Source organism: Scyliorhinus canicula, chromosome 17 (assembly GCF_902713615.1).
Source record: "Scyliorhinus canicula chromosome 17, sScyCan1.1, whole genome shotgun sequence".
NCBI lineage: Eukaryota > Metazoa > Chordata > Chondrichthyes > Carcharhiniformes > Scyliorhinidae > Scyliorhinus > Scyliorhinus canicula.
Window position 1 is genome coordinate 108,983,390 of NC_052162.1, and position 71,775 is coordinate 109,055,164.

A 71,775-nucleotide genomic window follows, 5' to 3' on the forward strand; every position below is an offset into this window, starting at 1 on the left:
CTCAAACATCAATCACATCAATCACCACTTCGTAGCTGCAGCTCTTTTCAAACATTGCAAATTCCTCTTGTACATTTCATCCTACTCCATTTTCTCTGTAAAATTTGACATGAAGCTTCTGGGATAATGTGAAAAAGGTTTGTGGTGGTAAAGATGTGTTCAGCCCCTCGGGGAACTGAAGCACATTGACACAGACAGAGGAACATACACAGGCCCAAATACCGAGAGTGAGCGAGGCCTGAAGAGAGGCAAACACCCAGAAAGCAAAGGCTTCACCAACTTAACTATTACGACACGCTGGGCGAGTCTGTGGTCAATATTAGCCCAACAGGCACCAGAGTCCCAACACAAATTAATCAACCAATAATTCATATAAAAATTCAGAGATCTTTTACCCTTCACTACTCCAATGCCTTACAGGTACTAGGTTTTTAAGTTAAACACAACTGTTTATTTATAACATAAATGAGTTGACACATTTCATGTGTTTATTTCATACATCCAGCATTTTGAAGTGTTTTGCTTTTGATTAGTTGAAGAGTATGGAGAAATTGAAATTCTTTAACAGAAGGGTTTCATTTCGTTGCTTATCTGGGAAACTTCTGGCCAAATCCCAACGTGAACAGAACAGTCACCAGCTGAAAGATAAATACATTCACTCAGTCATTTCATTCACAGTGACACGAGAGAAAGAGACCACTAAGTCACATAATGTAGCTGAACAGATTCACTGAGTTTTTCATGTACTTCTGTAATTGTCATAGAGTTATTATATGAGCTTCATGGTAGCACAGTGGTTAGCACTGTTGCATCACAGTGCCAGGGTCACAGGTTCGATTCCTGGCTTGGGTCACTGTCTGTGCGGAGTCTGCACGTTCTCCCCCTGTCTGTGTGGGTTTCCTCCCACAAGTCCCAAAAGACATGCTGTTAGATGAATTGCACATTCTGAATTCTCCTTGAGTGTACCCAAACAGGTCCTGGAGAGTGGTGACGGGGGGATTTTCACAGTAACTTCATTGCAGTGTTAATGTAAGTCCACTTGTGATGCTAATAATGAATATTATTATTAGCATAGAAAGAGGCACCTCGTATCTGTGTCAGCCATTAAGGACCTTTCTACTCCATTCCATTTTCCTGCACTTGGCCTATAGCCTTGTACACTGTGGCATTTTAAGTGCTCATCTACATTCTGCTTAAATGTTGTGAGGATTCTCGCCTGTACCACCTTTCAGGCAATGAGTTTCAGATACCAACCATCTTCTGGGTGAACATGTTTTTCCTCTAACATCTCCTCTAAACCTCCTGCCCCACACGATAAACCCAAGCCCACTGATTACTGACCCATATGCTAACGGGAAAAGTACCTTCTATCCACTCTATGCCCCTCATAATACAATTCAGTCGGGTCGCACCTTAGAATTCTCTGCTCCAAAAAACAATCCCAACCTATCCAGTCTCTCTTGAGAAAAAATAAAATCATTTGATCCACATTCAGTCCATTCTGATTCTTAAGAAAATGTTTCAATATTTAATGTCTATTCATTACAGCAACTGAGCGTCCAATGTGTTCATATTTAATTGTCGAGTTTTGTTCTGCTGTTAATTGCACCCAGGGCAGAACTAAGTTCCTGGGCACTTTGCTGCATTGCATTTAAAAAAATTTTTTAGAGTACCCAATTCATTTTTTCAATTAAGGGGCAATTTAGCGTGGCCAATCCACCTAGTCTGCACGTCTTTGGGTTGTGGGGGCGAAACCCACGCAAACACGGGGAGAATGTGCAAACTTCACACGGACAGTGACCCAGAGCCAGGATTGAACCTGAAACCTCAGCGCTGTGAGGCAGCAATGCTAACCACCGCACCACCGTGCTGCCCGTTGCATTGTATATTTTAATAATTCTGTATCTTGGTTCTGCGGTTCCAATCGTAACTGAATCACAAAACATGATTTTCTATTCAACAATATAATCTTTCAATGTCGAGTATATTCGCAGCGAAACAGAACCTGCCCCATCCTCACAACAGGAGCCGATGCACGCTGACGGGGCTGCGGGTTGGAAGATAGGGCATGCGCAATACGCGTCCCGAATAACGCATGCGCACGATAGGTACTGCAGCAGCAGGCGAGTATGTTTTTTGTCTCTGCAAACGGACAAAAAGAGCCGATTATACGAAGGTAATGGAGGTGGCAGAGTGGGTGGAGAGGCTTCATTAGCATTTGGAGGATGCCATTAATTAGAATAAAAACTGATCGCTCCTGTATTCGCACAGCTGCCTGAGTCGGAGGCCCCGCATTTATGGCCATTATCTTTTCAGGTGCAAAGTAGAGGGCAGCATGGTGGCGCAGTGGTTTAGCCCTGCTGCCTCACGGCGCCGAGATCCCAGGTTTGATCCTGGCTCTGGATCACTGTCCTTGGAGTTTGCACACTCTCCCCGGGTTTGGCCTCTACAACCCAAAGATGTGCAGTCATCCTGCTCCAAAAAGCTGCAGAAAAAATGCTGTTTATTTCGATCTCTGCACTGATGGATTTTGGACATTCCTTTATAGGGGTTGGGGGGGGTTGGGGGGTTGGGGGGTTGGGGGGGGTTGGGGGGGTGGGGGGGGGGGGGTTGGGGGGGGGGGGGGGGGGTTGGGGGGGGGGGGGGGGGTTGGGGGGGGGGGGGGGGGTTGGGGGGGGGGGGGGGTGGGGGGGGGGTGTTGGATTTAAACACAGAAAACTCAAACCAAGAAATGTTTCTATTGTACTGACAATGATAGATTTTTTTACAGGATATTTGAAGGTGGGAAACTCAAACCATAGATCAGATCAAACTGACAGAGTCATTCGATTCATCAGAACCTGAAGGTAAGTGTGTCAGTGGAAAAAGATTCAAACATCTGTGTGACTGGAAAGTCAAGGAGGGTTCTGGAAAGGAGAATGAAAGTTTTAAATTGTGTTGCTATGTAACCAGGTGCCTGTGTCGGCCAGTGAGGACTGGGTGATGGGCGCATGAATAGGACTCAGAGCAAAGGACAAGCATTAATATGAATGTAAGTTTGTCATTGGTTGAATGTGGGATGCCAGCCAGTCAAATCTGGAGTAAATAAAGGAGGATTAGTGGTTTTAGAACATGTGTTGAGACTGTGCCAAGTTGAGCAATGTTACTGGGATATATTAGGGAAAGGAGTGGGATTAATTTCAACCATCCTTAGCATTGTCTATAAACAAAGCTGCTTTTGATTTTGATTCCCCCTTTATACATGGTTGCGCAATTTCCAACCCCTCTGATTTGGTGTAATCCAATTTCTGTTAATAAACCTGCACCAAATCCAGATAGAATTAACTGAACTGCACACATTCACAATGTAGTGGTGCTGGTGGGGGGCAGGGGGGCGGGGTGGCGGGTGGTTGCAACATATCCCCTTTCCACTTAGACAATGAATGATGGATAGAGTAAAGAAAGATTCACAGTGCAGAGACTACAGACTGAAATCATTTTTCTGTAGGTTCCAGAGACCAGACTCAAAGTCGAGTGTGATATTCGTTCATTGAGGTAAGCAGGTTGAAAACTAATGCTGTATACTTCACTTTTTGGGCAGAGGTGACTTCACAATAGGATAAGTGGTTGGGGATAAATCAGTCTTGTTGGAGGTTGTACAGAAGTTCCAATATAACCTGGTTGCTTGAACTCTGTGGTGGGAAGGTTTCTGGAATCAATCATTAAAGAGGAGATGGCTGAATATTTGGAAAGACAAAGTACATTCTCCCATTGTCAGTATGGTTCCATGAAGGGTAAGTCATTGTTCCGGTCCACGGTGGCGTGAGTTGTCCTGCACCTGTTCAGCACAATTGGCTGGGCTGCCGTCCGCGTCGCGGACTGGGGTGTCCCACGACGGTTCTGAAGAGAAAGTCATGCTTGACAAACTTATATGAGTTCTTTGAGGATGCGATCGGTAAGGTGGATAATGGGAAACCTGTGGATGTGGTATAATCTAGACTTCCAGAAAGTCTTTGACAAGGTGCCACATAAAAGAGTGATCCAGAAGGTGAGATCGCAGAGGATTGCAGGTAGACGATTGGATTGAGGATTGGTTTACTGACCGAAAGCAGAGGATCAGAATAAATGGGGCCTTCTCTGGTTGGCGATCGGTAATTTGCTGGGTGCTGCAGAGGTCAGACCTCGGACCTCAACTGTTTGCAATCGATATAAATGATCTGCAAGCAAGGACAGAAGGTAACATAGCAAATTTTGTAGATGATTCTAAAATAGTGGGAAAGCAGGCAGTGAAGAGGAGGTAAATATTTTACAGATGGATATAGATAGGCTAGGAAATTGGGCCACAATTTGGCAGATGGAGTATGGTGTGGATAAGTGTGAGATTATCCATTTTCACCGAATAGGCAAATTATCTAAATGGAAGCAGATTCAAAATGCATCTGGGTAGAGGGATTTGGGTGCCTTTGTTCATGAGTAGCATCAAATCTGTATGCAGGTGCAGCATAAAGCAAATGGAATGTTTGTGTTTATTACAAATATGACTGGAGGAGAAAGTAGTGAAGTGTCATTGCAATTGCATAGAGTGTTGGTGAGACCACATCAAGAGTTTAGTGTCCAGTTTTGGTCTCCTTATTTGGGGAAGGATGTGATGGCATTGGAGGCAGCTCAGAGGAGATTTACCAAATTGAATCCGGGGATGAAAGAGTTGATGTATGAGGAAAGATTAAACAGTTTGGCCTTATACTCACTGGCGTTTAGAAGGATGAGAGGGGATCTGATCGAGGTATATAGAATACTAAAATGCATTGATAAAGTAAACGTGGGCCAAATGTTCCCTAGTGGGGCAATCATGGGTGGCACAGTGGTTAGCACTGCTGCCTCACAGCACCAGGGACCCAGGTACAATTCCCGGCTTGGGTCACTGTCTGTGCACAGTCTGCCCGTTCTTCCGGTTAGCTTGACCTTTGTGGAGGAAACGTGGGTTTCCTCCGGGTGCTCCGGTTTCCTCCCACAGTCCAAAGATGTGCAGGTTAGGTGAATTGGCCCTGCTAAATTGCCCCTCAGTGTCCAAAAGGTGATGTGGGGTTACAGGGATAGGGTGGAGGCGTGGTCCTAAGTAGGATGCTCTTTCCAATGGCTGGTGCAGACTCAATGGGCCATATGGCCTCCTTCTGCACTGTAAATTCTATGATTAGAATCTAGAACCAGAGGGCACTAATATAAGTTGAGAGGCGGTAGATTTAGAACTGAGATGAGGAGCAACTATTTGCAGAGATTGGTGAATTTGTGGAACTCGCTGCCTCATTGTGCAGTGTAGTCTGAGTAATTAATGGTTTCAAGAAGGAGATAGATATATTTCTGATTTTAAAAACATATTACAGGAATATGGGGAACAGGTAGAGAGGTGGATTTAGACGAGGACGAGATTAGCCATGATCTGATTGAATGGCGGAGCAGGCTCAAATGTCTGAATTGCCTACGTCTGCTCCTAATTCCTATGTTCCTGTGTAAGTGCAGATGTAGCCAGGTATTCAATCTAGGAAGAGGTCCTTTTCTGTATTTTACACTTGAAGATGTTAACTGGTAGGTTGACGTTTTTCATTACAGAGAGGCAAAATCACCCGAGGCAATCTAGAGGTCCATGTTGTATGAATCCTACCTCTTCACATTGTCTTTGGCAATGAATGTGCATCCACCTTCTGGATACCCAAGTTGGTTTATTGTCTCAACAATTCAGATTTGAAAGAGCCCTTTTCCTACTAAACGATTAGACTCTTCTTGGCTAGCCTAGGTTATGAAAAACTATTTCTATACCTTCCTTTTAATTTGGTCTGTGCATCCCACAATGTGTTGGTTGTGTCTCTTCAGAGATAACGAGGTGTGAGTTTATTCAATAATTCCAGATATTATTTTTAACATGTCTTTATCCAGTTTTTAATTTCTTAGAAATACTCATGAAGGTATCTGAATCTATTTTCTCAAAAATGCACGTTGTAAGATCTCAGTCCTCTCACAAATGCAAATCCATTATTTGAGATGGCACAGATATATGGTCAGAAGGTCATCGAGGGTTGAAATATATTTTTTTCTAAATGTAGAGTACACAATAGATTTTTCCAATTAAGGGGCAATCCACCTAGCTTGCACATTTTTGGGTTGTGGTGGCGAAACCCACGCAAACACGGGGAGAATGTGCAAACTCCACATGGACAGTGACCCAGAGCCGGGATCGAACCTGGGGCCTCTGCGCCGTGAGGCCGCAGTGCTAAACCATGCTGCACCAGCCTCCATGCTGCACCAGGGTTGAAATATTTCACCACGGCAATGACATTTTGGTCAGCCCCAGATATTTGTCAGGACGAGGGGTGATGTTCTTAGATAGGGAGTGGAGTTTGTAGCAGGGGCTGAAGATAAGGTGTTCAGTCTTCTATACAGGCGCAGACAAGTCAAGAAAGTGTGGGATATGGATGGGAAATCGGAGGTGATGCTGTTCACCTACACCTGCTACATTGGTCATTCCAGTTGAAGCAAGTTAAGGGTTTATGAGATTCTGTCTAGTTGTAGATATATAAGATAGCTCTCCTTCACACATTCTGCTCACAGCTCAGCTTTCCTCCTTACATAGAAGCCAGAATCTTCCTGAAAGTCATGAACGAAGCAGTTAGCTTTTTGCATCAATCCAGCAATTTTGATGATCACTTTTTCCTAGTGTCGGCAGCATAAATTACCAGATTCGTTCAGCTCGATTTCAGAACCAGCCTTTGTGTTTTTGTAGGATCTCTCTCACTCCCTTTTTTCTGTTTTAAATCAATTTCATAGGGCACTAGTAGGAGAGGATTTGCAGTCAGTAAACTGAAACCAAACATCAACATCAGCATCTGACAGATTTACCAAATCTATTAACCCAAGAATCATTGGATTTTGAACATGGAAGTAAAAAGCACCGTTCACAGTGGGGAGAAGCCATTCACGTGTTCTATGTGTGAACGATGTTTCAGCCGATCATGTGACTTGTCAAAACATAAATGCCATCACAACGGTGAGAAACCATGGAAATGTGAGGACTGTGGGAAAGGGTTCAGTTCCCCATCGGTGTTGGAAAATCATCGACGCAGTCACACTGGGGAGAGACCATTCACTTGCACCAATTGTGGGAAGGGATTTACTCAGTCATCCCACCTGGTGACACACCAGCGGGTTCACACTGGTGAGAGACCGTTCACTTGCTCCACATGTGGGGAGGGATTCACTCAATTATCCAGACTGGTGACGCACCAGCGAGTTCACACTGGGGAGAGACCGTTCACATGCTCCACATGTGGGAAGGGATTCAATGAGTCATCAACCCTGGTGAAACATCACCGAGTTCACACTGATGAGAGACCTTTTCAGTGTCCAGATTGTGGAAAGTGCTTTAAGAGGTCTGGGGACCTGATGTCCCATAAACGTGTTCACACGGATGAGAGACCTTTTAAATGTCCAGACTGTGGGAAGTGCTTTAAAAGTTCCAGGGACTTAATGCATCATCAACGTGTTCACACTGACGAGAGACCATTCAGGTGCTCTCACTGTGGGGCTGGGTTCAAGAAATCATCCAAACTCAGTGTACATCAGCGCATTCACACTGGGGAGAGACCGTTCACCTGCTCTGATTGTGGGAAAGGATTCAGAGAGTCATACGTCCTGCTGAGACACCAGCGAGGTCACAAAGACGAGAGACCTTTTAAATGTCCAGACTGTGATAACTGTTTTAAAAGTTCTGGGCACCTGATGTCCCATCAGCTTGTTCACTCTGATGAGAGACCATTCAGGTGCTCTCACTGTGGGACTGGGTTCAAGACATCATCTAACCTCATTAAACATGAGCACACTCACACTGCAAAGAGACGGTTCACCTGCTCCACATGTGGGAAGTGTTTCATTCAGTCATCCACCCTTCTGAGACACCAGCGAGTTCACAAGATTCGGAGTCCTTTTAAATGCCCAGACTGTGGAAAGTGCTATAAAGGTTCGAGGGCACTAATATCCCATCAACGTGTTCACACTGATGAGAGACCATTCAGTTGCTCACATTGTGGAACTGGGTTCAAGACATCTTCTAACCTCACTAAACACCAGCGTGTTCATACTGGGGAGAGAAGTTTCACTCAGTCATCCGACCAGCTGACAAACCAGGAAATTTGCAAGTAACCCCAATGATTGGATTTTGCTGTTGATACCACACAGAACCATGAAATCATCCAAAACTGATGCCTGGGTGCTTTCTCACACCAACTCCCACTCACCCATCATCCCTGTGCCCTCTGGCTGACATTGGCTCTTAGTTGAGCAATGTCTTCAATTTAAAATTCCCATCTCAGTTTTCAAATCGCGCAGTGGCCCCGTCCCACTATCTCCGTAAATCCAGTCACATAGCCCTCTGAGATATCTGCACTTCTTTCAGTCTGGCTTCTTGAACATCCCTCATTGTAATTACTCCACCTTTGGTGGACGTACCTCGGTGTGAAGCTTTGAAATACCTCTTTGAACGTCTCTCCCCTGATTAAAGATATGTGTTGAAACCTGCCTTCCCAATGAAAGTTTTGTCCATTTACCCATGTGATGCAATGTAATTATTCTTTATTTCTGAAACTCCTCTGAAGCACCTTGGGATGTTATATTACATTAAACGTGTTCCATAAATACAAGTTGTTATTATTCCATGACAGCCAGTTTGTAAAGAGTAAGATTTCATAAACAACAATCTGACTGATTGACTAGTTTTCTCAGTGATGTTCATGAAAGCAGGAATGTTGGTCCCACTGCACCCTGTGTATGTGGAGTTGTTGAGCTCTCCTGAGCTGGGAGTGGAGCTGATTAGAAGTTGGGCCTGCAGTGAACCTTGAAGAACCGCGGTCTGGGATCTTTCCTCTTCATCCACTGACTCCCAGCTGAAGTTATTTCTGCAATAAAATAGTTAACTATGAATTTCAATCCCAATTTAATCCTTGGATCAAAACCTACACATTTAAATCACCTGTAAAATAGAAAATGTTCTTAGAACATAGAACATAGAACAGTACAGCACAGGCCCTTCGGCCCTCGATGTTGTGCCGAGCAATGATCACCCTACTTAAACCCACGTAACCCGTATACCCGTAACCCAACAATCCCCCCATTAACCTTACACTACGGGCAATTTAGCATGGCCAATCCACCTAACCCGTACATCTTTGGACTGTGGGAGGAAACCAGAGCACCCGGAGGAAACCCACGCACACATGGGGAGGACGTGCAGACTCCACACAGACAGTGACCCAGCCGGGAATTCGAACCTGGGACCCTGGAGCTGTGAAGCATTGATGCTAACCACCATGCTACCGTGAGGCCCCATTGTGTTCATTTAGCATCTTTCACCTCCTCAGAACATCTCAAAGTGATTCACAGTCGAAGATATATTTTGAAGGAAGAATGAAGAGAGGCAGTATAAATTAAATGGTCCAATTTTAAACTGAGTGCAGGAACAGAGTGACCTGGGAGTGTATGTACACAAATCTTTGAATGTTACAACGCAAGTTGGTCAAGCTGTTAAAATCTCAAACGAATGGGGTCCTCGGTTCATTAATTGCGACATGGAGTACAAAAGCAAGGAAGTTATACAGAACCTTTCTAAATCACTGATTAATCCTCAGCTGGAATATTGTGTTCAATTCTGAGCACCACACTTTAGGAAATATGTCAAGGCCTTGAAGAGGGTGCAGGGCAAATTTCCCAGAGTAGTATCAGGGATGAGGGGCATTTCAATTCTGTTTGTGGACTGAAGAATCTGGGATTGTTCTCTTCAGAGAAGAGAAGGTTCAGGAGTGAGTTAATAGGGGTGTGGGCATTGCTGAGGAATTTTCATCCACATAATTTCATTTTTGAAAGTTGCCACTCAAGTGGATAGAGTTGTGAAGAAGGCCTATGGTGTGCTAGCGTTCATTAGCAGAGGGATTGAATTTAAGAGCCGTGAGGTGATGATGCAGCTGTACAGGATCTTGGTCAGGCCACATTTGGAGTACTGTGTGCAGTTCTGGTCGCCTCATTTTAGAAAGGATGTGGAAGCTTTGGAAAGGGTGCAAAGGAGATTTACCAGGATGTTGCCTGGAATGGAGAGCAGGTCATACGAGGAAAGGTTGAGGGTGCTAGGCCTATTCTCATTAGAATGGAAAAGGATGAGGGGCGACTTGATAGAGGTTTATAAGATGATCAGGGGAATAGATAGACTAGACAGTCAGAGACTTTTTCCCTGGGTGGAACACATCATTACAAGCGGACATAAATTTAAGATAAATGGTGGAAGATATAGAGGGGATGTCAGAGGTAGGTTCTTTACCCAGAGAGTAGTGGGGGCATGGAATGCACTGCCTGTGGAAGTAGTTGAGTCGGAAACGTTAGGGACCTTCAAGGAGCTATTGGATAGGTACATGGATTAGGGTAGAATAATGGAGTGTAGATTAACTTCTTCTTAAGGGCAGCACGGTAGCATTGTGGATAGCACAATTGCTTCACAGCTCCAGGGTCCCATTTCGACTTGGGACACTGTCTGTGTGGAGTCTGCACATCCTCCCCGTGTGTGCGTGGGTTTCCTCCGGGTACTCCGGTTTCCTCCCACAGTCCAAAGATGTGCAGGTTGGTTAGATTGGCCATGAAATATTGCCCTTAGTGTCCAAAATTCTATGATTAACCTAGGACAAAAGTTCGGCACAACATCGTGTGCCGAAGGGCCTGTTCTGTGCTGTATTTCTCTATAGGGAGAAATTGTTTCTATTGGCAGGATAGTTGATGACCACAGAACATGGTTTTAAAATAATTGGGTAAAGATCCCAAAAGATGAGAGATTATTTTACTCAGTGAGTAACAAGTTTGAATGACTGGTGGAAGCAGATCCAAATGTCACTTTCCAAAGTGACTTGGACTGATCGCTCTGCAGACAGGCGGGATTCACCGAGCACTCGGCTGCCGGGGAAACACACACTCCATTTAGCAGGTGGGGGGATTCACCTCAGGCCAATTTAAAAGAGTAATTTGGAACTCACTCCCAATGAGTTCTCCAAGTGAGCCAAGGGAGGTGCTTTTTATCCCTGGTAAGTGACAGGTAAGTAGTTTTTCCTTTATTATTTTGTTTGTTTTTCTTTTGTGCTATTGTAGTTTTAAAGTTAACCTAAGGTTTAAGACATGACAGGAGATCCCAGACCCGTGTTATGATTCTTGTGTGCGATGTGGGAGCTCAGGGACACGTCCACTGACCCTGGCTCCTTCACGTGCAAGAAGTGTGTTCAGCTGCAGCTACTGTTAGACAGCTTTACGGCTCTGGAGCTGCGGATGGACTCACTTTGGAGCATCCGCGATGCTGAGGAGGTCGTGGATAGCACGTTTGCTGAGTTGGTCATACTGCAGGTGAAAATTACTGAGGGAGATAGAAAAATGGGTGACCAAAAGACAGAGCAAGAGTAGGAAGGCAGTGCAGGTGTCTCCTGCAGTCATCTCCCTGCAAAACAGGTAAACCGCTTTGGATAATATTGAGGGAGAAGGCTCACCAGGGGGAAGCAGCAGCAGCCAGGTTCATGGCACCGTGGCTCACTCTGCTGCGCAGGAGGGCAGGAAGATGAATGGCAGGGCTCTAGTGGTAGGGGACTCAATCATAAGGGGAATAGGCAGGCGGTTCTGCGGGTGCAATTGAGACTCCAGGATGGTATGTTGCCTCCCTGATACAAGGGTCAAGGATGTTTCGGAGCAGCTGCAGGACATTCTGGGATGGGGAGGGTGAACAGCCAGCTGTCGTGGTGCATATGGGCATGAACGATATAGGTCAAAACCGGGATGAGGGCCTACAAGCTGAATTCAGGGAGTTGGGAGTTAAACCAAAAAGTAGGACCTCAAATGTAGTAATCTCAGGATTGCTACCAATGCCACGAGCGAGTCAGAGTAGGAATATCAGGATAGATAGGATTAATGCATGGCTTGAGAGATGGTGCAAGAGGGAGGGATTCAAATTCCTGGGCATTGGAACCAGTTCTGGGGAGGTGGGACCAGTACAAACTGGACGGTCTGGACCTGGGCAGGACTGGAACCAATGTCCTAGGTGAGGTTTTTGCTAGTGCTGTTAGGGAGGGTTTAAACTAATGTGGCAGGGGGGTGGGTACCGATGCAGGAAGTCGGAGGAAAATAAAACAGGGACAGAAACAAAAGGCAGGAAAGGGGAAAGTGTAAGGCAGAGAAGCCACAGTCAAAAATCAAAAAAGGACACAGTACATGGTGCAGTGACTGAGGAAAGTTCAGTGAATAGGGCCAGTAATACTAAATGGAATAAAACTGGAAGTTAAAAACAAATGGAAAGCAAATCAGCAGGTTATTACATGAAGGTATGAGTTCAACTATGAGGAAAATTCGGAGAAAAGTTAAAAGGATAAATAACTTTGCAGAGGTTACTGATAGAGGTGTTAAGATTCATAATGGAGGTATAAAAGCCAACATAAGGGTACTTTACCTGAATGCTCGTAGTATTCAGAATAAGGTAAATGAATTGATGGCGCAAATCATTGTGAATGATTATGATTTAGTGGCCATTACTGAAACATGGTTAAAAGGTGGTCACGACTGAGAGTTAAATATCCAACGGTATCAAACTACTCGGAAGGACAGAATGGATGGTAAGGGAGGTGGTGTAGCTCTGTTATTTAAGGATGACACGTGGGCAGTGGTGAGGGATGACATTGATGCTATGGAGGATAAGGTTGAATCCATTTGGGTGGAAATCAGGAATAGTAAGGTGAAAAAGTCACTGATCGGAGTTGTCTAGAGGAGTAGGCCACCAAATAGTAACATTATGGTGGGGCGGGCAATGAACAAAGAAATAACTGATGCATGTCGAAATGCAGCAGTTATCATGGGGGATTTTAATCTGCATGTCGATTGGTTTAACCAGGTCGGTCAAGGCAGCCATGAGGAGGAGATTACAGAATGTATCCGTGTTTGTTTCCTGGAACATTATGTAATGGAACCTACAAGGGAACAAGGGATCCAACATCTGGCCCTGTGTAATGAGACAGCATTGATTAATGATCTCATAGTTAGGGATCCTCTTGGAAGGAGTGATCACAGTATCGTGGAATTTAAAATACAGATGGAGGGTGAGAAGGTAAAATCAAACACTAGTGTTTTGTGCTTAAACAAAGGAGATTACAATGGGATGAGAGAAGAGCTGGCTAAGGTGGACTGGGAGCAAAAACTTTATGGTGAAACAGTTGAGGAACAGTGGAGAACCTTCCAAGCGAATTTTCGCAGTGCTCAGCAAGTTTCTACCAACAAAAATGAAGGATGGTAGAAAGAAGGAAAATCAACTGTGGATATCTCGGGAAATAAGGGAGAGTATCAAAGTGAAAGAAAAAGCCTACAAAGTGGCAAAGATTAGTGGGAGACTAGAGGATTGGGAAAACTTTAGGGGGCAACAGAAAGCTATGAAAAAAGCTATAAAGAGTAAGATAGATTATGAGAGTAAATTTGCCCAGAATATAAAAACGGATAGTAAACGTTTCTACAAATATACAAAGCAAAAAAGAGTGGCTGAGGTAAATATTAGTCCTTTAGAGGATGGGAAGGGAGATTTAATAATGGGAGATGAGGAAATGGCTGAGTAACTGAACAGGTTTCTTCGGTCGGTCTTCACAGTGGAAGACACAAACAATATGCCAGTGACTGATGGAAATGAGGCTATGACAGGTGAGGAGCATGAGACGATTGTTATCACTAAGAAGCTAGTGATAGGCAATATAATGGGGCAAAAGGTAGGCAATGTTGGACACTAAGGGCAGTTTAGCATGGCCAATCCACCTAACCTGCACATCCTGTGGGAGGAAACCGGAGCACCCGGAGGAAACCCACGCACACACGTAAGAACATGCAGACTCTGCAAAGACAGTGACCCAAACCGGGAATCGAACCTGGGACCCTGGAGCTGGGAAGTAATTGTGCTAACCACTATGCTACCGTGCTGCCCGAATTAAAGGCCAGTTAGCTTAACGTCGGTAGAAGGGAAGATGCTGGAATCTATCATCAAGGAAGAAATAGCTAGGCATCTGGATGGAAAGTGTCCCATTGGACACTCGCAGCATGGGTTCATAAAGGGCAGGTCGTGCCTAACTAATTTCGTGGAATATTTTGAGGACGTTATCAGTGCGGTAGACAACGGGGAGCCAATGGATGTGGTATATCTGGATTTCCAGAAAGCTTTCGTCAGACAGTTGGTTTAGGGTCGTGTATTTACCCCACCATTTCCAGTTTGTCGTGTTTCAGGGTCTGTACTAAAGACACGTCGTTGGCAGACGTAACATAGCCAGGCTGTCCTGTGTTTGTCAAACCAGGGATATTTATGCACCTCAGAGCAATTCCTATAATATTCAATATATTTCTGAAGATTTTATAAGGTTATTAGACAGTGATTTCTTTCAGATCTCCCCACCTTGAGAAGGAAATATCCGTATTGATTTCTCACAACTAATTTCTCAGTATCCTCGCTATTTCAAAGCTAGGAGTTTATTTTCCTAATTTCTTGAAGACAAACTGTAGATAACATACTAAAGCTACTGGAATTATCAGAAGCAGCAACACATTCCTTGAGCTGGCACCAAGGAAAATGCCAGTTTTCCACTAAAATGTGGTAGTTATCGACTTGGATTCATCCTCCCAAACTGCAGATAATCTCACACAATTCTAAACTATTGGCATGTTGTAAATACATCTGGATTAAACAATAGTTCTTGCACGGACTTCAAATGGATCTCCAACTCTGTTCGCCTGAATCTTGTGGATATTTTCAAACTACATCTGAACCCTCTGCAACGTAATTTCTCCTTCCTGAACCTCTTTAGAAATCGTACTGAGGATATATTCATAATATCAGTCACCCTCTTCGTCAATCCCCAGGATATATTTCACCCCCTGCAAGTGTTTTCTCAGACTACCAGTCGTTCCCTGTAATATGTCAATGGCATTGTAAACTCCTGGCTTCACTTAGGGACGCCTCCATTCACATTTAACTGAGACTGCTGTTTCTCAAGACTATGATCTCGACCACTGTGAGTCTGTGACCCCACTCCAACACCACTCGTAATTAATTACAGATTACTCAAAAACGGGATTGGGCTCAGAAGTGATTTTGAACCACTTTATTGAGAAGCGACTGTGCAAATTCGATGCTGAAGCTAAATAGACAGAAAAACACACTTTGACAGGTGAGAACTATTTATCGGTCCCGGAGGACAAACGGGCAGCGTGAGAGTTGGTCTGCACAGCTGATGGGAAGCAGTCCCTGAACGGTTAACCAATGTGAGCCAAAGTGTGGCTGTTGGGCTGAAGCCAGTACGGATCACTTGAAAATCTTTTTGCTCGAGAACTTGTTTTAACCTTCACACAGACAGTTGCTTTATATATAGGTCATGGGATCCAATCATATCAGGTTTAAAAATGTCTTGTTTCTGGGCCTGTGCTAGGCATGTCCTTGGCAGAGCTAACAGGCCTGTCCTGTGTTTGTGAGCCAGCAAGCTGCTATGGAATCTTTATAAGCAGATAAATATTTCTATAGTATTACATAAATTTCTGGAGATTTTATTAGGTTATTAGACAGTGATTTCTGACAGTCCGTGACTTGGATTGAACTTGTCTCCATTCCTGTGCTGAGGGGATTTCTGTACCTGGTGGGAGGTAGCATTTGGGAACTCTATTCTCGATCAATTCTCATCCCCCTTCTTTCTGCTGCATAATGGAGGTGTCACTGTGTGTAATGTGCAAGTCAGTAAGAATTGCCGGCAAGGATTAATCAGCACGTTCTAATTGGAAATGTTAATCACTGGAGCCTCTTAGGCACTGAATTGTAGAGTTTGTACCAAAGCTCAATTTAGGATTGAAGGAAAAGTTCAGAATCTTGTTGTAAAGTAATTTCTGATGAGAGTACCTGAATTATGGGGAAAGATCGCAGACAGTGGTTCTTAAACGGACACTGCAGCCCAGAGAACACAATAAGTTATAGATCCAGAATATTAAAATTCCTGCCCAGTTACAGGGATTATTTATTTGTTTATTTTTAAATTTAGTGTACCCAGTTCATTTTTTCCCAATTAAGGGACAATTTAGCGCAGCCAATCCACCTGCCCTGCACATCTTTGGCTTGTGGGGGCAAAACCAACGCAAACACGGGGAGAATGTGCAAACTCCACACGGACAGTGACCCAGAGCCGGGATCGAACCTGGGACCTCAGTGCTGTGAGGCATCAAGGCAAACCCACTGTGCCACCATAGTTGCAGGGATTATCAATATCAGCAGAAACAAACTGCAATATGGTTCAGTCCTGGATGTAATAAACAGCAGCAATGGCAACAGGACCGTCTTCCTGTTGTCACTTGTGAACTCGCTGGTGTCTCAGCAAGTTGGATGACTGGGTGAATCCCTTCCCACACCCAGTGCAGGTGAACGGTCTCTCTCCAGTGTGAACTCGCTGGTCTGTCAGCAAACTAGATGACTGAGTGAATCCTCTCATCAGTGTGAACTTGCTGGTGTGTGAGAAGACGGGATGAATGAATCCCTTCCCACACTGGGAGCAGGTGAATGGACTCTTCCGAGTATGAACTTGCTGGTGTCTCATCAGGTTAGAGAACCAAATAAATCCCTTCCCACACTGGGAGCAGCTGAATGGGCTCTTCCCAGTGTGAATTCTCTGGTGTCTCAGCAGGTTAGATGACCGAATGAATACCTTCCCACACTTGGAGCAAGTGTGAGTGCGTCGATGAATTTCCAGCCGGGATGCATAACTGAATCCTTTCTCACATTCGTCACATTTCCACGGTTTCTCCATAGTGTTTGTGTCCTTGTGTTTCTCCAGGTGGGATGATCAGTTGAATCCTCATCCACACCCGAAACATGTGTATAGTTCTTCCCGCTGTGAATGATGTGTTATTTTTCAGGTTGTGTAACTTGTTAAAGCTTATCCCAGTCAGTTCACTGGAACACTCCAACTCGGGAGTGTGTGCTTTGGTGCTTTCCCAGTCACATGGATATTTGAAAGCTTCTCCCACCGCAGTCAAACATTTCTCCTTCCAAATTCAATGGTTGATGACATTCAAATCCCAATGAATCGAGTCACTGTCAGATCTTGATGTAAAGACTCGTTTGAGTTTCCATCTGCAAATCCTGGCCTTCTAATTGTCTGTAAAAGGAGTTTACAAAAGTCATCACTGTTAGTACAGGACAGAAATTCAGAACAGACAATTCTTGTTTCTACGGGATTTTTTTTCCTCTCTTGCTCCCGCAAAGTTGTCAATGTTGTCAATCCCTGCAGCCACCCCCCACCCCCCCCCCCCCCCCACCCCCACCCCCCCCCCCCCCCAACCCCCACACACACACTTTCTCTTCTCCCTGTCTTGAAATCCAATAAATGTTTTGGACAATCTTTCTGTATCTTTTTAAAAATAAATTTAGAGTGCCCAAATCATTTTTTCAAACAGGCAACTTATCGTGACCAATCAACCTAACCTGCACATCTTTGGAATGTGGGGGTGAAACCCACGCAAACACGGGGCGAATGTGCGAACTCCACACGAACAGCGACCCAGTGCTGGGATCGAACCTGGGACCTCGGCTCCATGATTTCTGTATCTTTTTAACAAACCTGTACAACTCGAGATAACAATATGTTTGACCATTCACTTCAGTCATTACTCGTCATAAAACATTAATCTGAATGTCCCTGATTGCCCGGACAGAATAGCAGATGTTAACCTTGTGTCCAAAACTTATTGTGTGGAGATGTAATGAGCGATGGTGCAGGTGACTTTTTTTAAACAAACAATTTTAATGAGGTATTTTTGGCATTACAAACAGCAATAGTATAAAAACAATGTACAAAGAACAATAAACATAGTGCAAACACTAACTCCCATCTCTCCAAGACCCGCCTATTTGACCCCCTATTCCAAGCTACCCTAGCACCCCCACCCCTGCTGATGATTAATTTTCCGCAAATAAGTCGACGAACGGTTGCAACCTCCGGGCGAACCCTAACAGTGACCCTCTCAAGGCAAACTTGATTTTCTCCAAACAGAGAAAGCTAGCCATGTCCGATAGCCAGATCTCTGACTTCAGGGGCTTCGAGTCCCTCCAAGCTAATAGTATCTGTCTCCGGGCTACCAGGGAAGCAAAGGCCTGAACATCTGCCTCTTTCTCCTCCTAGACTCCCGGGTCTTCCGACACCCCACAAATCGCCAACCCTGGACACATTGCCACCCTTGTTTTCAATACTCTGGAAATGACGTCCGCAATCAGCTAAGTTTTGGACATGCCCAGAACATGTGGATATGGTTCGCTGGCCCCATCACACATTTTACACACCTGTCCTCTACCCCAAAAAATCTACTCATCCAGGCCACTGTCATGTGGGCCCGGTGGACCACCTTGAATTGGATCAAGCTGAGCCTTGCGCATGTTGCAGTCGCGATGACTGCTCAGCACGTCCGCCCATAAGCCATCCTCCATCTCACCCCCAAGCTCCTCCTCCCACTTATGCTTCAGCTCCTTGGTCTGCGTCTCCTCCGTCCCCATAAGTTCTTTGTAGATGTCCGAGATGCTCCCCTCTACCACACATCCCCTAGACACTATCCTATCCTGGATCCCCCTTAGTGGCAGAAGTGGGAAGGATGATGCCTGCCTGTGCAGGAAGTCCCGCACCTGCAAATATCTAAATTTATTTCCCCCTACCAACCCAAACTTCTCCTCTAGCGCCCTCAAGCTAGGGCGCTCCCTTCCAAGAACAGGGTCCACATCCTCTCGATTCCCGCCCTTCACCAGACTTGAAACCCCCCATTCAAGCTCCCCGGGACAAACCGGTGGTTGTCACATATTGGAGACCAGACTGATGCTCCCACTGTTCCAACATACCTTCTCCACTGCCCCCAGATCCTCAAGGCCACCACCACCGCGGGGCTGGTGGAGTACCTCACCGGCGGGAACAGCAGAGGTGCTATTATCAATGCCCCCAAGCTGGTGCCCCTACATGAAGCTGCCTCCATCCACTCCCAAACCGACCCTGCCCCCACCACCCGCTTCCTTGTCTTGGCTATGCGGCCGCCCAGTAATAATTACTGAAATTTGGCAGAGCAAGCCCCCTTCCCCCCAGATTCCTCTCGAGTATCACCTTCTTCACTCGCGGGGACTTCCCCCCCCCCCCAACCAAAGCCCAGAATTATTTTGTTAACCCTCTTAAAAAAGGACTGTGTGATGAAAATTGGGAGGCATTAAATACAATAAAAATCTCGGTAGGACCACCATTATAACCATCTGCACCCTCCCAACCAGCAACAGCGGTAGCGCATCCCATCTCAAAAAATCGCACCTCATGTGGTCAACCAGCCGGGACAAGTTCAAGTTGTGTAACCAGTCGCACACCACTTGTATTCCTAGGTACCTAAATCTGTCCCCCACTAACCTAAATGGTAGCTCCCTCAGCCGACAATCCTGACCCCTCGCCTGGACTGCAAACATCTCGCTCTTTGTGATATTCAGGTTATATCCCGAAAACCGGCCAAATTCCCCCAAAATCACCAAAATCACCTATCCCTGCCCCTGGATCTGCTACATATAAGAGCAGGGTGTCCGCGTACAGCGAGACCCTATGTTCGACCCCCATCACCCCTTGCCCAATCCAGCCCCTTGAAGCTCTCAGAGCAATTGCCTGTGTCTCACTTGCTAACCCAAAAAGCAGTGGGGAGAGGGGGCATCCCTGTCCTGTCCCCCGTTACAGTCTAAAATAGTCCAAGGTCGTCCTATTCATCTTTACATTAGCTTTCGGGGGCCTGGTACATCAGCCTAACCCAGTTGATAAAGCCCCAACTGAATCCAAACCGTCCCAACACCTCCCATAAATAGTCTCACTCCACCCGGTCAAACGCCTTCGATGCATCCATTGCCACAACTACCTCAACCTCCCTACTCTCCGGGAGCATTATAATCACGTTGAGCAGCCTTCTTATATTGGCCACCAACTGCCTGCCCTTGACAAACACGGTTTGATCCTCTATAATCAGCTCCGGCACTTTGGCCAGCAGCTTGGCGTCCACATGAAGCAGTGACATCGGCCTCCATGACCCGCGTAGCTCCTTTCTTCTCCCGCTTCAATATTAACAAAATAGTGACCTGTGACATCATCGAGGGCAGCGTCCCTCTATCCCTTGCGTCATTGAAAACCCATCGGGCCTACTATCCCCGAGAATTTCTTGTAGAATTCGACCGGATACCCGTCTGGCCCCGGGGCATTACTCGACTGCATTGCCTTCAAGCCCACAAATATTTCTTCAGCCCTAATCGGGGTCGCCAGCCCATCCACCAGCTCCCTGCCCACCCTTGGGATGGTCAGTCCGTCCAAAAAGTGTCTCATCCTCTCAGGGCCCGTGGGGGGTTCCGAGTGATAGAACCCTCTCCCCCCCCCTCCTCTGCTGATCAGCCATCCACTCTACAGGGCCCGCCTCCAGGCCATGTGCCATGCCTCCATCGGCCCACTTCCTGGCAGCCCCCACCCCCGACCTCCTCTGTCCCAAAACCTAAGTCCCTCCCTCGTCAGTAGAGTAACTCCCCCCTCTCCCCCCCCACTCAAGCAACACCACTTTGTTACCTAACCCCTGCCATATACTGAACATATACACACCCCCCACTGTGCTTCTGTAGACTATCTGACCCAGCTAGCCTGGTGGCCCTCGAGTGCGGCGCCAAAAAGTCTCCCAGCTATCAGGGACCTCAGTCCCTGTGGCCTCATCTGAGTATGAATTACCCGGATGAGAGGCATGGTGCTACTGCCCCCCTTTTCCTCGGACTGCTGGGACATAAATACTCCGTCCCGTGTGCGACTCCAGGCGTGGGAAACCCTTTGGGGTATAGGTAGTGTAAATAGTAAGGAGGATAAATCAGAACTTTTCTGCAGTCACCTCTTCTGACTGGTCGCTTGCCTAAGACTTTACACTGGTGACAAAGATTAAACAGAGCTGCTGGAGGCGCAATTTCCTTATGGCCACATCAATGAGACCTCAGGGGACCTCCATTCAGCCAACAGATATGCCATTCATTGGTAAGGGAGATGTGTCTGATGCTGAGATGGTGGATTGGACCAACTACATTGAGCACGGCCACACAGGTGACCCCTATCCAAGTGACGGTCTGGATCAAAGGTTTCCCGGTATCAATGCAGCTTGTTACTGGAGCCGTGGATTCTGAACTCAGCCGTCGCATGTACGACTATACCTGCTCATGAACAAAGAACAATACAGCACAGGAACAGGCTCTTCGGCCCTACAAGCCTGCACCGAACATGGCACCTGCCTAAACTAAAATCGTATGCACTTACGGAGTCAGTATCCTTCCATTCCCACCCTATTCATATATTTGTCTAGATGCCGCTTATATGCCGCTATGGTACCTGCTCCCACCACCTCCCCAGGCAGCGCATTCCATATATTTGCCACCCTCTGTTTAAAAAAACTTGCCTCGCCATCTTTTCTAAACTTTTCTCCAAGTACTTTAAACCTATCTCCCCTAGTACTTGACTTTCCAACCCTAGGAAAGAGCATCTGGTAATCCACTCTGCCCATGCCACTCATAATCTTGTAGACCTCTATCAGGTCACCTGTCAACCTCCGTGGTTCCAGTGAGAACAGACTGAGTTTATCTAACCTCTCCTCATAGCTAATGCCCTCCATACCAGGCAACATCCTCGTAAATCGCTTCTGTACTCTCTCCAAAGCATCCACATCCTTCTGGTAGTGTGAGACCAGAATTGTACACAATATTCCAAATGAGGCTTAACTAAGGTCCTGTACAACTGCAACATGACTTGCCAATATCTATATCCAATGCCCCAACCGATGAAGGCCAACATGCTATATGCCTTCTTGAACACCTTATCCACACATACGTTGCCACTTTCAGTGATCGGTGGACATGCAGACCCAGATCTCTACCTGGCAGTACTCACAAGAGTTCTACCATTTATTGTGTAATTCCCACTTGCATTGTACCTTCCAAAGTGCACTTGTCCGGATTAAACTCCATCTGCCATTTATCTGCCCAAGACTCCAACCGGTTTATATCCTGCAGTATCCCCTGACTACCCCTTCACTATCCGCAACTCCACTAATTTTTGTATCATCTGCGAACTTACTTATCAGACCAGCTACATTTTCTTCCAAATCATTTGTATACTCTATGAACAACAATGGCCCCAGAACTGATCCCAGTGGAACGCCACTAGTCACAGCCTTCAGTTCAGAAAAGCACACTTCTACTGCTACCCTCTGACTTCTGTGCACAAGCCAGTTCTGTGTCCAACTTGCCAGTTCTCCTCTGATCCCATGTGACTTCACCATTTGTACCAGTCTACCATGAGGTACCTTGTCAAAGGCTTTACTAAAGTCCATGTATACAACATCTACTGCCTTTCCCTCATCTATCATCTTTGTTGCTTCCTCGAAAAACTTGATAAAATTAGTGAGGCTCGACATCCCCTTCACCAAACCATGCTCTCCATCACTTAGAAGTCCATTTGTTTACAAATGTGAGTAAATCTTATGTCTAAGAATCTTTTCCAACAATTTCCCTACCACTGATGTAAGGCTCACCTTATGTGATGCCGCCGTCCTGCTGGTGAGGTATACCAGAGAGCCAATGGAGAACACGGGCTCCTCAGTGGTCACCATGGAACACAGGTCTCAGTCGGCAAACGTGCCATTGGTGGTAAAATGTTTGGATCCAAATATCCTGGGGAGTGACTGGCTAAAACATCGCCCGGTGGACTGGCAGCAAATATGTTGGATGTACCCCAGCAGGTTGGACGCGAGGGTAATACAGGAAGGTCTCGGTACCACTCACAGTACAAAGCAGAGTGGGGGGCTCTGCCAAGATATCAGCAAATCTAGAGGTCCAAGCATGCTATTTTCGGGCCTGCCCCATTCTCTACAATTTGAAACCAATATTCAATACAGAACTGGACCGTTTGAAGAACTTGGGAATCATCTACCTGTTGCAATTTGCAGATTGGATCATGTCATTGATGGAGCCGGATAGTTCTGTCCACCTGTGCGGAGATTATAAAATGACCATCAACCAAGCGTACCACCTGGATCATTATCTGGTGCCAAAGGTTGATGACCTATATCACAGCGCCAAGGTCCCTGGTTCGATTCCCCGCTGGGTCACTGTTTGTGCGGAGTCTGCACGCTCTCCCCGTGTCTGCGTGGGTTTTCTCCGGGTGCTCCAGCTTCCTCCCACAGTCCAAAGACATGTAAGTTAGGTGGATTAGCCATGATAAATTGTCCTTAGTATCCAAAAATATGAGGAGTGGTTATTGGGTTCGGGGGTTAGGGTGGAAGTGAGGGCTTAAGTGGGTTGGTGCAGAATCAATGGAAGCTTTAGTAGATGTGGGTCTGAGGAATTGGTTGAGTTTCTCAATCCAGAGAGCCGACATGGGACAACCTGCTCAACCCATTCCCAACTGCATTTTGCACCATCATCTTTTCAGGCAGTTTCTCTCCCCTGCCCTGTAGCCTATCCTAGTCCTTCCCTTTGGTCCTTTCACTACCCACCCTCTGCTTCTGGACTTGTTTTCCACCTGCTGCATCACGACTTTTCCAGCTCTGATGAAAGATCGTCCAGCTGGAATATTAGCATTGTTGTTTCTCACTCCACCGATGCTGCCAGATTTGGTTTATTTTAATAAATAAGGAATTCCTGTTCATTGTGAGAGTTCACGCACTGGTAAAAATATGCTTTCCCTGACCAGGAATGGAACCTAGGCTGTGACAGTAAAAACACCAACTCCTCAGCACTAAACCAGCGAGGAGGAGGCAGTTTCGACTCACAAAAGAGTTATAGTGATATTAACATAGTTAATGACTGATGTACAAAAGCCCCAATATTGCAAAGCATTTCTCTCAAACATCAATCACATCATTCGCATCTACCACTTCGTAGCTGCATCTTTTTTCAAACATTGCAAATTCCTCTTGTACATTTCACCCTGCTCCATTTTCTCTGTAAAATTTGACATGAAGCTTCTGGGATAATGTGAAAAAGGTTTGTGGTGGTAAAGATGCGTTCAGCCCCTCGGGGAACTGAAGCACACTGACACAGACAGAGGAACATACACAGACCCAAAACCAAGAGTGAGCGAGGCCTGAAGAGAGGCAAACACCCAGAAAGCAAAGGCTTCACCAACTTAACTGTTATGACTCCCTGGGCGAGTCTGTGGTCAATTCTAGCCCCACAGGCACCAGAGTCCCAACACAAATGAATCAACCAATAATTCATATAAAAGTTCAGAGATCTTTTACCCTTCACTACTCCAATGCCTTACAGGTACTAGATTTTTAAGTTAAACACAACTATTTATTTATCACATAAATGAGTTGAAACATACACTACATGTGTTTATTTCATACATCCAGCATTTGAAGTGTTTTGCTTTTGATTAGTTGAAGAGTATGAAGAAATTGAAATTCTTTAACAGAAGGGTTTCAGATCTTTGCTTATCCGGGAAACTTCTGGCCAAATCCCAACGTGAACAGTCACCAGCTGAAAGATAAATACATTCACTCAGTCATTTCATTCACAGTGACACGAGAGAAAGAGACCACTAAGTCACATAATGTAGCTGAACAGATTCACTGAGTTTTTCATGTACATTCGGTAATAGTCATAGAGTTATTATATGAGCGTCACGGTAGCACAGTGGTTAGCACTGTTGCATCACAGTGCCAGGGTCACAAGTTCGATTCCTGGCTTGGGTCACTGTCTGTGCGGAGTCTGCACGTTCTCCCCTTGTCTGTGTGGGTTTCCTCCGGGCACTCCGGTTTCCTCCCACAAGTCCTGAAAGACATGCTGTTAGATGAATTGGACATTCTGAATTCTCCCTGAGTGAACCCGAACAGGTCCTGGAGTGTGGCGACTAGGGGATTTTCACAGTAACTTCATTGCAGTGTTAATGTAAGTCGACTTGTGACGCTAATAAAGAATATTATTAATAGCATAGAAAGAGACACCTCGTGTCTGTGTCAGCCATCAAGAACGTTTCTACTCCACTCTGTTTTTCTGCACTTGGCCCATAGCCTTGTATGCTGTGGCATTTTAAGTGCTCATCTACATCCTTCTTAAATGTTGCGAGGATTCCCGCCTGTACCACCTTTCAGGCAATGAGTTTCAGATTCCAACCATCTTCTGGGTGAACATGTTTTTCCTCTAACATCCCCTCTAAACCTCCTGCCCCACACGGTAAACCCAAGCCCACTGATTATTGACCCATATGCTGAAGGGAATAGTACCTTCTATCCACTCCATCTATGCCCCTCATAATACAATTCAATCGGGTCCCACCTCAGAATTCTCTGCTCCAAAAAAACAACCCCAACCTATCCAGTCTCTCTTGAGAAAGAATTAAATCATTTGATCCACATTCAGCACATTCTGATTCTTAAGACAATGTATAAATATTTAATGTCTGTTCATTACAGCAACTGAGCGTCATATTTAATTGTCGAGTTTTGTTCTGCTGTTAATTGCACCCAGGGCAGAACAAAGTTCCTGGGCACTTTAGTTGCTGCATTGCATCTTTTAATAATTCTGTATCTTGGTTCTGCGGTTCCAATCGTAACTGAATCACAAAACATGATTTTCTATTCAACAATATAAATCTTTCAATGTCGAGTCTATTCACAGCGAATCAGAACCTGCCCCATCCTCACAACAGGAGCCGATGCGCGCAGACGGGCCGCCGGGTTGTAAAATAGGACATGCGCAATACGCGTTCCGAATAACGCATGCGTACGATAGGTTCTGCAGCAGGAGGTAAGTCTGTTTTTTGTCTTTGCAAACGGACAAAAAGAGCCGATTATAGGAAGGTAGTGGAGGTGGCAGAGAGGATGGAGAGGCTTCATTAGCATTTAGAGGATGCCATTAATTAGAATAAAAACTGATCGCTCCCGTATTTGCACCAAGTGACAGATGCCTGAGTTGGAGGCCCCGCATGAACGGCCATTATCTTTTCAGGTGCAAAGTGGAGGGCAACATGGTGGCGCAGTGGTTTAACCCTGCTGCCTCAGGGCACCGACATCCCATGTTTGATCCTGGCTCTGGATCACTGTCCTTGGAGTTTGCACACTCTCCCCGGGTTTGGCCCCCACAACCCAAAGATGTGCAGGGTAGGTGGATTGGCCATGCTAAATTGCCCCTTAATTGGAAAAAAATAGTTGGGAACTCTAAATTTTAGACAAAAAAAATAAGGGACAAAATGCAGCAGGGCGAGTGCCCCACAGTCATCCTGCTCCAAAAAGCTGCAGGAAAAATGCGGTTAATTTCTATCTCTGCACGGTTCGATTTTGGACATTACTTTTACAGGGGGGTGGGATTTAAACACAGAAAACTCAAACCAAGAAATTTTACTGTTGTACTGACAATGATAGTTTTTTTACAGGATATTTGAAGGCGGGAAACTCAAACCATAGATCAGATCAAACTGACAGAGTCATTCAATTCATCAGAACCTGAATGTAAGTGTGTCAGTGGAAAAAGATTCAAACATCTGTGGACTGGAAATAGGGAAGAGCAAAGTCAAGGCGGGTTCTGGAAAGAAACATGAAAGTTTTAAATTGTGTTGCTATGTAACCAGGTGCCTGTGTCGGCCAGTGAGGACTGGGTGATGGGCGCATGAATAGGACTCAGAGCAAAGGTCAAGCATTAATATGAATGTAAGCTTGTCACTGGTTGAATGTGGGAGGCCAGCCAGTCAAGTCTGGAGTAAATAAAGGAGGATTATTGGTTTTAGAACATGTGTTGAGACTGGGCCAAGTTGAGCAATGTTACTGGGATATATTAGGGAAAGGAGTGTGATTAATTTCAACCAACCTGGTTTCTCCCCTTAGCATTGTCGATAAACAAAGCTGCTTTTAAACATAGAATTTACAGTGCAGAAGGAGGCCATTCGGCCCATCGAGTCTGCACCGGCTCTTGGAAAGAGCACCCCACCCAAGGTCCACACCTCCACCCTATCCCCATAACCCAGTACCCCCACCCAACACTATGGGCAATTTTGGACACTATGGGCAATTTAGCATGGCCAGTCCACCTAACCTGCACATCTTTGGACTGTGGGAGGAAACCGGACCACCCGGAGGAAACCCACGCACACACGGGGAGGATGTACCGACAGTGACCCAAGCCGGAATCGAACCTGGGACCCTGAAGCTGTGAAGCAATTGGGCTATCCACAATGCTACCGTGCTGCCCCTTTAAAAATAAATCAGAATTTTGATTTTGATTCCCCCATCATAAATGGTTGTGCAATTTCTAAAACTCTGATTTGGTGTAATCCAATTTTTGTTAATATACCTGCAGCAAGTCCAGATAGAATTAACTGAACTGCACACATTCACAATGTGGTTGTGATGGGGGGGCGGGTGGGACATATCCCGTATCCATTTAGACAGCAAATGATGGATAGAGTAAAGAAAGATTCACAGTGCAGACACTACAGACTGAAATCAGGTTTCTGTAGGTTCCAGAGACCAGACTCAAAGTCTAGTGTGATATTCGTTCATTGGGGTAAGCAGGCTGAAAACTAATGCTGTATACTTCACTTTTCGGGCAGAGTTGACTTCACAATGGAATAAGTGGTTGGGGATAAATCAGTCTTGTTGGAGGTTGTACAGAAGTTCCAATAGAACCGGTTAGCTTGACCTCTGTGGTGGGAAGGTTTCTGGAATCATCCATTAAAGAGGAGACGGCTGACTATTTGGAAAGACAAAGTACAATCCCCCATTGTCAGTGTGGTTCCATGAAGGGTAAGTCATTGTTCTGGTCCACGGTGGCGTGAGTTGTCCTTCACCTGTTCGGCACACTTGGCTGGGTTGCCGTCAGCATCGCGGACTTGGGTGTCCCACAACGGTTCTGAAGGGAAAGCCATGCTTGACAAACTTGCATGAGTTCTTTGAGGATGTGATCGGTAAGGTGGATAATGGGAAACCTGTAGATGTGGTATATCTAGACTTCCAGAAAGTCTTTGACAAGGTGCCACATAAGAGTGATCCAGAAGGTGAGATCGCAGAGGATTGCAGGTAGACTACTGGATTGGATTGAGGCCTGGTTTACTGACCGAAAACAGAGGGTCAGAATAAATGGGACCTTCTCTGGTTGGTGAACTGTAACGTGCTGGGTGCTGCAGAGGTCAGTCCTCGGACCTCAACTGTTTGCAATCGATATAAATGATCTGCAAGCAAGGACAGAGGTTAACATCGCAAATTTTGTGGATGATTCTAAAATAGTGGAAAAGCAGGCAGTGAAGAGGAGGTAAATATTTTACAGATGGATATAGATAGGCTAGGAAATTGGGCCACAATTTGGCAGATGCAGTTTAGTGTGGATAAGTGTGAGATTCTACATTTTCACCGAATAGGCAAATTATTTAAATGGAAGCAGATTCAAAATGCATCTGGGCAGAGGGATTTGGGTGCCTTTGTTCATGAGTTGCATTAAATCTGTATGCAAGTGCAGCAAAAGCAAATGGAATGTTTGTGTTTATTACAAAATGACTGGAGGAGAAAGTAGAGAAGTGTCATTGCAATTGCATAGAGTGTTGGTGAGACCACACCAAGTGTTAAGTGTCCAGTTTTGGTCGCCTTATTTAGGGAAGGATGTGATGGCATTGGAGGCAGTTCAGAGGAGGTTCGCCAAATTGAATCCGGGGATGAAAGAGTTGATGTATGAGGAGAGATTAAACAGTTTGGCCTTATACACGCTGGGGTTTAGAAGGATGAGAGGGGATCTGATCGAGGTATATAGAATACTAAAATGCATTGATAAAGTAAACATGGGCCAAATGTTCCCCCTTGTGGGGCAATCATGGGCAGCACAGTGGCACAGTGGTTAGTACTGCTGCCTCACAGCACCAGGGATGCAGGTACAATTCCCGGCTTGGGTCACTGTCTGTGCAGTCTGCCCGTTCTTCCGGTTAGCGTGACCTTCATGGAGGAAACGTGGGTTTCCTCCAGGTGCTCCGGTTTCCTCCCACGGTCCAAAGATGTGCAGGTTAAGTGAATTGGCCCTGCTAAATTGCCGCTCAGTGTCCAAAAGGTGATGTGGGGTTACAGGGATAGGGTGGAGGCGTGGACCTAAGTAGGATGCTCTTTCCAATGGCTGGTGCAGACTCAATGGGCCAAATGGCCTCCTTCTGCACTGTAAATTCAATGATTATAATCTAGAACGAGAGGGCACTGATAAAAATTGAGAGGCGGTAGATTTAGAACTGAGATGAGGAGGAACTATTTGCAGAGATTGGTGAATTTGTGGAACTCGCTGCCTTATTGTGCAGTGTAGTCTGAGTCATTAAAGGTTTCAAGAAGGAGATAGATATATTTCTGACTTTAAAAACATATTAAAGGAATATGGGGAACAGGTAGAGAGGTGGATTTTAGAACAGGAAGAGATTAGCCGTGATCTGATTGAATGGCGGAGCAGGCTCAAATGTCTGAATTGCCTACGTCTGCTCCTAATTCCTATGTTCCTATGTAAGTGCAGATGTAGCAAGGTATTCAGTCTTGGAAGAGGTCCTTTTCTGTATTTTACACTTGTTGCATGATGCATGAGGTCCATGTTGCATGAATCCTACCTCTTCACATTGTCTTTGGCAATGAATGTGCATCCACCTTCTGGATACCCAAGTTGATTAATTGTCTCAACTATTCAGATTTGAAAGAGCTCTTTTCCTACTAAACCATTAGACTCTTCTTGGCTAGCCTGGGTTATGAAAAATATTTTTATACCTTCCTTTTAATTTTGTCTGTGCATCCCACAATGTGTTGGTTGTGTCTCTTCAGAGATAATGAGGTGTGAGTTTATTCAATCATTCCAGATATTATTTTTAACATGTCTTTATCCAGTTTTTAATTTCTTAGAAATACTCATGAAGGTATCTGAATCCATTTTCTCAAAAATGCACAGCGTAAGATCACAGTCCTCTCACAAATACAAATCCATTATTCGAGATGGCACAGATGTATGGTCAGAAGGTCATCGAGGGCTGAAATATTTTTTTTTTGTAAATTTAGAGTACCCAATAAATTTTTCCAATTAAGGGGCAATCCACCTAGCTTGCACATTTTTGGGTTGTGGGGGCGAAACCCACGCAAACAAGGGGAGAATGTACAAACTCCACACGGACAGTGACCCAGAGCCGGGATCGAACCTGGGGCCTCGGCGCCGTGAGGCCGCAGTGCTAACCCACTACGCCTCCATGCTGCCCCAGGGTTGAAATATTTCACCACGGCAATGACATTTTGGTCAGCCCCAGATATTTGTCAGGAAGAGGGGTGATGTTCTTAGGGAGTGGAGTTTGTAGCGGGGGCTGAAGATAAGGTGTTCAGTCTTCTATACAGGCGCAGACAAGTCAAGACAGTGTGGGACATGGATGGGAAATCGGAGGTGATGCTGTTCACCTACACCTGCTACATTGGTCATTCTTGTTGAAGAAAGTTGAGGGTTTATGAGATTCTGTCTAGTTGTAGATATATAAGATAGCTCTTCTGCTCACAGCTCAGCATTCCTCCTTACATAGACGCGAGTCTTCCTGAAAGTCATGAACGAAGCAGTTAGCTTTTTGCATCAATCCAGCAATTTTCATGGTCACTTTTTCCTAGTGCCGGCCGCACAAATTACCAGAATCATTCAGCTCAATTTCAGAACCAGCCTTTGTGTTTTTGTGGGTTCTCTCTCACTCCCTTTTTTCTGTTTTAAATCAATTTCACAGGGTATTAGTAGGAGAGGATGTGCAGTCAGTAAACTGAAACCAAACATCAGCATCAGGATCTGATAGATTTACCAAATCTATTATAACCCGAGAATCATTGGATTTTGAACATGGAAGTAAAAAGCACCGTTCTCAGTGGGGAGAAGCCATTCACGTGTTCAATGTGTGGACGATGCTTCAGCCGATCATGTGACTTGTCAAAACATAAATGCCATCACAACGGTGAGAAACCGTGGAAATGTGAGGACTGTGGGAAAGGATTCAGTTCCCCATCAGTGTTGGAAAATCATCGACGCAGTCACACTGGGGAGAGACCATTCACTTGCACCAATTGCGGGAAGGGATTTACTCAGTCATCCCACCTGGTGACACACCAGTGGGTTCACACTGGTGAGAGACCGTTCACTTGCTCCACATGTGGGGAGGGATTCACACATTTATCCAGACTGGTGACGCACCAGCGAGTTCACACTGGGGAGAGACCGTTCACATGCTCCACATGTGGGAAGGGATTCAATGAGTCATCGACCCTGGTGAAACATCAGCGAGTTCACACTGATGAGAGACCTTTTCAGTGTCCAGATTGTGGGGAGTGCTTTAAAAGGTCTGGGGACCTGATGTCCCATAAACGTGTTCACACGGATGAGAGACCTTTTAAATGCCCAGACTGTGGGAAGTGCTTTAAAAGTTCCAGGGACTTAATGCATCATCAACGTGTTCACACTGACGAGAGACCATTCAGGTGCTCTCACTGTGGGGCTGGGTTCAAGAAATCATCCAAACTCAGTGTACATCAGCGCATTCACACTGGGGAGAGACCGTTCACCTGCTCTGATTGTGGGAAAGGATTCAGAGAGTCATGCGTCCTGCTGAGACACCAGCGAGGTCATAAAGACGAGAGACCTTTTAAATGTCCAGACTGTGGTAACTGTTTTAAAACTTCTGGGCACCTGATGTCCCATCAGCTTGTTCACTCTGATGAGAGACCATTCAGGTGCTCACATTGTGGAACTGGGTTCAAGACATCTTCTAACCTCACTAAACACCAGCGTGTTCATACTGGGGAGAGAAGGTTCACTCAGTCATCTGACCAGCTGACAAACCAGGAAATTCGCAAGTAACTACAATGATTGGATTTTGCTGTTGATCCCACACAAAACCATGAAATGATCCAAAACTTCTGCCTGGGTGCTTTCTCACACCAATTCCCACTCACCGATCATCCCTGTGCTCTCTGGCTGACTTTGGCTCTTGGTTGAGCAATGTCTTCAATTTAAAATTCCCCTCTTTGTTTTCAAATCGCGCAGTAAATCCAGTCACATAGTCCTCTGAGATATCTGCACTCCTTTCAGTCTGGCTTCTTGAACATCACTCATTGCAATTACTCCACCTTTGGTGGCCGTGCCTCGGCGTGAAGCTTTGAAATACCTCTTTGAACGTCTGTCCCCTGATTAAAGATATGTGTTGAAACCTGCCTTCCCAATGAAAGTTTTGTCCATTTACCCTAATATAGCTCCATGTGATGCAATGTAATTATTCTTTATTTCTGAAACTGCTCTGAAGCACCTTGGGATGTTATATTACATTAAACGTGTTCTATAAATACAAGTTGTTATTATTTCATGACAGCCAGTTTGTAAAGAGTAAGATTTCATAAACAACAATCTGACTGATTGAGCTAGTTTTCTCAGTGATGTTCGTGAAAGCAGGAATGTTGGTCCCACTGCACCCTGTGTCTGTGGAGTTGTTGAGCTCTCCTGAGCTGGGAGTGGAGCTGATTAGAGGTTGGGCCTGCAGTGAACCTTCAAGAACTGCTGTCTGGGATCTTTCCTCTTCATCCACTGACTCCCAGTTGAAGTTATTTCTGCAATAAAATAGTTAACTATGAATTTCAATCCCAATTTAATCCTTGGAGCAAAACCTACACCTTTAAATGAGCTGTAAAATAGAAAAAATGTTATTGTGTTCATTTAGCATCTTTCACCCCCTCAGAACATCTCAAAGTGATTCACAGTCGATGATATGTTGTGAAGGAAGAATGAAGAGAGGCAGTATAAATTAAATGGTCCAATTTTAAACTGAGTGCAGGAAGAGTGACCTGGGAGTGTATATACACAAATCTTTGAATGTGACAACGCAAGTTGGTCAAGCTGTTAAAATATAAAACGAATGGGATCCTCGGTTCATTAATTGCGACATGGAGTACAAAAGCAAGGAAGTTATACAGAACCTTTATAAATCACTGATTAATCCTCAGCTGGAATATTGTGTTCAATTCTGAGCACCACACTTCAGGAAATATGTCAAGGCCTTGAAGAGGGTGCACAGCAAATTTCCCATAGTCGTATCAGGGATGAGGGGCATTTCAATTCTGTTTGTGGACTGGAGAATCTGGGATTGTTCTCTTCAGAGAAGAGAAGGTTCAGGAGTGAGTTAATAGGGGTGTGGGCATTGCTGAGGAATTTTCATCCACAGCGGGAAAAATTGTTTCCATTGGCAGGATAGTTGATAACCACAGACCACGATTTTAAAATAATTGGTTAAAAATCACAAAAGATGAGAGATTATCTTACTCAGTGAGTTATGATCATCTGGAACACGTTTGAATGATTGGTGGAAGCAGATCCAAACGTCACTTTCCAAAGTGACTTGGACTGATCGCTCTGCAGACAGGCAAGGTTCACAGAGCACTTGGCCGCCATGGAAACACACACTCCATTTAGCAGGTGGGGGATTCACCTCAGGCCAATTTAAAAAAGCAATTTGAAACTCACTCCCAATGAGTTCTCCAAGTGAGCCAGAGAAGCCACAGCCAGAGTGAGGCACATCGAAGATCGAGTTCAGGAATTTGAAGCGAGGTGGGAATTCGAGGCTGGGTGGGGTGAGGTGCTTTTTATCCCTGGTAAGTGACAGGTAAGTAGTTTTTTCTTATTTTTGTTTGTTTTTCTTTTGTGGCATTTTATTTTTAAAGTTAACCTCAGGTTCAAGACATTACAGGAGATCCCAAACCCATGTTATGCTTCGCGTGTGCGATGTGGGAGCTCAGGGACACGTCCACTGACCCTGGCTCCTTCACGTGCAAGAAGTGTGTTCAGCTGCAGCTACTGTTAGACCGCTTTACGGCTCTGGACCTGCGGATGGACTCACTTTGGAGCATCCACTATGCTGAGGACGTCGTGGATAGCACGTTCGCTGAGTTGGTCACACTGCAAGTGAAAATTACTGAGGGAGATAGAAAAATGTGTGACCAAAAGACAGAGCAAGAGTAGGAAGGCAGTGCAGGTGTCTCCTGCAGTCAGCTCCCTGCAAAACAGATACACCGCTTTGGATACTATTGAGGGAGAAGGCTCACCAGGGAAAGCAGCAGCAGCCAGGTTCATGGCACCGTGGCTCACTCTGCTGTGCAGGAGGGCAGGAAGATGAATGGCAGGGCTTTAGTGATAGGGGACTCAATCATAAGGGGAATACACAGGTGGTTCTGCGGAGGCAATCAAGACTCCAGGATGGTATGTTTCCTCCCTGATGCAAGGGTCAAAGATGTCTCGGAGTGGCTGCAGGACATTCTGGGACAGGGAGGGTGAACAGCCAGCTGTCATGGTGCATATGGGCATGAACGATATTGGTCAAAACTGGGATGAGGACCTACAAGCTGAAATCAGGGAGTTGGGAGTTAAACTAAAAAGTACGACCTCAAAGGTAGTAATCTCAGGATTGCTACCAATGCCACGAGCGAGTCAGAGTAGGAATGTCAGGATAGATAGGATGAATGCGTGGCTTGAGAGATGGTGCAAGAGGGAGGGATTCAAATTCCTGGGCATTGGAACCAGTTCTGGGGGAAGTGAGACCAGTACAAACCGGATGGTCTGGACCTGGGCAGGACTGGAACCAATGTCCTAGGTGGGGTATTTGCTCGTGCTGTTAGGGAGGGTTTAAACTAATGTGGCAGGGGGATGGGTACCGATGCAGGAAGTCGGAGGAAAATAAAACAGGGACAGAAACAAAAGGCAGGAAAGGGGAAAGTGAAAGGCAGAGAAGCCATAGTCAAAAATCAAAAAAGGCCACAGTACATGGTGCAGTGACTGAGGAAAGCTCAGTGAATAGGCCCAGTAATACTAAAAGGAATAAAACTGGAAGTAAAAACAAATGGAAAGCAAATCAGCAGGTTATTACATCAAGGTATGAGTTCAACAATAAGGAAAATTAGGAGAAAAGTTAAAAGGAAAAATAACTTCGGAGAGGTTACTGATAGAGGTGTTAAGATTCAAAATGGAGGTATAAAAGCCAACATAAGGGTACTTTACCTGAATGCTTGTAGTATTCAGTATAAGGTAAATGAATTGATGGCGCAAATCATTGTGAATGATTATGATTTAGTGGCCATTACTGAAACATGGTTAAAGGATGGTCACGACTGGGAGTTAAATATCCAAGGGTATCAAACTACTTGGAAGGACAGAATGATGGTAAGGTGTAGCTCCGTTATTTAAGGATGACACGTGGGCAGTGGTGAGGGATGACATTGGTGCTATGGAGGATAAGGTGGAATCCATTTGGGTGGAAATCAGGAATAGTAAGGCGTAAAAGTCACTGATAGGAGTAGTCTATAGGAGTAGGCCACCAAATAGTAACATTATAGTGGGGCGGGCAATGAACAAAGAAATAACTGATGCATGTAGAAATGCAGCAGTTATCATGGGGGATTTTAATCTACATGTTGATTGGTTTAACCAGGTCGGTCAAGGCAGCCATGAGGAGATTACAGAATGTATCCAAGATTGTTTCCTGGAACATTATGTAATGGAACCGACGAGGGAACAAGCGATCTGACGTCTGGTCCTGTGTAATGAGACAGGATTGATTAATGATCTCATAGTTAGGGATCCTCTTGGAAGGAGTGATCACAATATGGTGGAATTTAAAATACAGATGGAGGGTGAGAAGGTAAAATCAAACACTAGTGTTTTGTGCTTAAACAAAGATTACAATTGGACACTGAGGGCAGTTTAGCATGGCCAATCCACGTAACCTGCACATCTTTGGACTGTGGGAGGAAACCGGAGCACCCAGAGGAAACCCACGCACACACGCAAGAACATGCAGACTCCACACAGACACCGACCCAAGCCGGGAAGCTGGGACCCTGGAGCTGTGAAACAACTGTGCTAACCAGTATGCTACCGTGCTGCCCTAATTAAAGGCCAGTTAGCTTAACTTCAGTAGCAGGAAAGATGCTGGAATCTATCATCAAGGTAGAAATAGATAGGCATCTGGATGGAAAGTGTCCCATTGGACACTCGCAGCATGGGTTCATAACGGGCAGGTCGTGCCTAACTAATTTCATGGAATTTTTTGAGGACATTATCAGTGCGGTAGACAACGGGGAGCCAATGGATGTGGTATATCTGGATTTCCAGAAAGCTTTCGTCAGTTGGTTTAGGGTCGTGTATTTACCCCATCATTTCCAGTTTGTCTTGTTTCAGGGTCTGTACTAAAGACACGTCCTTGGCAGACGTAACAGAGCCAGGCTGTCCTGTGTTTGTCAAACCAGGGATATTTATGCACCTAAGAGCAATTTCTATAATATTCAATATATTTCTGAAGACTTGAGAAGGTTATTAGACAGTGATTTCTTTCAGATCTCCCCACCTTGAGAAGGAAATATCCATATTGATTTCTCACAACTAATTTCTCAGTAACCTCGCTATTTCTAAACTACGAGTTTATTTTCCTAATTTCTTGAAGACAAACTGTAGATCACATACTAAAGCTACTGGAATTATCAGAAGTAGCAACAAAATTCCTTGAGCTGGCACCAAGAATAATGCCAGTTTTCCACTAACATGTGATAGTTATCGACTTGGATTCATCCTCCCAAACTGCAGATAATCTCACACAATTCTAAACTATTGACATGTTGTAAATACATCTGGATTAAACAATAGTTCTTGCATGGACTTCGAAGATTCTCCAACTCTGTTCGCCTGAATCTTGTGGATATTTTCAAACTACATCTGAACCCTCTGCAACGTAACTTCTCCTTCCTGAACCTCTTTAGAAATCGTAGAGGATATATTCATAATATCAGTCACCCTCTTTGTCAATCCCCAGGATATCTTTCACCCCCTGCATGTGCTTTCTCAGACTACCAGTCGTTCCCTGTAATATGTCAATGGCATTGTAAACTCCTGGCTTCACTTAGGGACTCCTCCATTCACATTTAACTGAGACTGCTGTTTCTCAAGACTATAATCTCGACCACTGTGACCCCACTCCAACACAACTTGTAATTAAATCCAGGAATCATAGATTACTCAAAAACGGGATTGGGCTCAGAAGTGATTTTAAAGCACTTTATTGAGAAGCGACAGTGCAAATATGATGCTGAAACTAAATAGACAGAAAAACACACTTTGGCAGGTGAGAACTGTTTACCGGTCCCTGAGGACAAACGGGCAGAAAGCGCAGCGTGAGTTGGTCTGCACAGCAGATGGTAGCAGTCCCTGAACGGTTAACCAATGTGAGCCAAATTGTGGCTGTTGGGCCGAAGCCAGTACGGATCACTTGAAAATCCTTTTGCTCGAGAACTTGTTTTAACCTTCACACAGACAGTTGCTTTATATATAGGTCATGGGATCCAATCATATCAGGTTTAGAAATGTCTTGTTTCTGGGACTGTGCTAGACATGTCCTTGGCAGAGATAACAGGCCTGTCCTGTGTTTGTTAGCCAGCAAGCTGCTATGGAATCTTTCTTTATAAGCAGATAAATATTTCTATAGTATTACATAAATTTCTGGAGATTTTATTAGGTTATTAGACAGTGATTTCTGACAGTCCATGACTTAGATTGAACTTGTCTCCATTCCTGTGCTGAGGGGATTTATGTACCTGGTGGGAGGAAGCATTTGGGAACTCTCTATTCTCCATCAATTCTCATCCCCCTTCTTTCTGCTGCATAATGGAGGTGTCACTGTGTGTAATGTGCAAGTCAGTAAGAATTGCCAACAAGGATAAATCAGCACTTTCTAATTGGAGATGTTAATCAGTGGAGCCTCTTATGCACTGAATTGTCGAGTTTGTACCAAAGATCAATTTAGGATTGAAGGAAAAGTTCAGAATCTTGTTGTAAAGTAATTTATGCTGAGAGTACCTGAATTATGGGGAAAGATCGCAGACAGTGGTTCTTAAACGGACACTGCAGCCCAGAGAACACAATCAGTTATAGATCCAGAATATTCAGAGAACACAATCAGTTATAGATCCAGAATATTAAAACTCCAGCCCAATTACAGGGATTTTTTTTTTTTTTGAAATTTAGTGTACGCAGTTCATTTTTTTTCCAATTAAGGGACAATTTAGTGTGGCCAATCCACCTACCCTGCACATCTTTGGGTTGTGTGGGAGAAACCCACACAAACACGGGGAGAATGTGCAAACTCCACACGGACAGTGACCCAGAGCCGGGATCGAAACTGGGACCTCAGTGCCGTGAGGCAGCAGGGCTAACCCACTGTGCCACCGTAGTTACAGGGATTATTAACATCAGCAGAAACAAACTCCAATATGGTTCAGTCCTGGATGTAATAAACAGCAGCAATGGCAACAGGACCCTCTTCCTATTGTCACTTGTGAACTCGCTGGTGTCTCAGCAAGTTGGATGACTGGGTGAATCCCTTCCCACACCCAGTGCAGGTGAACGGTCTCTCTCCAGTGTGAACTCGCTGGTGTGTCAGCAAACTGGATGACCGAGTGAATCCGCTCCCACACTGGGTGCAGGTGAACGGTCGCGCCCCTGTGTGAACTCGCTGGTGTACGTTGAGATTGGATGAAGACCGGAATCTCTTTCCACAAGACGTACAGCTGAATGGCCTCTCCTCAGTGTGAATTCGTTGGTGCTTCAGCAGGTCAAACGACCTTGTGAAACCTTTCCGACAGACAGTGCAGGCGAATGACCTCTCCCCAGTGTGAACACGCTGGTGTGCACTGAGGTTGGAAGAAGATCTGAATCTCTTTCCACAGGAGGTACACTTGAAAGGCCTTTCCTCAGTGTGAATATCCTGGTGCTTCAGCAGGATAAATGATCTTGTGAATCCTTTCCCACACTCGGAACAGGTGAACGGCCTTTCCCCAGTGTGAACCCGCTGGTGTATCAGCAGGTCAGATGATTGAATGAATCCTTTCCCACACTCGGAACAGGCGAATGGCCTTTCACCAGTGTGAACTCGCTGGTGTATCAGCAGGCGGGATGATTGAGTAAATCCCTTCCCACACACAGAACAGCTGAATGGCCTCTCCACAGTGTGAACTTGCTGGTGTGTGAGCAGACGGGATGAATGAATGAATCCCTTCCCACACTGGGAGCAGGTGAATGGACTCTTCCCAGCATGAACTTGCTGGTGTCTCATCAGGTTAGAGAACCAAATAAATCCCTTTCCACACTGGGAGCAGCTGAATGGGCTCTTCCCAGTGTGGATTCTCTGGTGTCTCAGCAGGTTAGATGACCGAATAAATCCCTTCCCACACTTGGAGCAAGTGAATGGCCTCTCCCCAGTGTGAGTGCGTCGATGAATTTCCAGCCGGGATGCATAATTGAATCCTTTCCCACATTCGTCACATTTCCACGGTTTCTCCATAATGTGTGTGTCCTTGTGTTTCTCCAGGTTGGATGATCAGTTGAATCCTCATCCACACCCAGGACATGTGTATAGTTCTTCCCGCTGTGAATGATGTGTTTTTTTTTCAGGTTGCGTAACTGGTTAAAGCTTATCCCAGTCAGTTCACTGGAACACTCCAACTTGGGAGTGTGTGCTTGGGTGCTTTCCCAGTCACATGGATATTTGAAAGCTTCTCCCACCGCAGTCAAACATTTCTCCTTCCAACTTTAATGGTTGATGACATTCAAATCCCAATGAATCGAGTGACTGTCAGATCTTGATGTAAAGACTCGTTTAAGTTTCCCATCTGCAAATCCTGGCCTTCTAATTCTCTGTAAAAGGAGTTTACAAAAGTCATGACTTAGTACAGGACAGAAATTCAGAACAGACAATTCTTGTTTCTATGGGATATTTGTTTCCACTCTTGTTCCTGCAAATTTGTCAATCCCTGCAGCCTCCCCCCCCCCCACCTCTCTCTCCAACCCCCCACACTTTCTCTTCTCCGTGTTGAAATCCAATAAATGTTTTGGACAATCTTTCTGTATCTTTTTAAAAATAAATTTAGAGTGCACAAATCATTTTTTCCAACAGGCAACTTATCGTGACGAATCAACCTAACCTGCACATCTTTGGAATGTGGAGGTGAAACCCACGCAAACACGGGGCGAATGTGCAAACTCCACACGAACAGAGACCCAGCACTGGGATCGAACCTGGGACCTCGGCGCCATGATTTCTGTATCTTTTTAACAAACCTGTACAACTCGAGATAACAATATGTTTGACCATTCACTTCAGTCATTACTCGTCATAAAACATTAATCTGAATGTCCCTGATCGACCGGACAGAATAGCAGACGTTAACCTTGTGTCCAAAACTTATTGTGTGGAGATGTAATGAGCGATGGTGCAGGTGTTTTTGTTTAAACAAACAATTTTAATGAGGTATTTTTGGCATTACAAACAGCAATAGTATAAAAACAATGCACAAAGAACAATAAACATAGCGCAAACACCGACTCCCATCTCTCCAAGACCCGCCTATTTGACCCCCTATTCCAATTAACCCTAAACCCCCCCCACCCTTGCTGACGATTAATTTTCCGCAAATAAGTCGACGAACGGTTGCAACCTCCGGGCGAACCCTAACAGTGACCCTCTCAAGGTAAACTTGATTTTCTCCAAACAGAGAAAGCTAGCCATGTCCGATAGCCAGATCTCTGACTTCAGGGGCTTCGAGTCCCTCCAAGCTAATAGAATCCGTCTCCGGGCTACCAGGGAAGCAAAGGCCAGAACATCTGCCTCTTTCTCTTCCTGGACTCCCGGGTCTTCCGACACCCCAAAAATCGCCAACCCTGGACTCATTGCCACCCTTGTTTTCAATACTCTGGAAAGACGTCCGCAAACCCCTGTCAATATCAGCTAAGTTTTGGACACGCCCAGAACATGTGGACATGGTTCGCTGGTCCCCTCACACATTTTACACACATGTCCTCTACCCCAAAGAATCTACTCATCCGGGCTACTGTCATGTGGGCCCGGTGGACCACCTTGAATTGGATCAAGCTGAGCCTTGCGCATGTTGCGGTCGCGTTGACTCTGCTCAGCACGTCCGCCCATAAGCCATCCTCCATCTCACCCCCAAGCTCCTCCTCCCACTTACGCTTCAGCTCCTCGGTCTGCGTCTCCTCCACCCCCATAAGTTCTTTGTAGATGTCCGGGATGTTCCCCTCTCCCACCCATTCCCTAGACACTATCCTATCCTGGATCCCCCTTAGTGGCAGAAGTGGGAAGGATGATACCTGCCTGTGCAGGAAGTCCCGCACCTGCAAATATCTAAATTTATTCCCCCTTGCCAACCCAAACTTCTCCTCTAGCGCCATCAAGCTAGGGAAGCTCCCTTCTAAGAACAGGGTCCCCATCCTCTCGATCCCCACCCTTCACCAGACTTGAAACCCCCCATTCAAGCTCCCCGGGACAAACCAGTGGTTGTCACATATTGGAGACCAGACCGATGCTCCCACTGTTCCAGCATACCTCCTCCACTGACCCCAGATCCTCAAGGCCGCCACCACCATGGGGCTGGTGGAGTACCTCGCCGGCGGGAACAGCAGAGGTGCCGTTATCAACGGCCCCAAGCTGCTGCCCCTACATGAAGCTGCCTCCATCCGATCCCAAACCGACCCTGCACCCACCACCCGCTTCCTTGTCTTGGCTATGTGGCCGCCCAGTAATAATTACTGATATTTGGCAGGGCAAGCCCCCTTCCCCCCGATTCCTCTCGAGCATCACCTTCTTCACTCACGGGGACTTACCCGCCCAGACAAAGCCCAGAATTATTTTGTTAACCCGCTTAAAAAAGGACTGCGGGATGAAAATTGGGAGGCATTAAAATACAAATAGAAATCTCGGTAGGACCATCATTTTAACCGTCTGCACCCTCCCAGCCAGCGACAGCGGTAGCGCATCCCATCTCCGAAACTCGCACTTCATCTGGTCAACCAGGCGGGACAAGTTCAACTTATGTAACCTGCCCCAGTCGCGCGCCACTTGTATTCCTAGGTACCTAAATCTGTCCCCCACTAACCTAAACGGTATCTCCCTCAGCCGACCCTCCTGACCCCTTGCCTGGACTACAAACATCTCGCTCTTTATCATATTCAGGTTATATCCCGAAAACCGGCCAAATTCCCCCAAAATCGCCATGATTTCACCTATCCCTGCCACTGCATCTGCTACATATAAGAGCAGGTTGTCCCCGTACAGCGAGACCCTATGTTCCACCCCCCATCCCCCCTCGCCCGAACCAGCCCCTTGAAGCTCTCAGAGCAATTGCCTGTGGCTCTCTTGCTAACGCAAACAGCAGTGGTGAGAGGGGGCATCCCTGTCCTGTCCCCCGGTACAGTCTAAAATAATCCACGGTCGTCCTATTCGTCCTTACACTCGCCTCCGGGGCCTGGTACATCAGCCTAACCCAGTTGATAAAGCCCCAACCGAATCCAAACCGTCCCAGCACCTCCCATAAATAGTCCCTCTCCACCCGGTCAAACGCCTTCGCCGCATCCATTGCCATAACTACCTCAACCTCCCTACTCTCAGGGGGCAACATAATCACGTTGAGCAGCCTTCTTATATTGGCCACCAACTGCCTGCCCTTGACAAACAAGGTTTGATCCTCTATAATCACCTCCGGCACACAATCTTCAATCCTGGAGGCCAAAACTTTGGCCAGCAGCTTGGCGTCCACATGAAGCAGTGACATCGGCTTACATGACCCGCATAGCTCTGGGTTCTTGTCCCGCTTTAATATTAACAAAATAGTGGCCTGTGACATTGTCGGGGGCAGCGCCCCTCTATCCCTTGACTCATTGAAAACCCTGACCAGCATCGGACCTACTATCCCCGAGAATTTCTTGTAGAATTTCACCGGATACCCGTCTGGCCCCGGGGCCTTACTTTGCCTTCAAGCCCACAACTATTTCTTCGACCCTAATCGGGGTCCCCAGCCCATCCACAAGCTCCCTGCCCACCCTTGGGAAGGTCAGACCGTCCAAAAAGTGTCTCATCCTCTCAGGGCCCGTGGGGTGTTCCGAGTGATAGACCCCAACCCCCTACGCTGATCAGCCATCCCCTTTCCAGGGCCCGCCTCCAGGCCATGTGCCGCGCCTCCATCGGCCCGCTTCCTGGCAGCCCCCAACCCCAACCTCCTCTGTCCCAAAACCTAAGTCCCTCCCTCGTCAGTAGAGTAACTGCCCCCCCCCCCCCCCCCCCCCCCCAGCAACACCACTTTGTAACCTAACCCCTGCCATATACTGAACATATACACACCCCCACTGTGCTTCGTAGACTATCTGACCCAGCTAGCCTGGTGGCACTCGCCTGCGGCGCCAAAAATTCTCCCAGCCATTGTTCCCTACTCCCCCCCCCACCCTCTCTATTTCCCTGGCCATCTCTCTCTTCCTAAGCTGCTGTGCCAGCATTCTGCTGGCCTTCTCCCCATGTTCGTACAACGCAGCCCTCGCCTTCCTAAGCTGCTCCACTGCCCTACCTGTGGACAGCACCCCAAACTCGGCCTGCAGCCTCCGACGTTCCCTAAGAAGCTCCACCCCCGGGGTCGCCGCATACCTCCTATCTATCTGTAGGATCTCCTTAACCAGTCGGTCCATCTCTGCCCTATTCGTCCTGTCCCTATGAGCCCGGATTGAAATCAGCTCCCACTGCTTTCAGCGCCTCCTAGACCACCACTGCTGAGACATCCCCCGTGTCATTAACCTGCAGGTAGTTCTGCATGCACATCCTTAGCCTCTCGCACACCGCCTCGTCCGCCAACAAGCCCACGTCCATCCTCCATTGCGGGCGCTGAAAGCTCTCCTCACAAACCTGCAGTTCCACCCAGTATTGGGCATGATCTGAAATAGTGATGGCCGAATACCCCATGTCCTCCCCAGCCAGCTAATCCCTGCTCAAAATGAAAAAAATCAATGCGGGAATAAACCTTATGCACATGCGAATAAAAAGAGAACTCCTTCCCCGTCGGTTGCCTAAACCTCCATGGGTCGTTCCCCCCCCGCATCTGCTCCATGAACCCTATCAGTTCCTTTGCCATTGCTGGCACCCTCCCTGCTTTCGAACACGACTGGTCCAGGCCGGGGTCGATGACCGTATTAAAATCCCCTCCCATCACCAACTTGTGCGAATCTAGGTGAGGTATCTTCCCCATCACCCTCTTTATGAATTCTACATCGTCCCAGTTTGGCGCGTACACGTTAACCAAGACTACGTCCCTTCCCTACAGCTTGCCGCTCACCATGACATAATGCCCCCCCCCCCCGATCCCCCCGTCCAAGACTATACTGCCCACCTGGAATTGCCCCCGCTTATTGATTAAAATCGTCACCCCTCTAGGCTTGGTGTCCAGCCCCGAATGAAAGACTCGACTGACCCAACCCTTCCTTAGCCTGACTTGATCCCGCCACTTTCAGGTGTGTCTCCTGCAACATCACCACATCCGCCTTCAGAGCCCCAGATGCGCGAACACACGTGCCCTCTTGACCGGCCCATTCAACCCTCTAACATTCAAAGTGATCAGCCTATTTGAGGGCACCGCGACACCCCCCTGTCCCCCACCCTCCGCTTATCAGCCATCCCCTTTCCAGGGCTCGCCTCCATGCAATGTGCCGCGTCTCCATCGGCCCGCTTCCTGGTAGCCCCCACCCCCGACTTCCTCTCTGTCCCAAAACCCAAGTCCCTCCCTCGTCAGCAGAGTAACTGCTCCCCCCACTCAGCAACAACACTTTGTAACCTAAGCACTGCCATATACTGAACATATACACACCCCCCACTGTGCTTCCGTAGACTATCTCACCCAGCGAGCCTGATGGACCTCGCCTCCGGTGCCAAAAAGTCTCCCACCTATTGTTCCCTACTCCACACCCCCCCCCCAATCAAAACCACTTCCCTCATCAAACCGACCCCAAACAACCTCCCAATTACCAAAATGAAAAACCCACAGAGAACCCCTCCAATAGTACAAATCAAAGTAATAAAAATTAAGAAGCCCCCACCAGCCACCCCCACCAAAACACCGAAAACCACAGAACCGAATAACTTTTACTTTCCCCCCTCTTCACCCAAACTCAAAAGCAGCAGAAAAACGACAATCAATACGTATAAACATCACTCAGAAAAATTACAACTTAAAACCCAAAAACCTCATTTCAGCACTAGCCCATTCTTCTTGGCAAAGTCCATTGCGCCTTTGGGCGACTCAAAATAATGGTGCTGGTCGTCTTGCATAACCCAAAGACACGCCGGGTACAGCAGCCCAAATTTCACCTTCTTGTTAAACAGGATCGCCTTCATTTGATTGAAGCCTGCCCTCCTTCTGGCCACCTCCATACTCAGGTCCTGATGGACACACAATATGCTATCGTCCCATTTGCAGCTCCGCATACATTTGGCCCACTGGAGTACACACTCCTTGTCCAGAAATCTGTGGAACCGGACCACATCGCCCTGGGGGGGGGGGGGGTGTCCCCCGGCCGCGGCCATCGCCCTGTATACCTCCAACTGTCGGGAAATAGCCCCCTCCCCCAGAAGCTTCTGAAACATACTCGCCACAAACGCGCCAGCATCAACCCACTCAGGGAGACCGACAATTCTCAAGTTCTGCCGGCGAGCTCTGTTCTCCAGATCTTCCACCTTTTCCAGCAGCCTCTTTTGCTGATCCTTCAGCATCCCCACCTCTAGCTCAACCACCGTTTGGTACTCCTCCTGGTCCGTCAGCGCTTTCTCCAGCTTCTGAATCATCCGATCCTGGGTATCCAGCCTACGCTCCAGCCGATCGATCGGTTCCTTTATTGGGTCAAAACAGTCCCGTTTCTGTCTGGCAAAGCCCTCTCGGATGACCTGCATCAGCTCCTCCGTCGAAGGTTGGGCCATCGCAGCAGGGTTCTGAACATCAGCCATGTTGTCTTCAGCCACAGCCTCCACCCAGCCCTTGCTTATCTTCTTATTTCTTCCTTTTCGGTCCCTTGGGGCCCTCCGTTCCATGCACCAATGTGTGGATCCAGAACCAAATTATCTGCGCCTTCAAAGCCAAAACTCAAAACCACAAAAAAGTTGGGGGAAAAAGGTCCAAAAGTCCGGCCAGAGGGGAAGCCACCAAATGTGCGACTTACTCCCTCATAGCCGCCACCGGAAGTCCTCTGGTGGAGGTGGTTTGACCATACCTCCCAGGGTTTCCTTTGTTCTTTCTCTCCCCCTCTAACTAAATTAAACCTGGGATCAATCTCATGGCACATTCTGTTTCTGGCACTCTTCCTGATATCTAATTAGCTTAATTAAATATTGAGTAGACTGAAGACAGTTTCAGTCACTGCTCCAATCTCTATTCACCTGATAACAGCTCAATCCCTCTCCATGGGTACACTCTGAGATGAGGTCAGTCTGTTCACACTCTCAATGTCACAGCTGATTAGAAAATGAGTTTCTGGCCTCATCTCTGCGTTGATATTGCTAAATTGCCCCTTAGTGTCCAGGGATGTGCAGGTTAGGTTATGGCTAGGACGGTGTGGACGTGGGTCAAGTGCTTGTTTGGGTAATCGGTGCAGACACAATGTGGGAAATGCTGTGTGCAGAAGGTGTGTCCAAATGCAGCTTCTAGCTGACTGGATTTCGGAGTCGGAGCTATGGGTGGGCTCCCCGATGCTGAGGAAGTCATGGATAGCACATTTAGCGAGATGGTCACACCACAGGTGAGGATTGCACAGGCAGAAAGAGAATGAGTGACCATCAGGAACAGTAAAAGACTCAGCAAGGTAGTGCAGGAGTTCTCTGTGGTCAGCCCCCTTTCACACAGACATACCGTTATGGATACTTTTAAGTGAAAGCAGCAGCAGCCAAGTTCACAGCAGAGTGGGTGGCTATGCTGCTCAGATGGGTGGGAGAAAAAAAACTGTCAGAGCTACAGTGATCGGGGGTTCAATAGATAGGAGCGCAGACAGATGCTTCTGTGGCCGTAAATGTGAATCAAGGATGGTAGGTTACTTCCCTGGTCTGAGGGACCAGAATGTCACGGATCGGCTGCAGGGCATTCTGGGGAGTGAAGGTGAACAGCCAGTAGTCATGGTACACATTGGTACCAACGACATAGCTAAAATAAGGGATGATGACCTGCAAGCTGAGTATATGAAGTTTGGAGATAAACTAAAATTCAGGACCTCAAATTTAGTAATCTCAGGATTACTTCCAGTTCCATGTGCGAGAGAGAGCAAGAATAAGAGGATAGATCAGATGAATGCATGGCTACAGAGATGGGGTCGCCAGGAGGGATTCAAATTCTTGAGGCACTGGCTCGGGCGACACAGAGGTTAGCACTGTTGCTTCACAGGGACCTGGGTTCGATTCCCAGCTTAGGTCACTGTCTGCAATTTCTACCCATGTCTGCATGGGTTTCCTTCGGGTACTCTGGTTTCCTCCCAGAAGTCCCAAAAGATGTGCTTGTTAGGTGAATTGAAAATATTGAATTCTCCCGCAGTGTATCCATAAGACCATAAGACAGAGGAGCAGAATTAGGCCACTTGGCCCATTGAGGCTGCTCCACCATTCAATCATGGCTGATATTTTCTCATCCCCAGTCTCCTGTCTTCTCCCCATAACCCCTGATCCACTTATTAATCAAGAAACCGAACAGGCGGGGCAGCACGGTGGCGCAGTGAGTTAGCACTGCGGCAGCACGGCGTTGAGGTCCCAGGTTCGATCCCAGCTCTGAGTCACTGTCCGTGTGGAGTTTGCACATTCTCCCCGTTTACATGGGTTTCACCTCCAAAAGACGTGCAGGGTAGGTTGATTGGCCACACTAAATGGCCCCTTAATTGGAAAAAAATGAATTTGCTATTCTAAATTTATAAAAGTAAAAGAAACCGAACAGGCGCTATACATAGAACATTACAGCGCAGTACGGGCCCTTCGGCCCTCGATGTTGCGCCGACCTGTGAAAGGCTAAAGCCCATCTACACTATTCCTTTATCATCCATATGTTTATCCAATGACCATTTGAATGCCCTTAGTATTGGTGAGTCCACTACTGCTGCAGGCAGGGCATTCCACGGCCTTACTACTCTCCGAGTAAAGAACCTACCTCTGACATCTGTCCTATATCTATCTCCCCTCAATTTAAGGCAATGTCCCCTTGTGCTAGACATCACCATCCAAGGAAAAAAGCTCTCACTGTCCACCCTATCTAATTCTCTGATCATCTTGTATGCCTCAATTAAGTCACCTTTTAACCTTCTTCTCTCTTAACGAAAACAGCCTCAAGTCCCTCAGCCTTCCCTCATAAGATCTTCCCTCCATACCAGGCAACATCCTGTAGTGTGGCACCTAAGGGATTTTCACAATAACTTCATTGCATTGTTAATGTCAGCCTACTTGTAACAATAATAAAGATTATTATTATTACCACTTCTAGGAAAGCTGGGACCTATACAAACCAGTAGGGTTGCACCCAGGCAGCACAGGGACCAATGTACTTGTGGGGACTTTCACTAGTTCTGTGGGGGAGTATTTAAACTAGTGTGGCAGGGGGACGGGATCCCAGGAGTAGGGTAAGATAGGTCAAATTCAGATCACATTAGCCAGTGATGCAGTGATAGATGTGGAAGCACAGGAGAAGAAAAGTTTAAAAAGTGTTCAGCAAGGAATAATGGTGGGGTTAAACTGTTCATATTTTAATGCAAGGAGTATTAAAAACAAGCTAGATGAGTTATGGGCACATGTAGAAACACGGCAGCAGGATGGCATTGCTATAATAGAAACTTAGCTAAAGGAGGGGCAAAATTGGCAGCTCAATATCCCTGATTATAGAGTCTTCACACACGATAGAGTGGGAGATAAAAAGGAGGGGGAGCACCAGTGGTGAAAGAAACAATTCCAGTTTTGAGAAGGGATGATATAGGGGTCATCAAACAAGGCTTTCTGGGTTAATCTTAGAAATAAAACATTACTGGGAATATATTACTCTCCCCCAAATAGTGAAAGGAGATAGAGGACCAAGTATGAAGCCAAATTTCTGCCTGTAAGAACAAGAGGGCAATGATAGGAGGAACTTTAACTATACCAAAATCAACTGTGATTCAAACAATATAAGGAGAACTCAAGGAGAAAGATTCATGTAGTGTGTCCATGAAATGTTTTTTAACCAATTAGTGGCAAACCCAACAAAAGGAGATGCAATTCTAGACCTAGTCTTGGGGAACAAAAAAAGGGCAAGTGAGTAAAGTGACAGCTGGTGACCATATCAGGGATAGTGATCACAATTCAGTCAGATTCAGTATTACTATGGAAAAGGACAGAGATAAAACCGGAATAAAAATTTTGAACTGGGGGAAGGCAAAATGTGGCTGTTGGACTGCCCAGCACTGCTCGAGGATGAATCAGTTGGAAACCAGTAGGAAGGTCTAAAAAGTGAGATCCTAAATGTACAAAGTAGACAGGTCCCATCCAAGAATAAGAGTGGTACTGTCAAATCTAGACCCTCCTGATTGTCTTGAGGAACACAGGGAAGATCAAACAGAAAAATAAAGTGTATGATAGCACAAAGAACTAAGCACTGCAGATAGCCTCAGTGAGTATAAGACCATAAAACATAAGAGCAGAATTAGGCCACCTGGTCCATCGAGTCTGTTCCGTCATTCAATCATGGCTGATATGTTTCTCAGCTCCATTCTCCTGCCTTCTCCCCATTATCCCTGATCCCCATATTAATCAAGAACCTATCTATCTCTGTCTTAAAGACACTCAGTGATTTGGCCTCCACAGCTTTCTGCGGGAAAGAGTTCCACAGATTCACCACCCTCTGGCTGAAGAAATTCCTGCTCATCGCAGTTTTAAAGGATTGTCCCTTCAGTCTGAGGCTGTGCCCTCGGGTTCTAGTTTTTCCTACAAGTGGAACAATCCTATTCACGTCTACTTCATCCAAACCTCTCAGTATCTTGTAAATTTCAATAAGATCTCCCCTCATCCTTCTAAATTCCAAAGTGTCCAGAGTCCTCAACCGCTCCTCATATGACAAACTCTTCATTCCAGGAATCTCGGAAATGCAGGGAAGGAAATAAGGAAATCAAAGAGAGGCCATGAAAAAAGATTAGCTCGTAAAGTTGAAGAAAATCCAAAGATATATTACTAATATATTAATGGTAAAACATTAGTTAACAAAAAAGTGGGACCCATCAGAAATGAAGGGAACTTGTGTGTAGATGCAGAAGGGTTGTAAAATTTATATTTTGTCTCCGTGTTTACAAAGGAAATGGATGATTCAGATTTAGTTGTCCAGGAGGAACACGGAGATATATTGGATGGGGTAATCGTAAAGAGAGGGAAAGTACTGGAAGGGTTGGGATCCTTGAAAGTTGATAAGTCATCAGGGCCAGATGAATTATTTCCAAGGTTACTGAAGGTGGTTAGGGAGGAGACAGGAGTTGCTTTGAGGATGATCCTCAGCAGGAACAGTGAGGTATCAGAGGACTGGAAAAATGCAAACGTGGTTCCATTGTTTAAAAAGTGATCGAAGGAAATGCCAAACAATTATAGGTGAGGTAGTCTTACATGGTGGTGGGCAAATTAGTCGAATCAATCAAGAGAGATCGGATTAACTGTCACATAGAAAGACATGGAATAGTCAGGGATAGTCAGCATGGAATTGTTAAAGGAAGGTCTTGCCTCACAAATTTGATTGAATTCTTTGAGGAACTAACAAGAAGAGTTGATGAAAGTAATGCAGTCGACGTTGTACACATGGATTTTAGCAAGGCATTTGAAAAGGTCCCACATGGCAGATTGGTCAAAAAATTAAAAACCCTGGGACTGCGGCGCTGATGAACCAGGTTCGAATCCCAGCCCTGAGTCACTGTCCGTGTGGAGTTTGCACATTCTCCCTGTGTCTGCGTGGGTTTCACCCCCACAATCCAAAGATGTGGAGGTTAGGTGGATTGGCCATTCTAAATTGCCCTTCAATTGGAAAAAAAAAATTAATTGGTACTCTAAATTTATAAAAAAAAGTAAAAGCCCATGAGATACGGAGCAATGTGGGAAACTGGATAAAAATTTTGGTTTAGTGTCATGTGAGAGTACCTTTAAGAAATGGGTGTTTATAAATGGGTATGTATTTAAATATCTGTAGTGAGAGTACCTTTAAGAAATGAGTGTTTACCACTGCAGTGATGTCAGAGTCGGTGGAGCTGGGCTGTCTGTCAGCTTTTTACTTTTGTTTTTGAGCAAGCTGCAGGGTGTGTTTTAGTTTTGTTTTCAGAGCTGGATAACTGCAGTCACAGCCAGAAGGTGTGTGAATCTCTCTGTAATCTAAAGACTGTAAATCAATCTTGGTGATTTAAAACTAATAACAGTAGTGACTTTAACCTGAAGTGCTTCTGGTAAACAGCGTTTTGAGTCTTATGGATGTTAAAAGGAAAGTTTAAAGGATTACTTAGTGTTGTATTCTTTGGGGGTTATATCTGAATTATTGGTTGCTAAGATGTTCACTGTATGTTTTAAAAAGGTTAACTTGAGTTCAAAGAATAAACATCGTTTTCCTTTTAAAAAATACTTTTCCATTTCTGCTGTACCACACCTGTAGAGTGGGCCGTGTGCTCCCCATACCACAATCTATTAAAAGTTGTGGGTCAGGTGAACTTTATGATACACTTTGGGGTTCTCTAAAACCTGACCCATAACATCAGTAACAGGATCCAAAGGGTAATGGTCGATGGCTGCCCTTGGAAATGGAAAGCTCTTTCAAGTGATGTTCCACAAGGCTCAGTGTTGGGACCCTTACTGTTTGTTATATATTTCGGATTTGGACGTGAATGTGCAGGGCACGATTGGGAAATTTGCAAACGACACAAAGTAGGCCAAGTGGTGGACTGTGTAGTGGGTAGTTATAATCTCTAAAATGTCATTGGTGGGTTGGTCATGTATTTAGGGAGGTCAAGCAGTTATTGCTCTGCAGAGAGTGAAAAGAGGTTTTCAAGAATGTTGCCAGGGCTAGAAAAGTGTAGCTACGAGGACAGTTTGGATAGGTTGGGATCATTTTCCTTGGAATGAAGAAGGATGAGATGTGACTTAATTGAGGAGTACAAAATTATGAGAAGTGACAGAGTGAACAGGATAAATTGTTTCCCTTGGTGGAGAATTCTAGAACTCGGGGAAATAGATTCAAGAAGGTGTAGACGGGACATGAGGAAGAGATCTTTTTATACAGTGTAGTGGGAGTCTAGAATTCATTGCCCAAGTTGGTGGTAGAGGCAGACACACTAAACTCTTTTGAAAATTATCTGGCTCTGCTCCTTACAGAGCTATGGACTGGGTGCGGGAAGGTGATTAGAAAGGGTACCTGGGTGTCCTCGGGCTGGCATGGACAAGATGGGTCAAATGGACTCCTTCTGTGCTATAATCTTTTTATGGTTCTAATGTGCTGAATGGCCTCCTTTTGTACTGCAGTAATTCTCGGAGTTTGAGACAAAAAACTTTGACAGCCTGTTTCCTTTTTCAGCGACACTCAATTTAGAATCACTACAGTGCAAGAGGAGGATCGTACCTAGGCCCGATCCCCGTAACCCCATGTAACCTTTTTAGATACAAAGTTCCAATTTAGCATCACTAATGCACCTAACCTGCACAAGGAAGGAAACCCCAGCACCCGCCGGAAGCCCACACGGACATTGGGAAAATGTCCACACAGTCACCCAAGGTTGGAATCGAACCTGAGCGCTGTGAGGTTTTGGTGCTAATCATCAAATCATAGAATCCCCACAGTATAGGAGGCCATTCGGCCCAACGATTCTGTGCCGACCTTCCAAAAGGTCACCCTACCTAGGCCTAAGTCCCTACCCTATCACCATAGCATCACCTAACCTTTTCAACACTGTGGCAATTTAGCATAGCCAATCTACCTAATCTGCATATTTTTGGACTGTGGGAGGAAAATGGAACTCCCAGCCGAAATCCATGCAGACACGGAGAGAATGTGAAAATTCCGGTTGGAATCAAACCTGGGTCCCTGGCGTTGAGGTAGCAAAGAGAGAAAATGCTGGAAACAGGTCTAGCAGCATCTGTCGGGAGAGAAAAGAGCTACCTTTTCGAGCCCAGATGACCCTTTGTCTAGCTTGTGAGGTAATAGCGCTATTCACTGTGCCACTGTGTAACAAGCAAGCAGCTTTTCCAAACTCTCCTTGAAGCTCTTTGCCCAAAGATTACCTGCCCTAATATCTCCTTATGTGTCTGGATGTCAGACTTTGATAATTTCCCTGTGATGTTCACTGGGATGATTGATGACGTTAATATTTTTTATGACTGTAACCCTGACCTCCTGTTTTTACAACAACCCAGTGGCTGTCTTTAATTGTCTCCCGTCTCCCCGGCGGGTTATTAATCTGGGTTTGCAACCTCTGCAAAGATGACAGCCACGCATGCTCCCAGGAGCTCACTGCCTCTATGAAGATGGCTGCCACACATGCGCTCTCCTTTTCACTGCCCTGCACAAGCACCTCCGAATTTCGTTCCTCGTTTGCTGCGAAAACGGAACCTGCAATTGTTAAATTTGGAGTTGAAAATCTCCATGGGGTATTCATGAAGTTTCTCCGCCAGCTCCGCTGGTCTATTCCTCCCCCACTCACCGGCTCCACCGCTCAACACTTCTCCGTTGTTTCTTGTCCGCTCCTCGCAGTTCCAGGGACAGGCTGCACTACGCAGGCTCCACTCGCAGCCGCCTACTGCGCATGCGCTAGGAACTTCTGTGCTGAGAATCCGGCCAAGATCGGACCTGCGGGGAATGCTGTGTCAACGATCCGCCACTGCAATTCATTTTTATGGAATCCCTCTAGTGCAGGAGGTGGCCATTCGGACCATCGAGTCCACACCGATCTTATGAAAGACCACTCTACCTGGGCCCACTTCCCCATCCTACCCCTGTAGCCCCACCTAACATTTGAACAAGTGATTTTTCTCTCCCCAAGGACAGAACAATTAAACTACCCCTTGTCAATAAGAATGTGCCACGGGAAGCATAGTAACACAGGGGTTGGCATTTCTGACTCGCAGGTTCAATTCTGGCCTTGGGTGACTGTCTTTGTGGAGTTTGCACGTTCTCCCCATGTTTGCATGACTTTCTTCCTGGCACCATCCAAAGATATGCAGGTCAGGTGAATTGCCCCCAAGTGATATGGGATGTCCATGTCAGGTGGAGTTGCAGGAATAGGGCAGGGCAGTGGACCTAGGTGGGGTCTTTCGGCGTGTTAATGCAGACACGACTGGCCTCCTTCTGCATTGTAGGGATTCAATTCATTGAAAATGTGTCAAATATTTTGAGCTTTGAAAGTTGCACTGGTAACCAATGGGAAAACAATAACTGTGCTATTCTGACTATAAATGAGATGACCAAGTGAATCCATTTTCATATTCAGCTGGTAAATTAGCTTTTTATGGTGGGATTATACCCACGAGTTTCCAGTTCAGAGAATCCCAAATCCTTCTGATATAAGGTTCACATGTTCCGTGCTCTCCAGTTAAAGAAAAGCAAACACTGCAGATTCTGGAATTCTGAAATACGTACAGAACATTCTGGAAATACTCAATAATCTGGTAGCATCTGTGTCAGATTTTGGGGATTTTGGTAAATCACATTGAGCGCATTGCTATATTCCCGTCACCTCTTTTAGTACCGTGGGATGCATTCCATCAGGGCCAGGGGATATGCCTACCTTTAGCCCCATTACCTTGCCCAATACTACTTCCTCAGTGACAATGATCTTTTCTAGGTCCTCACCTGCCAGCCTCCTTGCCAACAATTTTTGACATGTTATTTGTGACTTCCACTGTGAACACAAACATAAAATACCTGTTCAATGCCTCAGCCATTTCCACATTTCCCATTATTAAATCCCCTTCTCATCCTCTAAAGGACCAATGTTTACCTTAGCTACACTTTTTCGATTTATATACATATTTTTTATAAACATTTTATTGAGGTGTTTTTGGTATTATAACAGCAAAATAAAAAATGTACATGAAACTATAAACATAGTGTACAAGCCATCTCCCTCCCTTAGATGTCCCACCTTTCTTAACCCCCTACTCGAAGCTAAACTCCAGCGCCCTCGTACTCGGAAAGCTCCCCTCTATAAACATATCCCCATCCTCTCAATCCCTGCTCTCCACCATATCCAGAACCTCCCATCCATACTTCCCTGGGCAAACCGGTGATTATTACAGATTGGGGACCAGACCGATGCTCCTTCTGCTTCCACATGTCTCCTCCACTGCGCCCAGACTCTCAGGGCCGCCACCACCACGGGGCTGGTGGAGCATCGTGCCATCAGGAACGGCAGAGGCGCAGTTACCAATGCCCCCAGACTGGTGCCCTTGCATGAAGCAGCCTCCATACGCTCCCATGCCAACCCCTCTCCCACCACCCACTTCCTGATCATGGCACTATTCGCTGCCCAGTAATAGTTACTAAAATTTGGCAGCGCCAGCCCGCCCTCTCCCCGACTCCGCTCAAGCATTACCTTCCTTACTCACGGGGTCTTGCCTGCCCAAACAAAGCCAGTGATCACTTTGTTGACCTGTTTAAAAAAGGACCATGGAATAAAGATGGGGAGACATTGAAACACAAACACGCATCTCAGGAGCAGCGCGGCCCTAGGGTTGCTGGCGCCCCGGGCAAGCTGAACTTCGCCGCCCTTCAGGGGGGGGGGCTCCGTTCACCGGGGGGGGGGGGGGGGGGGGCGGAGTGACCTGGTACATGATCGGGACCCACTGATTGGTGGGCCGGTCTCTCTGTCGGCAGTCCTCCTTTCTTCCACTGGCGAGCCTGGATCCATCCGCCATGTTTGTGCGGGGCGGCCTGGGGGAGGGCGGCCACCGCGCATGCCCTGCCCGAGTTGCCGGTACCTTGAGCCGGCCCTGCTCAGGAGACCGTCATCATCACCGTCTGCACCCTCCCAGTCAGTGTCAACGGAAGCGCGTCCCACCTCTGAAAATCGTCCTTCATTTCGTCCACTAGTCGGGCCAGATTGAGTTTATGCAGCTGGTCCCATTCCTGCGCCACTTGAATGACTAGGTACCTAAAGCTTCCCCCTACTAATCTAAATGGCAGCTCCCCAATCGCCTCTCCTGTTCTCTCGCCTGGACCGCAAACATCTCACTTATCCCCATATTTAGCTTACACCCCGAAAACCGGCCTAATTACCCTAGAATCCTCATGATTTCTTCCATCCCCTCTTTTGGGTCCGATACATACACAAGCAGGTCGTCTGCATCGAACGGGAATCTGTGCTCCATCCGCCCAGACCAGCCCCTTGAGGCTCTCAGAGCAATTGCCAACGGCTCTATAGCTAGTGCAAACTAGTGTGAAGAGGGGGCATCCCTGTCTCGTCCCCTGGTGCAGTCTAAAATAGTCCAATATTGTCCTATTCGTCCGTACACTTGCCACAGGAGCCTGATAGAGCAACCTGACCCAGTCAATAAAGCCCCGCCCAAATCCAAACCGTCCCAGTACCTCCCACAAATAATCCCATTCTACCCGATAAAAAGCCTTTTCTACATCCATTGCGATCACTACCTCCACTTCCCTACCTTTCAGGGGCATCATGATCATGTTTAACAACCTTCTTACATTGGCCACCAACTGCCTCCCCTTAACAAACCCTGTCTGGTCTTCCCCAATAACGTCCAGAATACAATCCTCGATCCTGGTGGACAAATTTTGGCCAGCAATTTGGCGTCCACATTCAACAGGGATATCGGCCTGAAGGACCCACACAGCTCCGGGTTCTTGTCCCGCTTCAGAATCAGTGAAATTGTGGCCTGTGACATCGTCAGGGGCTGCACCCATCTTTCCCTTGCCTCATTGAACATCCTCATCAACACCGGCCCCAATATCCCAGATAACGTTTTTAGAAAACTCCACAGGGTACCCGAATGCATGGCTTTCAGACCCTCCACTACCTCTTCCAACCCGATCGGGGCCCCCCACCCTTCTACCAGCTCCTCGTCCGCCTTTGGGAAATTCAGCCCCTTCAAGAAGTGCCTCATCCCCTCTTGTCCCGTCGGGGGTTCCGACCTATACAGCCTACTGTAAAATCCCTAAATGCCTTATTCACCACTGCTGAATCTCAAACCAGGTTCCCATCTCTGTCATTTACTTTCCCTATCTCCCTGGCTGCCTCCCTCTTTCTAAGCTACTGTGCAAGCATTCTGCTGGCCTTCTCTCCATACTCATAGATCGCCCCCTCACTTTTCTCAGCTGCGCCACCGCCCTCCCTGTGGTTAACAAGCTGAACTCCACCTGTAGCCTCCTCCATTCCCTTAAACGCCCTGCCTCTGGGGTCTCCGCATACCTCCTCTCGATCTGTAATTTCTCCTTTACCAGTTGGTCCATCTCAGCCCTGTCCACCTTCTCCTTATGGGCCCGTATCGAGATCAGCTCCCCTCTGACCACCGCCTTCAGTGCTTCCCAGACCACCGCTGTTGAAATTTCCCCCGTGTCGTTGACCTGCAGGTAGCATCCTCTTTATAAACTCCACATCATCCCAATTTGGCGCATACACATTTACTAACACCACCTGCACCCCCTCCAGTTTCCCACTGATCTTAATGTACCGACCTCCCACATCCGAGACTATTCTCCCCGCCTCAAACACCACCCGTTTATTGATCAGGATCGTGACCCCTCTAGTCTTTGAGTCTGGTCCCAAGTGAAAGAACTGACTGACCCAGCCTTTCCTCAATTTAATCTGGTCAGTTACCCTAAGGTGCGTCTCCTGCAACATTACCACATCTGCCTTCAGTCCCCTAAGATGCGTGAACACATGTGCCCTCTTGACCGGCCCATTTAACCCTCGAATATTCCAGGTGATCAGCCTAGCTGAGGGGCTCATTGCCACCCCCCACCCACTCGCCGATCAGCCATCCCCTTTTTTGGGCCCGCCTCCAGCCCATGCTCCGTGCCTCCACCGGCCCACCCCCAGGCAGCCTCCACTCCCAACCTCTTCTCTGTCCCTCAGCCCAAGTCCCTTCCTCATCAGAAGAACATATTCTCCCTCCCCCCTCCCAGTAACAACTCTGTAACCCAACCTCTTTAATAAACCGAACATCTGCACACCCCGCACTGCGTTTCCGTGAGCTAGCCCGCCCAGCTAGCTTGGTGACCCCCATCCCTGGCGCCGGATCGTCTCCCACCTATTGTTCCCTCGACACCACCCCCCCCCCGCTAATACAAAGAAACTCTAACATCAAACAATCCCCACATAATTGCCTGACAGAAAACCACCAAGATCTTAACAAGCTCACCTCCATCCCCCAACAGTGCAAATGAAAACCTTAACTGACTCAGCTCTGCCGCTGGTCCCAAATCAATACAGAAGGTATTCAATACAGAATACAAACAGCTTCCACAAAATGAAAAATGAGAATTTGTTTTTAAAGAACAGAACAACAAAAAGAAAAAAAAACATGAACGTTGCAGCAAAGTTGTAAAGTTCTCATTTCACCACCAGTTCTTTCCTTTTCGCGAAGTCCAGTGCATCCTCAGGCGACTTGAAATAAAAGTGATGTTCCTCGTACGTGACCCAGAGATGGGCAGGATACAACAGTCCGAACTTCAACCTTTTCTTAAAAAGGATCGACCTAATCTGGTTGAAGCCTGCTCTTCTCCTGGCCACCTCCACACTCAAGTCTTGGTAAACCTGCAGGATACTGTTGTCCCACTTACAGCTCCGTGTCTGCTTGGTCCACTGTAGAATGTGCTCCTTTTCCAAGTACCTATGGAATCTCACTACCATTGCCCTCGGGGGGGGGGGGGGGGGGTCTCCCATTCGAGGCTTCCATGCGAGCACTCTGTGAGCCCTGTCCACCTCCAACGGTCGGGAGAATGCCACATCCCCCAGCAGCTTCTCAAACATATCTGCGATGTATGCCCCAGCGTCTGCTCCTTCGGACCCCTCCGGGAGACCAACGCTTCTCAAGTTCTGCCGGCGGGACCTATTCTCTAGGTCCTCCACCTTCTCCAGGAGCTTCTTCTGCTGGTCTCTCAGCATCCCCACCTCCAACTCCACTGCAGTTTGATGTTCTTCCTGCTCAGCCAGCGCCTTCTCTACATTCTCGATCGCCCAATCTTGGCCGTCCAATCTAAGCTCCAGCCGCTCAATTGACTCTTTTATCGGGTCCAAGCAGTACCGTTTCTGCTTAGCAAAGCCTTTCTGAATAACTTGCATCAGCTGCTCTGTTGACCGCTGGGTCGACAAACCAGAGGTCTGGTCCTCCGCCATGCTGTCTCCTGCTGCAGCTTCAGCCCAAGTCTTCTCTGTCTTTCTGTTTCTGCCTTTACGAGCACTTCTAGTCCTTCTCTCCATGCACCGATGTAGGAACGCAGTACACAATTGCCTCTGTCACCAGTTTTACAATTCACATTCGGTAGAAAATTGGGGGAAAAGGTCCAAAAGTACTACGTGAGTGGGAGGCACCAAATGTGTGACTTACTCCCTCTAGCCGCCACCGGAAATCTTCGTTTTATATATTTGTAGAAACGTTTGCCAAGTGTTTTACATTTTGAGCTAGTTTCCTCTCCTAATCTACCTTACTTTTCTTTACAACTTTTTTTGTGGCTTTCTCTTGACTTTTAAAGATTTCCCACTAATCTTTGCCACTTTGTATGCCTTTTCTTTCAATTTGATGCCCTCCATTATTTCCTGAGTTATGCATGGCTGATTATCCTTTTTGCTACAATTCTTCCTTTTAACTGGTATACACCTTTTGCTGAGCACTGGGAAAAATCTCTTTGCAAGTCCTCCACCTTTCCTCAATTGTCCCACCAAAGTCTTTGCTCCCAATCTATCCACGCCAACTCCTCCCTCATCTCATTGTAGTCTCCTTTGTTCAAGCACAAGACGCTGGTAATGAATTTTACCTTCTCAAACTCCATCTGTATTTTAAATTTAATCATACTTTGATCGCTCCTTCCGAGAGGATCCCTAACTATGAGATCATTAATTATTCCTGTCTCGTTCTACACAATCAGATCTAGGATAGCCGCGGATACATTCTATGAACTCCTCCTCAAGGCTGCCCTAACCTACCTGGTTTGACCAATTGTCATATAGATTAAGATCCCCCATGAAAGGGCAGCACATTGGCACAGTGGGTTAGCCCTGATGCCTCACGGCACCGAGGTCCCAGGTTCAATCCTGGCTCTGGGTCACTGTCCGTGTGGAGTTTGTGCATTCTTCCTGTGTTTGTGTGGGTTTCACCCCCACACCTAAAGATGTGCAGGGTAGGTGGATTGGCCATGCTAAATTGCCCTTTAATTGGATAAAAATTAATTGGGTACTCTAAAATTAAAAAAAAAGATCCCCCATGATAATTGCTGTCCCTTTTTTACATGCATAAGTTATTTCTTTTTTTATTGCCTGTCCCACCATAATATTATTATTTGGCGGCCTATAGACTATGCCTATCGGTGACCTTTTCCCCTTACTAATTCTAATTTCCACCCAAATAGATTCAATCTTTTTCTCGATAGAACCTATCGCATCTCTCACTACCGTGACAAGGTCAAGAGCTGAGGCTCCTCCATTCCTAAATTCAGGTCCCCTCCATCTGCCTCACATGCAGTCATAACCCTGCTGTCCCTGACCACTGACTGAATTTGAGGTACTTAACCTACGGGGTGTGACCGTCTCCTGAAACAAAGCTTCCAGGTAACTCCCCCACCCGGAGATTCACTACTTAGTTAATTAGTTTATTAGTTAGTTTTCTCATTCAAATTTAGCAGTTTTCTCACCAGCTAATCAGGTCACAGATTTCCTGTGACGTCACCTTTTCTGGGGTTTTTTCAGCTCAGTGGAATCCCTGAGGTGCCTGACTGCTTCCTAGAAACAAGGCCGTGAATCCCTGACGTAAGTTTTATACTCACCATTCCAATGCTCCACCCTCTGAGACTGCTCCCTGCAAATAGCACATTCACTTTGTGTCCAAACCTTACCTTGTGGAGATTTAATGAGCAATGGTAGAGGGGTTCCTCCAAACCTACCTGGATTTCCTCCCTTCTTTCTCTGTTCCTCTAAGTTAAACCTGGGATCAGTCACATGGCCCACTCTAGTTTCTCTTCCTGATGACTAATTAACTCTAATTAAATATTAAAAAGACTGAAGACAGTTTTCAGTCTCCATTCACTAAATCCCAGCTCCATCCCTCTCCCTGCAAACACTGAGATGAAGTCAGTCTGGTCACAATTTCAGTGTCTCAATTGAGCCCATTGCCCCCAACTAAGGTGGCCACCACACATGCGCTCTCTTGTTCAATGACCCTGTAACAATGGCGGCTTAAATGCGCTCACTTGCTCATTGCACCGCTATAAAGATGTAGGGAGTTAACTCGGGCCGGATTCTGGTGAAATGCCTCAGTGGTCACTCCGCTTTGCCAAACGTGGGATCCATGGCTCTTCCTGAGGGCTTTGAGGTCGACGCTGTGAGTTGACGAGGCCTCACAACCCACTCACTGGCCCTGTCTTTGTTCACGCAATTATTTTAGGCTCCGGATCCACACTCGGTCTTTGTATATCCTGGATTTTAAATCCTCTCCCTCGAGCTGTCAACTTCTGCCCCGATACACTGCGCATGCTCCAGCTCACAATGATTGACTGCAACTCAAATCCAAAAGGAAGAGGAGGGCCAGCACTGGAGGACCGAGTGGAAGCGGCTTGTTCCTCCGATCAATTAGAGAGAATGAGGGCGGGGCTGGAACTGAGCAGGAGTGGCTGATCCTCTAGATATTGGAAGTGAATGAGGAGTGGATTCGGTCTGGGAGAGAAACATGCGCACTGCAGATGCTGGAGTGACGGAATTAATTGGACATCGAGAACATAGAAAATACAGCACAGAACAAATTAATCTACACCCTACCATAATCCAAGTACCGATCCAATAGCCGCTTGAAGGTCCCTCATGTTTCCGACTCAACTACTTCCACAGGCAGTGCATTCCATGCCCCCACAGCAGTTCGTTATCCAACTGACCAAATTTCCCACTATCCCATGCCTCCTTCCTTTCTGCATAAGCCTACCATGGGGAACCTTATCAAATGCCTTACTAAAATCCATGTACACTACATCCACTTTTTTACCTTCATCCACATGCTTGGTCACCTCCTCAAAGAAGTCAATAAGACTTGAGGCAAGACCTACCCCTCACAAAAATCTGTGCTGACTATCACTAATCAAGCAGTGTCTTTCCAGATGCTCAGAAATCCTATCCCTTAGTATCCTTTCCATTACTTTGCCTACCACCGAAGTAAGACTAACTGGCCTGTAATTCCCGGGGTTATCCCAATTCCCTTTTTTGAACAGGGGCACGACATTTGCCACCCTTCAATCCCCTGGTACCACCCCTGTTAACAGTGAGGACTGAATCATTGCCAATGGCTCTGCAATTTCATCTCTTGCTTCCCATAGAATACTTGGATATATCCCGTCAGGCCCGGGGGACTTGTCTATCCTCAAGTTTTTCAAAATGCCCAACACTGCTTCCTTCCTAACAAGTATCTCCTCGACCTTATCAGTGTGTTTCACACTGTCCCCTCCAACAATATGGCCCCTCTCATTCGTAAATACTGAAGAAAAGTACTCGTTCAAGACCTCCCCTATCTCTTCAGACTCAATACACAATCTCCCGCTACTGTCCTTGATCGGACCTACCCTCATTCTAGTCATTCTCATATTTCTCACAAATGTAAAAGGCCTTGGGGTTTTCCTTGATCCTACCCACCAAAGATTTTTCAAGCCTTCTCTTAGCTCTCTGATTCCCTTTCTTCAGTTCCCTCCTGGCTATCTTGTATCCCTCCAGCACCCTGTCTGAACCTTGTTTCTTCAGCATTACATAAGTCTCCTTCTTCCTCTTAACCAGACTTTCAACCTCTCTTGTCAACCATGGTTCCCTCACTCGACCATCTCTTCCCTGCCTGACAGGGACATACATATCAAGGACACGTAGTATCTGTTCCTTGAACAAGTTCCACATTTCAAATGTGTCCTTCCCTGACAGCCTATGTCCCCAACTTATGCACTTCAGTTCTTGTCTGACAGCATCGTATTTACCCTTCCCCCAATTGTAAACCTTGCCCTGTTGCACGGATCTATCCCTCTCCATTACGAAAGTGAAAGTCACGGAATTGTGGTCACTATCTCCAAAATGCTCCCCCACTAACAAATCTATCTCTTGCCCTGGTTCATCACCAAGTACCAAATCCAATATGGCCTCCCCTCTGGTCAGACAATCTACATACTGTGTTAGAAAAGCTTCCTGGACACACTGCACAAACACCACCCAATCCAAACTATTTGATCTAAAGAGTTTCCACTCAAAATTTAGGAAGTTGAAGTCACCCATGACTACTACCCTGTGACTTCTGCACCTTTCCAAAATCTGTTTCCCAATCTGTTCCTCCACATCTCTGCTGCTATTGGGGGGGCCCATAGAAAACTCCCAGCAAGGTGACTGCTCCTTTCCTATTTCGGTCTTCAACCCATGCTACCTTAGTAGGCAGATCCCCCTCTAACTGCCCTTCTGCAGCTGTTATACCATCTCTAATTAACAATGCAATCCCCCACCTCTTGTACCACCCTCCCTAATCTATTGAAACATCTATAACCAGGAACCTCCAACAACCATTTCTGCCCCTCTTCTATCCAAGTTTCCCAAGTACTGATCCATGCCTTAAATTCACCCATCTTATTCCTGATGCTTCATGTGTTGAAGTATACACACTTCAACCCATCTCCGTGCCTGCAAATACTCTCCTTTGTCAATGTTACCTTCCCCACTGCCTCACTACATGCATTGACGTCCTGAACATCGGCTACCTTAGTTGCTGGACTGCAAATCCGGTTCCCATTCCCCTGCCAAATTAGTTTAAACCCTCCCGAAGTGTACTAGAAAACCTCCCTCCCAGGATATTGGTGCACCTCTGGTTCGGATGCAACCCGTCCTGCTTGTACAGGTCCCACCTTTCCCAGAATGCGCTCCAATTATCCAAATACCTGAAGCCCTCCCTCCTACACTATTCCTGCAGCCACGTGGTCAACTGCACTCTCTCCCTATTCCTAGCCTCGCTATCACGTGGCACCGGCAACAAACCAGAGATGACAACTCTGTCTGTCCTGGCTTTTAACTTCCAGCCTAACTCCCTAAACTTGTTTATTACATCCGCAGCCCTTTTCTACCTACGTCGGTGGTACCAATGTGCACCACAACTTCTGGCTGCTCCCCCTCCCCCTTAAGGATCCTGAAGACACAATCCGAGACATCCCTAGCCTTGACACCCGGGAGGAAACATACCTTCCGGGAGTCTCGCTCGCGACCACAGAATCTCCTATTTATTCCCCTAACCATTGAGTCGCCTGTCACTATTGCTTTTCTACTATCCCCCCTTCCCTTCTAAGCCCCAGAGCCAGACTCAGTGCCAGAGACCTGGTCGCTAGGGCCTTCCCCCGGTAGGTCATCCCCCCCCAACAGCATCCAAAACGGTATACTTGTTTTGAAGGGGAATGGCCACGAGGGATCACTGCACTGTTTGCCCGTTCGTTTTCTTTCCCCTGACTGTAACCCAGCAACTCTTGTCCTGTACCTTGGTTGTGGTTACCGCTCTGTAACTCTTGTCTATTCCCCCCTCTGCCTCCCGGATGATCCGAAGTTCATCCAGCTCCAGCTCCAGTTCCCTAACACGGTCTCTGAGGAGCTGGAGTTGGGTGCACTTCCCGCAGGTATAGTCAGTGGGGACACCGGTGGTATCGCTCACCACCCACATCCTACAGGAGGAGCATGCAACTGCCCTAGCCTCCATTCCCACTTACCTCACAGAATATAGCTGCACTGTGGACCAACTGGAACTCTGCCCTCCGACTCTGCTCCCAGTCAGCTGCACTCTCTGTAAACTCCCGGCTACATTCACGCTCTTTTTTTTTTTTTTAATTTAGATTACCCAATTATTTTTTCTATTAAGGGGCAATTTAGCGTGGCCAATCCACCTACTCTGCACATTTTTGGGTTGTGGGGGCGAAACCCACGCAGACACGGGGAGAATGTGCAAACTCCACACGGACAGTGACCCAGAGCCGGGATCGAACCTGGGACCTCAGCGCCGTGAGACGGTTGTGCTAACCACTAGGCCACCGTGCTGCCCTACATTCACGCTCTTTGAGGAAATGTAGGAAATGAAATGAAAGGAGCACCTTACTCCCTCCTCACCTAACTCCCTCAGTCACCAAACTCTCACTATAGCACTCAAATGCACCCAAATTTAGCACTCCCTTAGTCACCAAACTCTCACTATAGCACTCAAATGCACCCAAATTCAGCACTCCCTCAGTCACCAAACTCTCACTACAGCACTCAAATGCACGCAAATTCAGCGCAGTGCAAACAAAGTCAGCACTGTAAGCTGGCTCACATTTATACTGTCCGACTCTAGCCTCTGAAAACTGGCCTAATCCAATTAACTAATTAACAAGCTCCAGCTGCAAGTAACTACAAGTAGAACCTTTGTTTAAAGCTGATTGAAAACTCACCTTATAAACCAAACAGCAACTTTTAAGTTAATTAACTAAATAGAAGAAAGATTAGACTTTAGTTAAAAATGAACCCTTATTATCCCTCAGTCACCAAACTCTCACTATAGCACTCAAATGCACCCAAATTAAGCTCGCAGTGCAAACAAAAAGACATGAGACCATGGTTAGTGATAGGGCTGTAGTTTACAGGAATGATGGGATCAAAGATTTGTTTATGAGGAGGGGGTGATAAGTGCAGATTTGAGGGAGAGACAGAGTCCCTGAAGAGAGAACCATGAACAATATCAGTGAACGTGTGCACATTGGGTGACCAGAAGTTTAAAGGACATAGTCAATGGAGCAGGAGGTCGGTCTCTTGGTCAACATGAACTGAGAGGGTTTGAGGGAGATGGTAGAGAAACTGGAGAAGGATGTCAGTTCAGGGCTCAGACAAGGCTGAACTTTAGTGATATTTGTCCCGGTGGGCTCATGCAAGGAAGGGAAGCAGCAGGCATAGCTGACCAGATTGTCTCAATCTTAATGACAAAGAAGCTCCATGAGATCCTCACACTTGGAGGAGAGGATGGAAGAGACAGGGGACAGAGAGAGTGCTCTTCAAAAGGAACTAACTAGTGTGAGAGATATTTAAAAGGTTCAGCAGTAGGGCTCAACATAAAGTTGATTTATTTGATTGTGAGGCAGAATATTAAGACATAAAACAAGGGCTGGACGTTATTAACATTAGCAGAAACAAACCCCATTGAACATGATTTAGTTCTGGATGTGATTAGGAGCAAAATCCACATGAACTTTCTGATGTGTCACGAGGATGGATGAATCACTGAAGTTCATCCCACACTCTGAGCAGGTGACTGATCCTCCCCAGTGTGAACTCGCTGGTGTGCACTGAGTTGAGATGACCACCTGAACTCAGTCCCACAGTCAGAGCACCTGTACGGTTTCTCATCAGTGTGAACACGTTGATGAGACATCAGATCCCAGGAGCTTTTATAGCACTGCCCACAGACCGAGCATTTAAAAGATCTCTCCCCAGTATGAACGCGCTGGTGTCTCAGGAGCTTGGATGAGTCAGCGAATCCTTTCCCACACTCGGAGCAGGTGAACGGTGTCTCCCCAGTGTGACTGCGTTGATGAATTTTCAGCTCAGATGGGTATCTGAAACCCTTTCCACAGTCCTCACATTTCCACGGCATCTCCCCATTGTGGCTGCGCTTGTGTCTCGACAGACCAGATGTTCGGCTGAAGCCTCGTCCACATAGAGAACACGTGTATGGTTTCTCCCCACTGTTAACGGTGCTTTTTCCTTCCATGCTCAAATACAGGTGGTATTCAGTTTACAATAAATTGGCAAATCTGTGGAATCCTGGTGTGATGTTTGGTTTCAGTTTCCCAACTGAAAATCCTCTCCTGATTTGAAACAAAAAAAAAGAGTGAGAGAAAATTCACAAAAATGCAAAGGCAGGTTGTGAAATTGAGCTTAAGAAATCTGGTAATTTGTGGGGCTGACACTAGGAGAAACAAACCATGAAAATGGCTGGATTTTTTTTAACAATATCTTTATTGAGGTATTTGAAAATTTTGATGACATTAACAAAAACAATAACATCCACATGGCAAAATGAACATTTCCCCCCCCCCCCCAGCCCAATCTTCACACACCTCAACCAAACAACAACAATCCCCCCCGCCCTCCTTGGAATGCTGCATCTGCTGACATTTTAATTTTCCCCGAGAAAGTCGTCGAACGGCTGCTACCTCCAGAAGAACCCTAACATTGAACCCCTGAAGGCGAACTTTATTTTTTCGAGACTGAGAAACCCAGCCATGTCACTAACCCAGGTCTCTACACTCGGGGGCTTCGAGTCCCTCCACATTAATAAGATCCATCTCCGGGCGACCAGGGAGGCAAAAGCCAGAACGTCGGCCTATTTTGCCCCCTGAACTCCCGGATCTTCCGACACTCCAAAGATCGCTACCTCCGGACATGGCACCAGCTGTGTTTTTAACACCATGGACATTGCCTTAGCAAAACCCTGCCAAAACCCTCTAAGCTTCGGGCATACCCAAAACATGTGGATATGATTTGCTGGGCTTCCCACGCACCTCGCACATCTATCCTCTACCCCGAAAAACTTACTGATCCATGTGTGCCCGGTGGACTACCTTAAATTGTATCAGGCTGAGCCTGGTGCATGATGAGGAGGTATTAACCCTGCTTAGGGCATCCGCCCATTGACCCGCCTCTATCTCTCCACCAAGCTCGTCCTCCCACTTGCCCTTAAGAAGAAGAAGAAGAATCGCTTATTGTCACAAGTAGGCTTCAATGAAGTTACTGTGAAAAGCCCCTAATCGCCACATTCCGGCGCCTGTTCGGGGAGGCTGGTCTGGGAATTGAACCTGCCTCTGAAAGCTCCTGGTAAATATCCGATACCTTCTCCTCCCCCAACCAGGTACTGGAAACTGCTCTATCCTGTATCCCCCGTGGCATCAGCAGTGGGAGGGCGGCATCTGCTTTCTCAGGAAGTCTCGCACCTGCAAAAACCTGAAACCATTCCCTGGCAGCAATTTAAATTTATCCTCCAAAGCTTTCAAGCTGGGAAAGCTCCCATCTATAAATATATCCCCCATGCTTCTGATTCCTGCCCTCTGCCACCTCCGGAACCCGCCAGCTAGCCTACCATGTACAAACCTGTGGATGTTATAAATCAGGGTCCAAATCGATGCTCCCTCCACTCTCTTATATCTCCTCCATTGCCCCAGATCCTCAGAGCCGCCACTACCACCGAACTTGTGGAGTATCGGGCCGGCGAGAACAGCAGAGGTGCCGTTACCAATGCTCCCAGACTGGTGTCTTTAAATGACGCCGCCTCCATCCGCTCCCATGCCGACCCCTCCCCCACTACCCACTTCCTAATCATGGCTATATTAGCCGCCCAGTAGTAATTGCAGAAGTTCGGCAGCACCAACCCACCCTCCCCCGACTGCGCTCCAGCAACACTTTCTTCACTCGCGGGGTTTTACTCGCCCATACAAAGCCCAAAATAATCTTATTCACCCGCTTGAAAAAGGCCTCAGGGATGAAGATGGGGAGGCACTGAAAGACAAATAGAAATCTGGGGAGGACCGTCATCTTCACAGTCTGTACCCTCACTGCCAGTGACAGCAGGAGCATGTCCCATCTCTTAAAGGCCCCTTCCATTTGATCTACCAAGCGGGATAGGTTTAAATTGTGCCGTACCTCCCATTTCCAGACCACCTGGATTTCCAGATATCGAAAGCTCTTCCCTACCATTCTAAGCGGCAGCTCTCCGTCTCTTTTCCTGCCCTCTTTCCTGGATCACAAACATCTGACTCTCCCCCATGTTCAATTTATACCCCGAAAAACTGCCAAAAATCCCCCCACGATTCGCATGACTTCCTCCATCCCCTCCAACGGTTCTGAAATGTACAAGAGCAGGTCAGCTGCATAGAGCGAGACCCGGTGCTCCCCCACCCCCCCCTCCCCAAACCAGCCCTTTCCAGTTCCTAGAGGCTCAACACCATAGCCAAAGGCTCTATGGCCAGAGCAAACAGTAACGGGATATTGCCTCATCCCCTCCACTCCAGCTGGGGGGTTCCGACTCATACAATTTACTATAAAAATCCTTAAACACCTCGTTCACCCCCGCTGGGTCCAGGACCGTATTACTGTCTCTACTCTTTACTCTACCTATCTCCCTGGCCGCGGGCCGCCTCTCTTTTCCTGAGCTGGTGCGCCAACATTCTGCTTGCCTTTTCCCTGTACTCATAGATCGCCCCCCTTGCCCTCCTCAACTGTTCCTCTGTTTTCCCTGTGGTCAACAGCCCAAACTCCACCTGTAACCTCCGCCGCTCCCTCAAGAGCCCCACGTCTGGTGCCTCCGAGTATCTCCTGTCCACCTGGAGTATCTCCTCCACTGAAAACGGCTGGAGTTTTGTAACACCCCAACTGGTTCACAAATGTATTTCAGGGAACAGAACTTGCCACCCGTCTGACACTGTCCCCTCTATGTGAGAGAGTGAGTGTCAGCGAGAGTGGGAGAGAGATGGACTTTATATACCTTCAGCTTGGACAGATGTTTGACAGATTCTTTAAAGTCCTCAACTAGCGCCATCTACAAAGGCAAGGGTAGTGTATTTGGACACCTCCGTTCCTTCGCTGTCGCTGTCACAAAATCCTGGAACTCCCTCCCTAACAGACAGTGGGTGTACCTACATCTGAAGGAATGCAACGGTTCAAAAAGGCAACTCACACCATCTTCTGAAGGGAAACTAGGGATGGGCAATAAATGTTGGCCTAACCAGCCATGCCCACATCCTGTCAATGTATTTAAAAAAACACACCATCTTGACTTGTCTAACATCCAGTACCAGACGAACAAATATTTCCTCCTTTCAAATATTGAGAAAATTGAAGCCATTATGTAGAGCCCCTGAGACAAATTCCACTCCCTAGACACTGACTCCATCCCTCTCCCGAACAACTGTCTGAGGCTGAACGAGATTGTTCACAACCAGAGTGAAATATTTCACCCCAAGATGAACTTCCATCCACATATCAACATCATCACCAAGAACGCCTATTTCAACCTCAGTAACATTGCCCGACTCCACCCCAGTCTCAGCTCATGTACTGCTGAAACTCTCATCCGTCGCTTTGCAACCTCGAGACTGAACTCTCTTAACGCACCCTTGGCCGGCCTCATATTCAACCTCTCTTTAATGTTGAGGTCATCTAAAACTCTGCTGCCCGGGTGTTTACTTGCACCAAATCCTGTTCATCCATCACCCCATGTTCAGTAAGAAGTCTTACAACACCAGATTAAAGTCCAACAGGTTTGTTTCAAATACTAGTTTTCGGAGCACTGCTCCTTCCTCAGGTGAATGAAGAGGTGTTCAGTGACCTAGGAAGGCTCCGGGTTAAGCAGCACTATTTTTCAAATTTCTCATACTCTCAATTCCCTCTGTTGTCACACTGTCCCTCTCTCGATAATGTCCTCCAGCCTCAAAATCTTGCGAGATATCTTGACTTCCTCTAATTCTGGGTTCCTGACAATTCAGAATTTTAATCCCTCCACCTGTGTTCACAATTGCTGCACATTGCCCTCACGATGAAGACTGCACATGCGCACTGCTGGAGATTTCCCCTTACAAATTTGGCGAACACATGCGCACGGCTGCACATTGCCCCTCATAAAAAAATAACATGCACGCATGCGCAGTGCTATTGTCCTCGAAAAATATAGCGCCCGTTAATCTGGTTTTGTTATCATCGAACAAGGCCGCAGTCTGTGCAAATTTTGAGCGGAAACTACATAGTCGCATTTTCCGACCGACATCCAATGTTCATGCAAACTCCCAGCCCACTTTCCAGTTCCATTCTCCCTCACGCACCCGCTGTCTCGGTTCGTCTTCTGCCCTCCTCACTGATCCGATAGGACGACAACTCTTCATCCAGCATCAGGACTGCGCATGCTCCAGTCAGAGCCCCGAGTACGCATGCTCCAGTCACTGCCTGGCACTGCACATGTGTGAAGACCTCCTCCAGTGAGGACAGAATATATTCTGGGAATAGGTGAATGCTGGATAACCATACCACCATTGCAGTACGATATTGTTGAAGTTAAATTCATGTTATGTGATCCAGTTACTGTTGGAGCCAAATATATCAAAATCTGCCCCATGCTCCACTCACAGCCGATAAGCAGAAAGATTTAGACGATCAGCAAGATGTAGGACTGAAATGAGAGAAACTTCTTTACTCAGAGTTGTTGAGATTTGGAATGCGCTGCCTGGGGGAGTGGTGGTGGCGGATTCCATTGGAGGTTTGAAAAGAGAGCGGATATATATTTGTAAGTGATGCATTTGGAGGGTTAGGAATGGGACTAGCTGGGTAGCTCTTATAGGAGCCGGTGCAGAGTGATGGGCCAAATGGTCTCCTTCTGTGCTGTAAAATTCTATGATTCTATGAAATTATGCAGCAGCAAAGTGCATGACAGGGGACTATGTATTAACATTGGAGTAGATCCTTTAAACCTGATTTGCCACTCAAAATGATCATGGCTCTCACAGTACCAGCATCTGGTCTCTGGACCATCCACTCCAAAACTGCAAACATGAGTCCATTCTACTCCACTTTCAGCCAGGCAGCAGGCCAACCATAATCTG

General features: G+C 46.6%; 3 protein-coding genes across 8 annotated transcripts; 2 read left to right on the plus strand and 1 right to left on the minus strand.

The window, feature by feature from the left end:
* Positions 1-2,092: 2,092 nt before the first annotated feature.
* LOC119952119 (zinc finger protein 17-like) lies at positions 2,093-8,666 on the plus strand. Of its 5 annotated transcripts, XM_038775688.1 has the most exons (5): positions 2,110-2,176; positions 2,771-2,846; positions 2,953-3,031; positions 3,488-3,534; positions 6,799-8,666. In XM_038775688.1, the coding sequence occupies exon 5, from the start codon at positions 6,907-6,909 to the stop codon at positions 8,167-8,169; it is 1,263 nt and encodes a 420-aa protein (XP_038631616.1). In that variant the 5' UTR covers positions 2,110-2,176; positions 2,771-2,846; positions 2,953-3,031; positions 3,488-3,534; positions 6,799-6,906; the 3' UTR covers positions 8,170-8,666. The 5 variants fall into 5 exon arrangements, with proteins under 5 accessions (XP_038631620.1, XP_038631616.1, XP_038631619.1 ...); XM_038775691.1 differs by lacking the exon at positions 3,488-3,534; XM_038775689.1 differs by lacking the exon at positions 2,953-3,031 and having other exon boundaries at positions 2,117-2,176.
* Positions 8,667-25,814: 17,148 nt separating this feature from the next.
* Positions 25,815-32,429, plus strand: LOC119952431 (zinc finger protein 239-like). 2 transcript variants are annotated; one of them, XM_038776175.1, is made up of 3 exons: positions 25,825-25,870; positions 26,496-26,571; positions 30,822-32,429. In XM_038776175.1, the coding sequence occupies exon 3, from the start codon at positions 30,932-30,934 to the stop codon at positions 31,940-31,942; it is 1,011 nt and encodes a 336-aa protein (XP_038632103.1). In that variant the 5' UTR covers positions 25,825-25,870; positions 26,496-26,571; positions 30,822-30,931; the 3' UTR covers positions 31,943-32,429. The 2 variants fall into 2 exon arrangements, with proteins under 2 accessions (XP_038632104.1, XP_038632103.1); XM_038776176.1 differs by lacking the exon at positions 26,496-26,571 and having other exon boundaries at positions 25,815-25,870.
* A 4,728-nt stretch (positions 32,430-37,157) lies between these two features.
* Positions 37,158-53,721, minus strand: LOC119952430 (zinc finger protein 271-like). The gene is made up of 2 exons (XM_038776174.1): positions 53,645-53,721; positions 37,158-39,805 (listed from the first exon to the last, which is right to left on the minus strand). The coding sequence occupies exon 2, from the start codon at positions 39,450-39,452 to the stop codon at positions 38,442-38,444; it is 1,011 nt and encodes a 336-aa protein (XP_038632102.1). The 5' UTR covers positions 39,453-39,805; positions 53,645-53,721; the 3' UTR covers positions 37,158-38,441.
* Between the last annotated feature and the right edge of the window lie 18,054 nt (positions 53,722-71,775).

Bases quoted from the DNA above. Each gene is read 5' to 3' on its own strand.
- LOC119952431 (XM_038776176.1), top strand. From the start codon at position 30,932: ATGGAAGTAAAAAGCACCGTTCTCAGTGGGGAGAAGCCATTCACGTGT.
- LOC119952430 (XM_038776174.1), bottom strand. From the start codon at position 39,452: ATGGAGAAACCGTGGAAATGTGACGAATGTGGGAAAGGATTCAATTAT.
- LOC119952119 (XM_038775692.1), top strand. From the start codon at position 6,907: ATGGAAGTAAAAAGCACCGTTCACAGTGGGGAGAAGCCATTCACGTGT.